The sequence below is a fragment of the Erythranthe guttata genome, chromosome 13, assembly GCF_056151865.1.
Source record: "Erythranthe guttata isolate IM_541 chromosome 13, IM_541, whole genome shotgun sequence".
Taxonomy (NCBI): domain Eukaryota; kingdom Viridiplantae; phylum Streptophyta; class Magnoliopsida; order Lamiales; family Phrymaceae; genus Erythranthe; species Erythranthe guttata.
This window is the reverse complement of record NC_142545.1, coordinates 11,806,177-11,878,265: the sequence shown is the minus strand read 5'-3', so window position 1 is coordinate 11,878,265 and position 72,089 is coordinate 11,806,177. Positions and strand designations below refer to the sequence as shown.

Genomic DNA, 72,089 nt, shown 5'->3' with positions numbered 1-72,089 from the left:
GAGGTTGGCGGACGAACGATGCGCCTAACAGGCACCCTCGGGGAGTCGCATGTGGAGGTATTGATTGTTAATGGCTCAAGCCTTAATGTCATTAACTCTAGTTTGGCTCGACAAATGCAACTCTCAGCAACAAAGATTAAACCAATTGGTGTTCGGGTGGCTAATGGTGCAAGATTGGAGTGTGCGGAAAAGTATGAGTCGGTCAAAATGAAATTGCAAGGCTATAGTTTCACGACAACGTTATTCGCATTGGAATTAAGTGATCTGGATGTGGTGCTAGGTATACCTTGGCTTGAAAGTATTGGAGTAGTGATAAACGACTACAAGGCCAGGACAATGAGTTTTACAGAGGGAGGTCGAGAATTCCATATTCAATGACGTGCAAAGAAAGAAATTGACATGGTTGACTTAGATTCTATTCGAGCCGATTGGATTTCTGGCGGTGAATTATTTGTAGTGGCGGGAGACGGGGGCGAGTTACGAGATTGCGAATGAGAGTTGGAGGAGAGCAGTGAAATAAGCAAATTACTTGAAGAATTCCGCGATATTCAGGAATTGCCCAAAGAACTACCACCAGCCCGGATCTTCGACCACCGAATTCGACTTTATGACGAAACCAAAGTGGTGAACGTTGCTCCGTATCGCTATGCGCACTTTCAGAAAAGTGAGATCGGAAGGCAAGTGGAAGAACTACTGCAATCGGGGTTGATTCGGCGTAGCACGAGCCCCTTTTCCTCACCAGTTTTATTAGTTAAGAAAGATGGGTCGTGGCGATTTTGTACAGATTACAGGGCCTTGAACAGTGCTACGGTTAAAGATCGTTTTCGCATTCCGACGGTGGATGATATGTTGGATGAATTGCACGGCGCTGAGTACTTTAGCAAGCTCGATCTACGAGCTGGATATCACCAAATTCGTGTTCACCCAGACGACATACACAAGACAGCTTTTCGAGCACACAACGGGCATTACGAATATTTGGTTATGCCACTCGGGTTGTGCAATGCGCCATCTACGTTCCAAGCGGCAATGAATGAAATATTTCGACCATACTTGCACCATTTTATTCTGGTTTTTTTTGACGATATTTTGGTCTACAGCCGATCGTGGGCAGATCATCTACAACATTTACGTGTGACTTTAAAATTTTTATGAGATGGGCACTTCTACGTCAAACCAAGTAAATGTTGTTTTGGCCGTAAACAAGTTGAGTACCTTGGCAACTGGATTTCTATTGAAGGAGTGCGAGTCGAAGTTGAGAAAATTAGAGCAATGGTGGAGTGGCCTAAACCTGCCACTGTGCGAGCTCTTAGAGGATTCCTTGGATTGACCGGGTATTATCGTAAATTTGTGCATAATTATGGTACTATTGCGAGGCCATTAACGGATTTATTAAAGAAATGAGCGTTTGGGTGGAATGAGAAGGCTGATTGATCAGGCCTTTGAAAATTTGAAACAGGCTATGGCTAGCACACCGGTATTGGCACTACCAAATTTTAACGAGGACTTTATGATCGAGACAGATGCTTCTAGGGGAGGAATTTGTGCTATACTAAGTCAAAATGGCCGACCGCTGGCATATTTGAGTAAGGGTCTGAGCGCGACAAAACGAGCATGGTCGACGTATGAGAGAGAAATGCTTGCCATTTTGGAAGCCGTTCGAAGTTGGCGGCCCTATCTTCTTGGCCGCAAATTTAAAATTTGTACGGATCATCGTAGTTTGCGTTGTTTGCTAGAGCAATGGGTCACTACACCGAAGCAACAAAAATGGATAGCACTACACCGAAGCAACAAAAATGGATAGCAAAACTCTTGGGGTTCGATTGTGAGATTGTCTATAAACCGGGAAAGGAGAATGCAGCAGCTGATTCATTATCACGTCGTGACCAAGGGAATCTCACTAATGTTGTAACCACTAGTGAACATAATCCAGGCGCATGCGAATTACAGACAATTTCAATTCCAGCATGGGCAATCTGGGAAGAGATCGCTGAAGCAACAGATTCAGATCCTAGACTAGTAGGAATAAAAGAAAATGTGGGCAGAGGCTTGGCTGAAAGTGAAGGGTATTCAGTTCGTCGAGGATGAGTGTGGCGGAAGGGAAAGGTGTTAGTGCCCGAAGTCTTGCCATTGCGAGAGAAAATTTTGAAAGGGTTCCATTGCTCACCATCAGCAGGCCATTCTGGTGAACTTAGAACTTTCCGACGAATAGCTCAACTGTTTGTGTGGGCTGGAATGAGAAGGGATGTGGGTCAGTGGGTTCGCGAATGCGACATTTGTCAAAGAAATAAGTCCGACTTGCGCAAGCCCGCGGGTTTGTTGGAACCTCTGTCAATTCCCGATGTCATTTGGGCAGACATTAGTATGGATTTTATTGACGGGCTACCGTGCTCTAGCGGCAAGGACACAGTTCTAGTAGTGGTTGACCGGCTTTCAAAATATGCGCATTTTATGGCTCTTTCGCATCCTTATTCTGCTAAAGATGTTGCGAACACTTTTGTGCGTGGAGTCGTGAAATTACACGGCATTCCAACCTCCATTGTTTCTGACCGCGATCGAATTTTCCTGAGCAACTTTTGGCGGGAATTATTTTGTCTTCAGGGAACGCAGCTAAAGACCGGTACGGCTTATCACCCCGAGACCGATGGATGGACGGAAGTGGTAAATCGGTGCCTTGAACAATATTTGCGATGCTTCGTTGGGGGACAGCCGAAGAAATGGGAGGAATTTTTTGCATGGGCTGAATTTTGGTACAACACAACATTCCACCAGTCTATAGGCATGTCTCCATTTGAAGTCATGTATGGACGACCACCACCATACTTGGTTCCATATATATTAGGATCAGCCGACGTATAAGAGGTTGACCAGACCCTCCGAACTAGAGACGAGATCATGCGGGAACTCAAGTGCAACCTCGCCGCAGCTCGAAATCGAATGAAACAAGTAGCAGATCGTCATAGGCGAGAGGAGGAGTTCGAGGTAGGTGAATGGGTCTACCTTAAATTGCAACCATATCGGCAACACTCAGTTTTTAAACGCATCCACCAAAAACTCCCTAGCAAGTTTTATGGGCCATTTCAAGTCTCTGCTCGTGTGGGCCGTGTCGCATATCGTTTGGAATTGCCAGCAAACACGCGCATTCATCTAGTATTCCATGTATCATTGCTTCGCCGCAAATATGGGAATCAAATTACACCGGTACAGACTTTACCCCCATACCATGTCGAAGGAGGACCATTGGTGGAGCCTAATCAAATTTTAGGGTCGCGTACAATAGATAGAAACGGAAGCAAGGTTCAGGAAGTTCTTGTCCAATGGAAGGCGTTGTCGGCGGAAGAGGCGACCTGGGAATCTGCAAGTACCTTGAAGCAACGGTTTCCAGACTTTCACCTTGAGGACAAGGTGCGTTTCGAAGAAGGGGAGAATGTTAAGGCTAGACGCAGTACGAGGCAGCCAAAACCCAACCCACGATATATTGATGGGCCTGATGCTTAGTATAAGTTATTTGTTTTATTTATTGTTTAGTAATTTGCTTAATTATGGTATCCCATCCATAGCTATCTATCCAAACTACCCAATCAAAAATGCCCTAAATATATATGTGTGAACATTCAATTTGTTAGATGAATATATGTGTACATAGGGCTGACTCCATCCTTGCGCAACGATGGACTCAAGTCCCACTCTCAATTGATAATTTATCCCATAATTTTTTTTCCTATTTAGCCCACCCAATTTTTTATTAGTTAGTCCATCTAAATATCAAATTAGTGCAAAAAACGCTTCATTTTATTAACCAGTTCATCTTAAATTCAAGTTAAAATTAATGCAAATAAATGAATTTCAAACTCAATATTTTCCAACATAATTAAACATAAGTGATCTATTAATTTCTTATTGACCAACAAATAAATGTATTCAAACTCAATATTTTCCAACATAATCAACAAAAAAGCAAATTCTTCATGCATTATGAAGATATACCTACCATTCATTGTTTGATTAGATACTAAAGGAAGCCGGAGAATATAATTACAGAGTTTGCCTTGAAAACAGATTAAAATCGGTTCTTGTTTGAATTTGTTGTCATGAAAATAATGAATGAATATAATTAGAGCATAAAATTTAATTTCTTTAAAAATATATATTATGGGCTGTCATAATGATTAACCTTTGACAGTATTGATCGATCAATTTGATATTTTCACCATAGAGTGATAAATAAATACAATGATAATTTTGTAATTAGCTATTGCCACAAATCAATGTAATCAACTTCTTCCTCCACGGGCATCGTCCCATAATAACAAACATTTGAATAATCATTAATTACCATATTCGCCGTTTCAATCTCGTCTGTGAAATGATTATTATCGATAAAATAATTCATCTCCGTATCCATCCATTCAAATCCGTGATCATCCGGTGACGTGGAGCTGCTTTCCATTTGCGAAAAGAGAGAATCTTCTGAATATTCGTCGTCTGATGAAATACTGCAAGTGTCGAACCTTTGATCATCAGATCCATTAATAATGTCTTCGACTTTTGAATCGTCGTCGTCTTGTTGGAGTAAAGACATAACAAGTAGTGAACAGCTGTCGATATATTCTAAGAGCTCTACCTCATTCAAATCATCGTAACTCGAAAAGTTGGTTTCATTTGCTGTCGAAAAATTGGCCATTTATTATTAGAAAAGGGTACTTGTGTATATATATAGATATATATCAAGAACGAGAGATAAAATATGAAGATTAGAAATTTAGAAGAAGTAGTTTTCGAAATCTCCGATAATGTCTTTCTCAAATGAGTGTACGCATATATATATATATATAGGCATAGGCTGGTCATATATATAATATATATCGATATTATCACGTGCAACTACCATGGTTGCATGTGCATTTGTTTCTTTAATTTATTTACCTAAGAGTTGTTGTTAGTTGGTTAATGAAGTTATATCACATTATATATATTAATGTTTTAAATTTTGAGATGAGTCATTTCATTGCCCATGTGAACAGCTAACTTTGGTGATCCTACCATTCATGCAGTACTACTACTACAATAATATTTATATATTATTAATATTTAATAATGATTCGAATTATTTGGTCCAAATTAAATTTGTCATGAAATAACCGAACATGATGCTGATTATTCTACTCCAGAGGCTCTGTCGGCAGCAGAATACAAAAGAAAGATAAGATAATAATCTAATAAATTGCATATGATATAAATATATATATATATATGGCCCGGTCGACATGAAAAAAAAAAAGAAGTTGATCAATAATTAAGATCAATAAAATCAAACTAATAATCTCTCATCACATGATAAACAAATTATGACAGCATACACAGATTCATAATAGTTAATATAAACTGTATTTTAACACAAAACGAGTACAAACTAGAGCACATTCTATGGAATCTAGATGATCATGTTGAATTTGACACCATAAGGGTGGAGGTGTAAGAAGATTCATATAAAATTGAGGGGTAGATGTAATTATCCAAACAAGATGGGGTTTTCGTAATTTAACCATACCTCAGGGGTGGTTGTAATTTAGCCTTTATGGTAACACTAGAACCTATGCTGCACGGACACGGACACGTGGACACGGCGATACGCGGATACGGACACGGTGATACGGCATTTCCAAAAAATTAGGATACGGACACGCGGGGATACGCGTAAATATAAAAAATATAGGGGTATATTTATAAATAATAAAAATATAGGGGTATATTTATAAATTGTAAAAAATATGTATAAGTCGTCATCGCATAAGAGAACCGCTCGCCCTTGTTGCTCGTGTTCCTGGTCGACGTCGCATGGTAGACTTTTGGAGTTTTGGGTGGACTCACAAAGAAAAAGAGGAAATATGTATTACAGAGAATAAAAAATGCGCATTTTTTTTATTAGGGTTTTCTATTAAAATGTAAGATAAAACGTAAGAGAAGTGTCCCAACTTTTTAAAATTGTGGATACTGCCCGACACGGGTGTCCTACTTTTAGCAAAATTACGACACGACCCGACACGGATGTCCGAGAAGTATCAGGGTCTATCCGAGTGTCCAGGTGTCGGATACGAGGACTCTTCACCTTCTAGAAGTGTCCGTGCAGCATAGACTAGAACAATTGATATACAAAAAGAAAAAGAAACAAAAGGCAAGCTAGGACAGTTGAGTCATGAATAAATACAGACAAAATTATTACAGATTGAATTTCAATACTAAATAAAATTAGATTCTATTCCAAACAAATTATCAATGTCCGAATATAATTACATAATTATTATTTATACTATTATTTGTTTTTTGGAACAGCAACAAACAAACATTACAAGTGATCCTGAAATGCAAAATCAATAATACATAGAAAAATTAATGAGATACGTACAACTCACATGCACCATGCACCAGTCTAGTAAAAATTAAATTTAAAAATTAGCTAAACAACTATAATCGTAACACAATTAGGAATTTGACGAATATTCAATCTTTCAAACGTATGGGATCTAATCAAACATTTTAAATTCATCTGTCTACAGTTCTATACAATCAAAGATAATGTTGATGAATTTTGGAATCAACATGACAAGGCTGCACGTGTACGTTGATCCAATAACTCCAGGTAATAAATTAAATAATTAATTAGTCAAACGTTTTAGACCTAAAACTCATGCATGTAAAATTGATGGGAGCATCAAACAATTGCTGTCAGATCCCTTTGAGTAGAGTGTTTATGCCGATAATCGGCATCATGTTTGTTTATTTCATGACAATGTGAACTATATATTATATTCTTTTTCCTCATAATTCGAATCTTCAATAATTAATCATCGCTCGAGGAGAGGGAAATTTATTTTTATAAGTTAATTAATCTTCAATAAGAGCATGAATGGTAGGATCACCAAAATTATCTGTCCACATGGGCAATGCCTCTAACTGAAAAATAAAAAATTAAATACATGCATAATAACCCAACAACTATTAGGTAAAGAAACAAATGCACATGCAACCATGGTAGTTGCACGCAAGGGCGAGTCCACCCAAAGGCTAGGGTGGACTCAAGCCCCCCTAATTTTCTTAAGTTTTTCTAGTATATAATATCCCTATTATTATATTTGATTTTTTAGCCCATTAATATATTATTAAGTCCACTTGTTTAAAGCCCAAATTGGTTAATTTTACAATTACCTCTTCTTTTCTTTCCTGAACATTCTCTCATGTTCCTTTACAGAAAAAGGACAAAAAAAAAACGTTATATCGTTCTTCTACAGCCTTTGCTTGACGGAAAACACCACCTACCGGCAATCAGGCGCCCACAAAGAAAACAATATTTTAGGTTCCAAATATTCTAATTGATTAAGGTTTGTTGACTTTTTTCTCATCTTAATTTTCAAATTGTATATTAATTAGAAATCGATTGTGTAATTTTATCAATCAACTTGATATTTATGTTTCTTGTTTATGTATTATCTTATGAAAGTGAAGGTAAACAAATGGAAATTTGGAAAATGGAAACTCTTATAAAGTGATTAATTGATGATAATGGTAAAAAATAAATTTAAGGAATTAGGGTTTATTGAATGTGGATATAATTGACAAAAAGAAAGAAATTGAATTGATAAATTGTAGTACTGGTTAATTGAACTGGTGAATGAGAAGAAAAGGAAAAAAAAAAGAAGAAGAAGACAGACAGTGGGAGTTTTGGTTTCCTCTGCTTCTGTTTCCTCAATTCATATATAATACAGGAGACTTTTTCCCCCTCAATTCTCATGAAATATAACAATATTATTATTCTATTAATCCACTACTTATTATTATAATATTATTACATGAAGTGGCATTATTAAAATAATAATTATTATTAGTACATAACTACACCAAAATATGATAGTTTATGAATTTGAAGTTCTTTTTCTTTAATTATTACTATCTTGAGCCTATTATATCTTTTTACTGATATATTTTATTTTGTCTTGTTAAGTAGCTATGTTGAGAAATTTCAAGAGAAAAACACCTCCTCCCAAGGTGGTGATGAATCTTCTTCCAATAAACCACTTCGAGATATCAATTTAGAAGATCTTTCTGCAGATCCTGGACAAAGGCATGGTATCGAGACCAAGTTCGTACAACATATTTGCAAACATGTCCTTACCAACCGAATAACCATGTATTTCCTTTCACAATGTATGGAAAGCAAAATAGAAAATTTAATAAACTTGGTTCGCCGAATATAGTACTTGGTTGGAGTATAGTGTATCCAAAGATGCTGCATATTGTTTATGTTGTTATTTTTTTAAGCCAGACATCGGAGGTCAATCGGGTGGTGACCATTTTGTTACTCAAGGATTTAGTAATTGGAAGAGAAATGAAAAGTTACGTTCTCATGTATGAGGTCCTAATAGCGCACATAATGATGCTTGGGGAAAATGTGCAGATTTGATGAATCAAAAGCAACATATTGAGACAGTTGTTCACAAGCAATCGGATCAAGAAAAAACGAATTATAAAATACGCTTGAATACTTCAATTGAGGTGGCTCGATATCTCTCAACACAAGAATTGGTATTTCGGGGTCATGATGAAAGTGAAAGTTCGGCTAATCCAGAAAATTTTATTCAACTTGTGAAAACCTTTGGCCAAATTAATCCAGATATCAAAGATGTTACTCTGAACAATGCTCCATAAAACCATAAGATGATATGTTCAGATTTTCAAAAGGAAATTATAAATGCATTTGCAATTGAAATTCTAAAAGAAATTATAAGTGATATTAGGGATTCGACATTTTGTCTAATGGTTGATGAAGCACGTGACATATCAATGAAGAAGCAAATGGCCTTGGTGGTAAGGTATGTCAACAAATCTGGTAGTGTGATTGAGCAATTTTTAGGGGTTGAACATGTTACTGATACTAGTGCTTTGACTCTTAAAGCAACTATTGATGATTTTTTTTCTCGATATGGATTGAGTGTCTCTAAATTACGAGGTCAAGGTTATGATGGAGCTAGTAATATGAGAGGTCAATTCAAAGGCCTAAAAATACTCATCTTGAAAGAGAACTCTTGTGCATATTATATTAATTGCTTTGCTCATCAGCTACAATTAGCTTTAGTAGCAGTTGCTAAGAAGTACGGCCATATTTCTTCACTTTTTGATTTTACTACAAGAGTGTTGAACATTGTTGGTTCTTCTTGTAAACGTCGCGATTTTCTTGGAGAGAAGCAATCTGAAAAGATAATTGAGGCACTCAATTTGGGAGAAATTTCAAGTGGGCGAGGTCTAAATCAAGAAACAAATCTCAAGCGAGCAAGTTATATTACATTTATGCTTTAATAATATGTTTTTACCTTTTTTATTAATGTCTCATCACTTCTCTTTAATATTTTTTTTAAATACGTAGGTGATACACGTTGGAGTTCTCATTACAACACTTTGTTGAGTTTGATCCATATGTTTGATGCAGTAATTGATGTAGTTGAAGTTATTGGTCGCGATGCTTCAAGTACAAATCATCGGATTGAAGCACAAGATATTGTTGATAGGTTTTTGTCATTTGACTTCGTATTGAGACTATTTTTGATGAAAAAGGTATTGGCAATCACAAATGAGCTATCTCAAACACTTCAAAGGAAAGATCAAGATATTGTAAATGCAATGAGATTAAATGTAACCATATTTTATAAGAAACACAAAGTTGATGTTCCTCAAATGAATGTTAAATATGTTGCTCGAGGACGAAGAAGACGAAATGAAGAAGAAATGTCAAACCTACATCATTATAAGTTTGAAACGTTTTACACTATTTTGGATATGCAACTTGGAGAATTAAATGCTCGATTCTCTAATTCAACAATGGAATTGCTTGTGTGCATTGCTTGCCTTGATCCATCTAACTCATTCTCTCACTTTGACAAGGACAAATTACTTCGTCTTGTTGAATTTTATCTACAAGACTTCACCGAACTTGACAAATGCAAGCTCAATGATCAATTGGATACTTACATAGTTGATATGAGCTTAAGCAGTGAATTTCAGGGGTTGGATGGAATTAGTGATCTTGCTCGCAAAATGGTAGAAACCAGGAGAAACAAGGTGTATCCTTTGGTTTACCTGATTTTGACTTTGGCATTAATGTTGTCGGTTGCTACTACTACAATCGAGAGGGCATTTTCGGCTATGAGTATCATAAAGAGTAGATTGCGCAGTCGGATGAGAGATGAGTGGTTGAGTGATGCTTTTAAGAGTTTGATTTATGCTATCTAGTTAAATTCTATTTTTAGTCACTTGTGTGTGTGTGTGTGTGTGTGTGTGTGTGTGTGTGTGTGTGTCTCTATATATATATATATATATATATATATATATATATATATATATATATATATATATATATATATATATATATTAATCTATATAAGAATGTATGGCTTCTCCAGCTTCTGGGCCTTTTTTTTTCCCTTTTTTCATGGCCCATTTAATACTAAAACGACGTCGTTTTGCGTATTTTCACTCCAAAAGTAACTGCCGGCATTTTCCTTTTCCAATTTCTTTAAATGTGGACGGTACTCTGCTGTAGGGGCCCATGGTCGGTTTCTTACGCAACATGACGTCCGCACAGTTTTTTATTATTGCTTCTCTCCTGCCTGTCCTTTTCTTTTCCTTTTTTTATTATTCTTTCTCTCTCCTGCCCTATTCTTCTCTTTTCCTTTATTTTCTTTTTTATTTATTTTTTCTGGGGCCCACCTGCCCTATCATCTTTTCTCTGCCTTGTCATCTTCTATTCAACATTGGAGAATCTGTACCATGCTCCAATAGGGATGGCAGCGGAGCGGATACCCTCGAAAATGTGCAATACCAGAACCATTACCATTTAATATAGCTCAAACCATGACCATACCAAACCCTTTTAAAAAGTTAATGGAAATACCAGAACCATTACCACGATTATCCGGGTACCCACGGGTACCCATTTACCATTTAAATTATGGTAATAAAAAATAGTTTTAGATCCGATAACGTTTAAGTAACTCTAAAAATAAAAGGAAGAAAAAAGAAAAGAAACCAAAAAGTAAATTGTACAAATATATCCTCCCTAAATTATTTAATACTTTATTTAAAATTTTGCCAAATTATTTTTTTATTCATATTGTTGAATTAATATATATATATATATATATATATATATATATATATATATATATAATATATATATATATATATATATATATATATATATATATATATATATATATATATATATATATATATATATATATATATATATATATATATATATATATATATATATATATATATATATATGTATATTAAATGGTCGGGTACCCGTGACCGTAAAGGTAAAACCAGAACCATACCAAAACCATGACGGTTTTCTTTTCTTTTACCAAAACCATTACCAAACCCTAATGGTTTCGGTAACGGGTTTTAAACGGAGCGGATACCCACGGATAGCTAGCGGTTCGGGTTTTTTTGCCATCCCTATGCTCCAACAATTAAATTTATTAAATTGAAGATTGGGCCTCTTCCGACCCTTTTTTAGCGAATTTTGCAAACTAAATACTCTTGAATCCTACTGGTGTTCTCTACTATGGAGAGAAATACTCTTGAATATAAACTAAATTCGGATATACTCTTGATCCCAAAAATATTGCAAAAGTATTTACATATATATAATATATATTTAGTTTCTAAAAATATTTAAAAATACTCTTGAATTTATATATATATTATTTATATATATATATATATATATATATATATATATATATATAAATAATATTACAGGAAAAAAAATTCTAATTAAAATATATTTTAGGTCCAAATTATTTACAACTTAAAATGAATTTATTTTAGCTCCGTAAATGCTATTGTGTGGACCATTTTTATATTACATTCATGGCCCAAATAGGACCCATGCAAATAATGTTTGAAATTTGATATAAATTTTTTTTTCTTTAAAAAACATAAAACAAAAAAAACAAGAAAAAAAAACCCTAAATAATGGGCAATCAGCACCGCGCATTGCGCGGTGCACACCCCCTAGTATATATATATATATATATATATATATATATATATATATATATATATATATATATATATATATATATATATATATATATATATATATATATATATATATATATATATATATATATATATATATTGGGGATTTGGTAGTTGTAAATTCGACCATTGAACTGGTTGTGATTGAATCAAGATTTGAACATTGTAAGTCAAAACCAGAGTTACAATATTTTTTCTTCTGGATCGGATGTGGTTTGGTTGTGAATTGTGATAAGGTATGTGGTAATCGACATAGGTGATGGAGCAAATCAAACTCATTTGTTTGTTGAAGAGTACATCCGGTGGTGCCAGTATTTGGCCAGCGAAGATGAACTAATCGACTGGAAAAAAAGATAAAAACAAGGGAAATTAATGATGTTAAATTCGTGTCGGTTTTCTACATTTATTTACATAGGAAAATCTCCAATGGACATTTACTATTTTATTAATTTTATGTCCGTGCAATATTTATGTTGATTTCACGATTATCGCCCTAATTTGTGTACTCCTCTTGTTTACTTGCAGAAAATATCTTGAAATATGTCTCCTTGGTCAGCTAGTGTTTTGCCTTTATTTTGTAAGTTGGAGCGAATATTTCTTCTGTGCATGGGTTTGCTGCTTGATGTTCGGATTGTAACCCCACATTCACCATGGATACGTGGTAGGGTACCCTGATTTACTCGAGCTTGGAGATTCGTGAATGTACTCGTCATGTACTCAAGCAACATCATTTTGGCGGTTTCTGCGAGAACCGAACCCATGTGAAATTCAATTTATATATATGTGTGTGAAATTCATCATAGACTGTTACATATATTATGTAGCCCAATGAATTATATATTATTGTTTTTACATTATTATATCAAAATACATATACCGTAATGATTGATTAGTTTTGCATGGGCCGTGTCATTCGGACCGGATAAAAACTTCACGTATTGGTGCTTATCGGCCCAAACCTAAAACACAACCCAATTAAATATTACTGACAAAACTCCAATAAATTATTTAACCTAAACTGTGGTCCTATTTTCTCTGCAAAAACTCAAATTACCAGTAGCCGAAAGAACTCGTAAAAATGGCGGCTCAGGTGAGAGAGCCGATACGATCAACATCTGAAGAAATGACGACAAAATTTCAAATCCTAGTAGATTCTCAGGATATGTATTATATCAAGCAATCACAGAACCTCAATCGTATGTAAAAAAATAAATAAATTGTGTAATTGCTTCTATTAGCGCCTGTAGTTATAATTAGGGGTGGTTTCGGTACGGTTACCGAACATTTTGTTCAATACCGTGTACCTACCGTATCTTTCGGTATTGAAAAATTCTATACCATTACCGTACCAATAATTGCGGTATACCGTTATTCGGTATACCGTAAGTTTCGGTACGTGGTAATCTACCGTACATCATTTTTTTGATGAACTCGGATGATACCATAATTAAGATGACTACTAAAATAAATGCATAAATACAACAAATTAAGCAAATGAATATGGTGATCGATCAAGCAATCTACATGAATATACATTATACAACCGTAGCAGCATATGTTGCTTTAATTAACTAATGCTTACTAAGATATCTATAGAAAAATTGTAGAATCTTGTAATGAGCAAAAAAGTTTGATGATTTAAGTAAGAGAAATAAAAAAATAAAAAAAAATTGCAATAATGCAAATGAAACAGAAGACTGGGACCTTAGGGGTAAAGAAAGGGAGAAGAAAATATGGCAAAACGTATTCCACCAATAAGTGATTAATTGGACTTTGAAACTAAAGAAGCACGTGACATAAACAACTTTAACAAGAGCTAATATTGAGTTTGCATAAATATATGAAGATAATAAAAAAAATATAATTATGTATATATAATATATATATGATGTATCATATCGTTATTCTTGTTTTTTATTTTCTTTATAATATTTGTTGACTATATTTTTTTTATCTAAAGTTGAATATAAAGTATAAAATTGAATATTTGTTGAATATATTAACTAATTTTAAAAATACAAAGTTGCGGTACGGTACGGTATTACCATGGTATTGAAGATACAATACCGCTACCGTACCGTAAGGCAATGGTACGGTATCGATACCGTACCAAATGTAGTGGTAACCGATAGTTCGGTATTTATTCGGTAATTTATGGTAGGTATACCGTGGTAATCGGTATTTGGTAATTTTTGCCCAGCCCTAGTTATAATCATTAATCTGCATATTAGGAAGATTGCAGGATAGTAATTCGAATAATACACGCCTCTTGCGAACCATGAAATCTAACCTTGATTACATCTTTCAAAACCTCAGGTATGCAAATTTCTCCCTTTTGCCCTTTTCATTATTATTATTAAGATATGAAAATTATTGTTTTTTTTTTTTTTTTATGTTTAATTGTTGTAAATTGTTACGTTCTTATAAATGTATTAATTATTCTATTGATTTCTCTCAAGTCTAGTTATTCTAGGTTGTGTTTGACTCTGAACATTCATAATTCCCAGAATTTGCATATCATACAATCAATTTGGTTCAATTTGAGTACTATAGAATTTTTTTTCTAAAATTTTTTTGTTGGATCTCATGGAATATCTAAAAAATACTCACAATTTTTTTTCTAAATTTCTTTACGGATTTCCTTAATGTTCGTCTTGTATAAATTTATAATTTGATACTCAATTAGTTCAATATTATGTCGAACTTGAATTTCTAGTATCATCGACTTACTTGTGCAAAATACGGTAATGAGTTTAAAATCTTCACTAATATGATACAAATTGTTATATATATTTCTTCTTCAACAACATTCATATTGTTGTGGCTGGCTGATGGATATGGAGCTAGTCTGAATATTAATTAACTTTTTGTCGACCTATATACTTTTCCTCCTCTTCTGAAGAAGGAATAAAAATTGTTTAATCTAGTTAACCTTACTTTTGTTGTGGAATAAACTTTTGCTTTCGGTTCAAGTGTTAATACACTTATATATTATTACACTTGAGGTTTAAACATACATGTTTACGAATTTCGGATAGTTAGTATGTCATTAAGATTTTGTTTTTAATATGTAGGAGCATGAAAGGAAATATTGTGGCGACCTATCCGAATGTTTTTCCTCATAATTTCACAATTGAGGAACTTGATCAAAGACCAGACCTCGAGTTGGCCAAGTGACTGTATATGTTTAAACTTTTGTGTATTATAACATGGCTCTATGTTTCATGTTTTTTAAACTATTTTTATTACTTTAAGATGCAAGCAACTATCTTGTTTTGAATGTGTAAAATATAAATGTGGGGATTCTGTGGTTGTAAATTCGACCATTGAACTAGTTGTGATTGATTCAAGATATGAACATTGTAAATTGAAACCAGAGTTACAGTATTTTTTTCTTCTGGAATGGATGTGGTTTGATTGTGAACTGTGATAAGGTATGTGGGAATTGATATAGGTGATGGAGCTAATTAAACTCCTTCGTTCGTCGAAGAGTATGTCCGGTGCCGGTATTTGTCAAGCGAAGATGATCTAATCGACCGGAAAAAAGTTAAAAACAAGGGGAATTATTCATGTTAAATTTGTGTCGGATCCTTACATTTATTTATATAGGAAAATCTCCAATGGACATTTCCTATTTTATTAGTTTTATGTCCGTACAATATTTATGTTGATTTAACGATTATCGCCTTAATTTATGTACTCTCCTTGTTTACTTGTAGAAAATATCTTGATAAGTGTCTCCTAATTTAGTTAGTGTTTTGCCTTTATTTTGTAAGTTGGAACGAATATTTCTGATGTGAATGGGGTCTGCTGCTTGATGTTTGGATTGTAACCTCACGTTCACCTTGGATACGTGATAGGGTACCCTGATTTACTTGAGCTTGGAGATTATGTCCTCGTTATGTACTCGAGCAACATCATTTTGGTGCTTTCTACGAGAACCGAACCCATGTGAAATTCAATTTGTATATATGTGTTTGAATTTCATCATAGACTGTTACATATATTATGTTGCCTAATGAATTATATATTATTGTTTTTACATTATTATATCAAAATACATATACCGTAATGATTGATTAGTTTTGCATTGGCCGTGTCATTCGAACCGGATAAAAACTTCACGTGTTGGTGCTTATCAGCCCAAACCTAAAAAACAACCAATTAAATATTACTGACAAAACTCCAATAAATTAATTAACCTAAACGGTGGTCCTATTTTCCCTGCAAAAACTCAAATTACCAGTAGCCGAAAGAACTCGTAAAATTAAAGTGGCGGCTCAGGTGAGAGAGCCGATACAATCAACATCTGAAGAAATGACGACAAAATTTCAAATCCTAGTAGATTCTCAGGATATGTATTATATCAAGCAATCACATAACCTCATGTACGTATCTATACATCAATTGTATGTAAAAAATAAATAAATTGTGTAATTGCTTCTATTAGCGCCTGTAGTTATAATCATTAATCTGCACATTAGGAAGATTGCAAGTAGTCATTCGAATAATACACGCCTCTTGCGAACCATGAAATCTAACATTGATCACATCTTTCAAAACCTCAGGTATGTAAATTTCTCCCTTTTGCCATTTTCATTATTTTTATTAAGATATGAATTTTTTTTTTTTTTTAATGTTTAATTGTTGTAAATCGTTACGTTCTTCTGAATGTATTAATTATTCTATTGATCTCTCTCAAGTCTAGTTATTCTAAGTTGTGTTTGACTCTGAACATTCATAATTCCCAGAATTTGCATATCATACAATCAATTTGGTTCAATTTGAGTACTATAGAATTTTTTTTAAGATAATTTTGTTGGATCTCATGGAATATCTAAAAACATACTCACAATTTTTTTTTCTAAATTTCTTTAAGGATTTCCTTAATGTTCGTCTTGTATAAATTTATAGTTTGATACTCAATTAGTTCAATATTATGTCGAACTTGAATTTCTAGTATCATCGAACATAACTTACTTGTGCAAAATACGGTAATGAGTTTAAAATCTTCACTAATATGATACAAATTGTTATATATATTTATTCTTCAACAACATTCATATTGTTGTGGCTGGCTGATGGAGATGGAGCTAGTCTGAATATTAATTTTCTTTTTGTCAACCTATATATTTTTCCTCCTCTTCTTAAGAAGGAATAAAAATTGTTTAATCCACTTAACCTTACTTTTGTTGTGGAATAAACTTTTGATTTCGGTTCAAGTGTTAATACACTTATATATGATTACACTTGAGGTTTAAACATACAAGTTTACGAATTTCGGATAGTTAGTATGTCATTAAGATTTTGTTTTCAATATGTAGGAGCATGAAAGGAAATATTGTGGCGACCTATCCGAATGCTTTTCCTCATAATTCCACAATTGAGGAACTTGATCAAAGACCAGACCTCAAGTTGGCGAAGTGATTGTATATGTTTAAACTTTTGTGTATTATAACATGGCTCTATGTTTCATGTTTTTTAAACTATTTTTATTACTTTAAGATGCAAGCTACTATCTTGTTTTGAATGTGTAAAATATAAATGTGGGGATTCGGTGGTTGTAAATTCGACCATTGAACTAGTTGTGATTGATTCAAGATATGAACATTGTAAATCGAAACCTAGAGTTACAGTATTTTTTTCTTCTGGAATGGATGTGGTTTGGTTGTGAACTGTGATAAGCTATGTGGGAATTGATATAGGTGATGGAGCTAATTAAACTCCTTCGTTCGTCGAAGAGTATGTCCGGTGCCGGTATTTGTCAAGCGAAGATGATCTAATCGACCGGAAAAAAGTTAAAAACAAGGGGAATTATTCATGTTAAATTTGTGTCGGATCCTTACATTTATTTATATAGGAAAATCTCCAATGGACATTTCCTATTTTATTAGTTTTATGTCCGTACAATATTTATGTTGATTTAACGATTATCGCCCTAATTTATGTACTTTCCTTGTTTACTTGTAGAAAATATCTTGATAAATGTCTCCGTATTTAGTTAGTGTTTTGCATTTATTTTGTAAGTTGGAACGAATATTTCTGATGTGCATGGGGTCTGCTTCTTGATGTTTGGATTGTAACCCCACGTGTTCACCTTGGATACGTGGTAGGGTACCCTGATTTACTTGAGCTTGGAGATTCGTGAATGTGCTCGTTATGTACTCGAGCAACATCATTTTGGCGTTTTCTGCGAGAACTGAACCCATGTGAAATTCAATTTATATATATGTGTGTGAAATTCATCAAAGACTGTTATGACATATATTATGTTGCCCAATGAATTAAATATTATTGTATTTACATTGTTATATCAAAATATACATACAATACTGATTGATTAGTTTTGCATGAGCCGTGTCATTCGGACAAGATTAAAACCTAAAACACAATCCAATTAAATATTACTGACAAAACTCCAATAGAATATTTAGCCCAAACTGTGGTCCTTTTTTCTCTGCAAAACTCAAATTACCAGAAGCTGAAAGAACTCGTAAAAATGCCGGATCAGGTGAGAGAGTCGATACGATCAGCATCTGAAGAAATTACGACAAAATTTCAAACCCTAGTATATTCTCATGATTTGGATTCTATCAAGCAATCACAAAACCTCATGTATATATCTATACATCAATCGTATGTAAAAAATAAATAAATTGTGTAATTGCTTTTATTAACGCCTGTAGTTATAATCATAAAATTGCAGATTGGTAAAATTGCAGGATAGTAATATAGTATTACCCCACTTTAATGATTATTCAGAGAATTGCTCTGCGATTATGTTTGCGGATTTTTCGAAAAATACACACGCCTCTTGCGAACCATGAAATCTGATCTTGATTATATCTTTCAAAAGTCCATGTAGTCAAATTTCTCCCTTTTGCCCTTTTCATTATTATTATTAGGATATCAATTCTTTTTTTATGTTTCATTGTTGTAAATTGTTAAGTTGTTATAAATGTATTAATTATTCTATTAATCTCTCTGAAGTCTAGTTATTCTAGATTGTTTTGACTCTTAACATTCATAATACCCATAATTTGCATATTTGCATATGATACAATCATTTTGGTTCAATTTGATTACTATAGAATGTTTTTTTAAGATAATTTTGATGGTCCTCATGGAAAATCTGAAAACATACTCACAATTTTTTTTTCTTCTAAATTTCTTTAAGGAATTCCTTAATGTTCGTCTTGTATAAATTTATAATTTTATACTCAGTTGGTTCAAGATTATGTCGAACTTGAATTTCTAGTATCATCAAATATAAGTTACTTGTGCAAAATACGTTAATGAGTTTAAAATCGTCACTAATAGAATAAAAATTGTCATATATATTTACTCTTCAACAACATTAATATTGTTGTGGTTGGCTGATGGAGATGAGCTAGTCTGAAAATTAATAAACTTTATGTGAACCTATATGTTTTTCCTCCTCATTAAGAAGAAATAAAAATTGTTTAATCCACTTAACCTTACTTTTGTTGTGGAATAAACTTTTGCTTTCGGTTCAAGTGTTATTACACTTATATATTATTACAGTTGAGGTTTAAACATACAAATTTACGGATTTCGGATCGTTAGTATGTCATTAAGATTTTGTTTTTAATATGTAGGAGCATGAAAGGAAAGATTGTGGCGACCTATCCGGATGCTTTTCCTGATAATTCGACAATTGAGGCACTTGATCAAAGACCATACGTCGAGTTGGCCACGTAATTGTAAATGTTTAAACCTTTGTGTATTATAACATGGCTTTATGTTTCAAGTTTTTCAAACTATTTTTAACTTTAAGATGCAAGCAACTTCTTGTTTTGAATGTGTAAAATATAAATGTGGGGATTTGGTAGTTGTAAATTCGACATTGAATTGTTTGTGATTGATTCAAGGTATGAACATTGTAAATCGAAACCAGAGTTACAGTATTTGCTTTTCTGGAACAGATGTGGTTTGATTGTGAATTATGATAAGGTATGTAGGAATTGATATAGGTGATGAAGATAATTAAACTCCTTCATTCGTCGAAGAGCACATCAGGTGCTGATATTTGTCCAGCGAGGATGATCTAATCGACCGGAAAAAAGTTAAAAATAAGGGGAATTATTGATGTTAAATTCATGTCGGATCCTTACATTTATTTATATAGGAAAATCTCCAATGGACATTTCCTATTTTATTAGTTTTATGTCCGTACAATATTTATGTTGATTTCATGATTATCGCCCTAATTTATATAGTTTCCTCGTTTATTTCTAAAAAAGATCTTGATATATGTCTCATTGGTCTGATATCAAGGAAAGTACATAAATTAGGGCGATAATCGTGAAATCAACATAAATCTTGAACGATCATAGAATTGATAAAATATAGGAAATGTCTATTTGAGATTTTCCAATATAAATAAATGTATGGAACCGACACGAATTTAACATCAATAATTCTCCCTTGTTTTTATTTTTTTTTTCCTTTTTTTTCCGGTCGCTTAGCTCGTCTTCGCCGGCCAAGTACCGGCACCAGACGTACTCTTCGACGAACGAAGGAGTTTGATTTGCTCCATCACCTATGTCGATTACCACATACCTTATCACAATTCACAACCAAACCACATCCGATCCAGAAGCAAAATTACTGTAACTCTAGTTTCAATTTACAATATTTACAATATTCAAATATTGATTCAATCACAACCAGTTCAATGGTCGAATTTACAACTACTAAATCCCCATCTTTATATTGTACTCATTCAAAACCATATAGTTGCTTGCATCTTAAAGTAATAAAAAATAGTTTGTCAATCTTGAAACATAGAGCCATATTATAATACACAAAAGTTTAAACACGTACAATCACTTGGTCAGCTCGAGGTCTGGTCCTTGATCGAGTGCCTCAATTGTCAAATTATTAGGAAAAGCATCAGGATAGGTCGCCACAATCTTTCCCTTCACACTCCTACTTATTAAAAACATAATCGAACGATTCAAAATCCATAAATATATATATGCTTAAACCTCAGTTGTAATTATATATAAGTGCAATACAATCATTAGAAAGTGGCACATAACAATTGAAACGAACGCAAAAGTATTTTCAGACTAGCTCCACAAGCCAGCCACAGCAATATGAATGTTGCTGAAGAGTAAATATATATAACCATTTATATCCTATTAGTGAAGATTTTAAACTCATTAATGTGTTTTGCAGAAGTAAGTTATGTGAGATGATATCAAGTTCGACATAAGTTTGGATTAACTGATTATAAGCCTATCAATTTATACAACAGAAACATTACAGAAATCGTTAAAGAGATTTAAAAAAGTTGTGAATATGTTCAGACATTCACAATTAGAACTAATCAAATTAAACAAAACAAATGTGTCTCTTCTTGTATGGATATTCTCTCATATGCAAATTCTATGAATGTTCAGAGTCAAACACAACCTAGAATACCTACACTTGAGAGAAATCAAAAGGATAATTAATACATTCATAAGAACTTAACAATTTACAACAATTAAACATATTTTTTATAATAATTTTCATATCTTAATTACAGCGATGAAAACGGCAAAAGGGTGAAATTTACATACCTGAGCTTTTGAAAGATGTAATCAAGGTCAGATTTCACTATTCGCAAAAGGCGTGTATTTTTTGAAAAATCCGCAGACACATCCGCAAAGAAATTCTCCGAATAATCATTAAAGTGGGATAATAATGCATTACTATCTTGCAATCTTCCCCATCTGTAATTTTACGATTATAACTACAGGCACTAATTATACACAATTGCACAAAAAAATATTTTTTTACATACAATTGATGTATAGATACGCACATGAGGTTCTGTGATTGCTTGATTGAATCCAAATCCTGAGAATCTACTAGGATTTGAAACTATGTCGTAATTTCTTCGGATGCTGATCATATCAGCTCTCCTTCCTGATCCGCCATTTTTAGGAGTTTTTTCGGCTACTGGTTATTTGAGTTTTATAGAGAAAATTGGACCTTGGTTTAGGCTAAATAACCTATTGGAGTTTTGTGAGTATATTTTCTAAGTTTGGGCTGATAAGCACTATGAGAAAATTGGACCTCGGTTTGAGCTAAATAATCTATTGTTTCTTCTGGTCCGAATATATCATTCATTCAAAATAATAATGACACGGCCCATGCAAAACTATAAATCATTATTGTATATATATTTTGATATAATAAAGTAAAAATAATAATTTTTAATTCATTGGGCATCAGAATATATGTCTATGATGAATTTCACACATATATATAAATTGAATTTCACATAAGTTTGGATCCCGCAGACAGCGCCAAAATGATGTTGCTTGAGTACATAACGAGTACATTCACGAGTCTTCCCGCTCAAGTAAATCAGGGTACCCTACCACGTGTCTAAGGTGAATGTTCGAGTTACAATCCGAACATCAAGCGGTAGGCCCCATGCACAACAAAAATATACGTTGCCACTGACGAAATGGAGGCAATACACTAGGTGACTCACCAGTGTTGCCCCAACGATCAACCTCCAACGATTAAGTCAGCCGGGATATATAAAAATCTAATCCACTATAGAATTTTTCCTTTTAAAATTGCTGGCTCCAAAGATTCTGAAAACAAAAGCAATTGTCAAAATAAATTAATGAAGGCGATTCAGTTCTTCGGTGAATTACCTCATTGGTTGGCACATTTTTTCGCTTTTGCTCTCTATACATTATGTCCTGCTTTTTCGCCATGGATTCGGTTTATGTGTTTTTTTTTTTTGTTTCTTTAGTGTCGGGAAGTCCTTGTCCCTTTGGATTTTTTTTTATTATGTCTCTGAAATTTTCCTTTTCAATATTGTGCAGCTATTTTAACTCCTTGTTTTTGTCAAATTTATGTTTTATGAAAATGGCAATTCTTCCAGCATGCGTCCAACAGGAATTTGTTTGTTTGTTTCGTCTCCTCCTTTTGTAATTACCTTTCAATTGTTAGCTCTTTAGGTGTTCGCATGTGTAGCAACAGATTCTTGTCTGCAATTTAAACAAACAAGAAATACGTGCACAAAGATAATTTTATTGAATTAAAAAAAATATATTGCGGGTTACAAACTCTAATTTAATCTTCTGTTCTTCTCTCAAGAACAATATGTGTTTGACTTTGAATTTCGGAGTCGGGTCGTTGACTTGATCTTCTCCGAATTTGATTTGAATTAGAATAACGTCTTCCGAGGGTCTTGCAACTTGAATCTCGGATCGAACGCTGAACTTTGACGGGTTTAGACTTGAAGATCTTGGAGTTCTTGATGGATTTGGCCCTTCAATCTTCCTTCGATCTTGATTTGTTGAAGAATGCCCTCGATTTGATGAATAACTCCTTGAATTTGATGAAGAACGACATGAATATCGTAGAGATAATTTTCTCTACGTTTTTTCTTCTTCTTCAGTTGTGTTCTGAATTGTGTAGGGAGGGTCCATATTTATAGTGGTAGAAAAATAAGAGTCTTACATAAAGTCTTCTTGATGACGTGGTGTGATTTGATTGCCATTTATTAAATTGATATTTATCTCTTCTAACTTGAAGAGAAGAAATAATTATATTGGCTAATAATTAATTGATGTTTATCTACATGACTTGTCTTTCAAGATAAACCATAAATTAAATTAGGCTCAATTTAATTGACTAATTTAATTTACCAATTTATTAATTTTAGCCGTCTACATATGGCCCCTCGAGACTTGTTCACGGACAATGCGTCTTGGAGTGAATGGGTCTCGATAATTGCTCAACTTCAACTGCAGCTTGATCTAGCAAAGCACATACATATTTTGAAATCATGACTAATCTTAGACAGATTCTAAGTTGCCTACGTACCATATAAAAGGATCAAGTCATAACGTAGTTCAAAATATATCATTTTGAGGGATGTCGTGCACAGTTTATACTCGTGTGGACAAGGAGAAAAAATTGCAGTTTAAGCTCGTGCTGAAGGAGCATTTGACTTGAACTCGTAGATAGTTTACGCTCGAATCAAGGAGCATTGACTTGATTTGGATATATAGATAGTTTATGCTCGTATCGACGAGCCTTGACTTGATTTGGATATGTAGGTAGTTTATGCTCGTGTCAAGGAGCCTTGACTTGATATGGATATATAGATAGTTTATGCTCGTATCGAGGAGCCTTGACTTGGCTTGGATATATAGATAGTTTATGCTCGTATCAAGGAGCCTTGATTTAATTTGGATGTATAGATAGTTTATGCTCGTATCGAGGAGCGTTGACTTGATTTGAACTTGTAGACCTTTTAAACTCGTGTCAAGGAGTACTTCATTTAATTTGGACATGTAGACCTTTTAAACTCGTGTCAAGGAGTACTTCATTTGATTTGGACATGTAGACCTTTTAAAGTGGTGTCAAGGAGTGCTTCATTTGAACTTGAGTTTGTATACCTTTTATACTCATGTCAAGGAGTACTAATTTGATTTGACTTGTCATATTGCGTAGGGTGTTGCTTCTTCCAAAGACTTGCCCCCGTTCTCATGATCTTCTTGTTCTTCTTTGATGTGTTCTTATTTGAGCTGGTACGACTTTTGGAATGATGGTTCTTCAATTTGATTTTCAAGTATGCTCAACTCCATATCATGCGCTCGAGTGGCTAACTCTTCAAAACTCTTAGGTTGAATTCCTTGAAGGACGTATCGTAGTCCTCATTGCATTCCTTCGATGCACAGTTCAATAGTTGATGTCTCAGGCAACCGATCCTTGCAATTAAGACTCAAATTTCTCCAACGGTTGATGTAGTCGATGACAGGTTCCTTCTTCTCTTGACGGGAATTGATCAGCTCAATAATGTTGATTGTTCTTCGAGTGTTGTAAACGCAGTTGAGAAATTCTTCCTCTAGGTGCTTCCAACTATCAATGGAGTTTGCCCCCAAATCAATGTACCAAGTAAACGCATTGTCTTTGAGTGATCGGACAAATTGCTTGACGAGGTGATCTCCGTACGTCCCGACATCATTGCAAGTCTCAACGAAGTATGTCACATGTTGTTTGGGGTTGCATTTGCCCTCAAATTGTTGAAATTTTGGAGGTACATAGCTCATTGGCATCTTTAGATCATCAATCCCGTGCGTGTATGGCTTGACATAGGTTGATGGAGACTTCGAGCTTCCTTCCAACTTGTTGGTGATAGTTCCACTGATCAACGTCATCACTTGATCTACATGAATCAGCCCTTCGGGAGAAAATTGATGTTCTTGAGCTGGAGTCTTCTCGTTTTCAACTGGATGTTGCTTTGTGGATGTCTCGACTTCGTCTTGAGCCTCTATCTGATTCTCCACAGCTTTACTAGCATCGGCTTTGTCCATCTTGTTGATCAACTTGGCAATTTAAAAATCTCGTTGTTGAACATGGTTTGCGAGTCCCTCAATGGCCTTTGTTAAACATGCAATTTGCTCTTCCATGGTTGTAGCGTTTGTTGTCATCACGGAGGCCACCTCTGAGTATCTTGATGTTGAACGAGGCATGGGCTGTGAAGTCTCTCGTTTTGAACCGTCCACGTCTGCACTTGTGTTGCAAGAGGTGGTAAGCCATTCTCAATGGTTTGGGGCGTCGAACTAGTATTGGATGATGCTTGCAGCTTCTTAGCCATAATCCTTGTAACTATGCCCACACTTGATGAATCTGAAGTAGCAGTCTTCGTTGCGAACGTAGAGCAGTCACTGCTACACTTCGAAGATCTTTGAGAGAGAGAAGAGATGAGAGGTAGAGATGTCCCACCGGGGATGCCAAAATTTGTAGCAACAAATTCTTATTTGCAATTTAAACAAACAAGAAATACTTGCACAAAGATAATTTTATTAAATTAAAAAAAATTATTGTGGGTTACAAACTCTAATTTAATCCTCTAATTCTTCTCTCAAGAACAATATGTGTTTAACTTTGAATTTTGGAGTCGGGTCGTTGACTTGATCTTCTCCGGATTTGATTTGTTTGATTTGGATTTGAATAACGTCTTCCGAGGGTCTTGCGACTTGAATCTCGGATCGAACGCTCAACTTTGACGGGTTTGGAGTTGAAGATTTTAGAGTTCTTAATGGATTTGACCCTTCAATATTCCTTTGATCTTGATTTGTTGAAGAATGCCCTCGATTTGATGAAAAACGCCTTAAATATCGTAGAGAGAATTTTCGCTACATTTTTTCTTCTTCTTGAGTTGTGTTCTAAATTGTGTAGGGAGGGTCTCTATTTATAGTGATAGAATAAGAGTTCTACATAAAGTCTTCTTGATGACGTGGCACAATTTGATTGGCATTCATAAATTGATATTTATCTCTTATAACTTAAAAGAGAAGAAATAATCATATTGGCTAATAATTAATTGATGTTTATCTAAATGACTTGTCTTTCAAGGTAAACCATAATTCAATTTAATTGACTAATTTAATTTACCAATTTATTAATTTTAGCTATCTACAACATGTATTTCGTTGAATCGTTTGCCCGCCTACTTGAGCGTACATGTCACATTTATTTGTCTGTTTGCTCGTGTCCTGCGTTTATTTGCTTTAGTTGTGGAACAGGGTTGGCATGCGTGCATGCTCAATTGGCAACGTCAAGAGTGCATCATTAGTGCTGCCAGGCGTATGTGTACGTCGGGAGGTTCTTAAATTTTTATGGTATTATTCTATAGATTTTGATGCCCTTGTACATTTGTTATCGCCGCATATGGAAATTTTCATTTCCGCCTTGTGAAGCTATTTTACCTCGTTCTTTTTCCCAATTCAACCTGCGTTCTTCTTGATTCTTGACATGACAGTTGTCCTTCCTCTCTAAAATAAATGGAACAAATTTAGCCTTACTTTGCCGGTTTTAATGTTGCAATCAGCGAGAAATAAGGGTTAGAAGCAAAAAGAGGGGTTTCGAACAAGGAGGATGAAAACGGCAGCTATAAACATCACCTGTACGGAAACCCCGACCAGCTTCTTTTTTCTCCTTCAAGACCCTTTTGAGAAGGGTGGATGGAGCTGAGCATGTCTGGAAGCACAGGAGAACGTTCTTTTGCTGATATTATTACGAGTATTCGATATTGGGTCATTCATAGAATTACCATACCTTCCCTATTCATTGCAGGTTGGTTATTCGTCAGTACCGGTTTAGCTTACGATGTATTTAGAAGCCCTCGGTCAAACAAGTATTTCACAGAGAGCCGACAAGGAATTCCATTAATAATTGGCCGTTTTGATCCTTTGGAACAACTCGATGCGAAAAACGGATAACAAATCATCGGTACCCCACACCATATACTCTCCAATAGCCGGATTCGAAATCACAAACTCGAACTAAAAACACTATCAGCTCTAAACGAAAAACAGCCCACGAATCTCTAACCTCATTCTTGAAACCCTCGGGCAAAAAAACATCATCGTTTTCCTCACGAATCACCAATACAAAGTTTGCTCCACTCGTGACAAGTCTGTAAGCTATTTCCTCAGTTATCTGCTTATTGCTCTGAGCAAGACTGCCAAACGAGACATATAGAACCCAGCCAATAGGCTTGGATTCGAACCACTCTGTGCAGTCTGTTTGGGCCCACAGGCTTTTGGGGACAACGGTTTTGGTGAAATTATTGGTTGAAAATTTTTATTGGACCGATTGCGTTAGAGATTTGTGGGCTGTTTTTCGTTTAGAGCTGATAGTGTTTTTCGTTCGAGTTCGTTTACTGTGTTGATTAAGATGAAATCTGCGTGTTTCACCTGCTCGAATCCCTTGATCACAATTTGGTGGGGTATTGTCGTAATATCTGAATCTTGAAGATGCGACATCAAGTATAAAATCTATGATCATTTCCCCCTGATTACCTGATTAAAAAACAAGAATCATATGATTAAAACTCAAAATAACGGCTAATTAAATCAGATACCTTTGGATGGAAAAATCCCGTTTCGGCGAGGAGATCCAAGTGGTAAATCGCGGAGCATGATTTCCCAGTACTCATTGAAGTTGAGAATTCTGTCGTAATCCGACGGAAACCCATCGTAGATCATTGTGTAGCGTATATCAAGATTGCTCGATTTACGTGCTTCGGAGAAGAATTCGAGCTCGTTGAGACAGGTGTCACCTTCTTGTTGGTGGGCTTCGGACAACATTTGGTGAATGAATTCGGTGTGGACAAAAGTGACGGTGCAGCCATTTGAAGCGAGTTTTAGAGCAAGGTATATAGATAGAGAGAGACGATAATGAAGCATGGTTATTTTAGTACACGAGACAAACTCCGAGACGACAAATCTTACGCGAAAATGGTAATAGAAACACAAAGAAAAGACAAGTATTAAAAACGGCAAAAACATCAATATTTGGGCAAATGATTCTTCTTACACCTATTGATGATTTCATCGCATGCAACGTGAACGAAACAATCGAAGTTTTTCTCTGATGATCTGTAATTTTCGGTTAACGCATTCTGCAGAGTGTTTCTCACTTTCTTGATTTCATGTCTTCAACTCATCCGATTTTTCGCCACTCATCAAAATCCCGATTTTTTCTGCAACTTCCTCCTTTGTAATAGAATCTCCATCGCACAGATTCAATCCAACTCTCCAATCATCCACCACCAATTTTCTGTTGGTAATTTGATCAGTAAATAAGGGATAGCAACTCATTGGGACATTACACCAAACACTTTCGAGTATCGAATTCCACCCACAATGTGTCAAGAATCCTCCAATGGCAGGATTCGACAGCACCTGAGTTTGAGTGCATCAAGGGACAATCAGCCCTCTATCTTGAATACTTTCCTCAAATCCCGGCGGCAAAATGCCGCCGCCGCCGGAATCCGCCACTATCCCGGGCGGGAGAACCCAAATGAAACTCACTCCACATAGTAAAAGCCCGCCCGCAATTTCAAGAATCACGTTTTTATCAGTCGTCGCAAGGCTGCCGAATGAAACATAGAGAACTGATCGAAAAGGCCTCGAGTTCAGCCATTCCGTACAGTCGGATTCCGGCAAGAGACTCCCGGCGACGGAGAATTTCGCCGGAAAAAGTGGGCCGACGGCGTAAAACCGCTGCTTTTGCTGCAGGGTCCCGAATCGTTTCCTCTTCCAATTCTTGCGCGGTGTTGCAGAGCACGAAATCCGCTCTCTTCACAGCATCGAACGCCCCGAAAATCACCGTGTGTCTCATCTCCATCTCCGAATAATGGAAGTACGACATAAAGTCTTTGGTGTTGATCGATTCAACTCCGGGAACATAACCCACGATCTCTCTCCGGCCGTTGACCGGAACATGGCCGTTGACTCTCAGAAGCGGCAGATGGTAGTACAGCGAGAAAACCAACGCCGGCTCCGTCCAGAAAGAGACGTTCACCAATCCGTACTTCTCCGATATCTTTTACGGCCAGACGCTGAAAGTATCGGCGATCAAGAACTGGTCACTGCCCGGGGGCGAACTTCCTATTATTTTTCCGACAAGTTCGTCTACTTTGTCGGGAAACCTGTCCAAAAAGAACTTCAAATAAGCGTCAAAGTGGCTGAAGGTAGTGTAACTGATGTCGAGGCCGGAAGCTATAGCTCCGGCGAAGATGTCGGTTTCTGCGGGCTGAGATTGGGAGATTTAGTGGTGGATGAAATCGAGGTGGGCGAAGGTGAAGGAGAAGCCCTTTGAAGCGAGCTAGCTTTAGGGTTAGGTTAACGAAAGAGATTATGTGGCCTTGTTAGGGGTGGAAATCGGAACGAAATTTCCGATTTCCGCCGGTTCCGATCCGATTATTTCCGAATTTGGAAAGAGTTTTTGAAGTCCGATTTCCGAAATTCCGATTTCCGAATTTTCCGAAAAAAATTGGATCGGAATCGGAATTGTATACAAAATATTCGGAATTTCCGAATTCCGATCCGAATATAATTCCGAATTTTCCGACAATATTTCCGAAATTTTCCGATTTTTTCCGAAATTATTGCTATTTATGAATTATATTGTAGTTTTGTTTTCCATTAACTACTTCAATTTCGAAAAAGCCCATCTCATATTTAAAAAGAATAGGCCTGCAGCCCATTTAGCAAACTACTAAGTCACCAAACTCTATATTTACAATTTTGAAGGACTAAACATTAAATATCAAAACCCTAATTTTCTTCCTCTTCTTCTTCCGCCGCTCACAGCCTCACCCTCTTCTCTTCCCCTGTTTTTCTCTATCCGCCGCCCACGTCTTCTTCTCTAGGCCATTTCTCTATTTTTCTTTTCGTTAAAAATTCTTCTTGCAGGCGACGTCTTCTTTCGCCATTCTTCTTGCAGCGACGTCTTCTTTTGCCACCTCCTTTTTTCTGTACATTTTTCTTGTCGAGATCTGCTCCTTCTGCCCTTTCACCACCATTTTCAAGATTTGAAAATTCTTTGCGGAAAAGGGTGTCTTTGGAATAGGAAATGAGTTTGCTCTCAAAATCGCTCCATCGTCGCCGTTGATCCGTCGTGGAAAAAACAACAGTCGCCGGAAACCACCAAGTCAGCGCAAGTTCCGAAAATTCCGAAATTCCGACCGAAATTTTCGGAATCGGAATCGGAATGAATTTTTCTATTCCGAAATTTTCGGAATCGGATTCGGAACTGCCTTTTGACTTCCGAAAAAAATCGGAATTTTTCCGAACTGGTGGTTTCCGATCCGATCCATCCGATCTCCACCCCTAGGCCTTGTACATGAATTATATCATTATGACACGTAGCTTCTCGTTTTTGTTCTTGTTCGCCATTTTTCCTCTCTTTTGTGTAACTAGGAAGATGGACGTGCGCAGGGGTGGAACCAGGATTAAAAAGTAGAGGGCTAACTAAAATTTTGGGGTTCGGAGCGCGCCCGAAAAAGAATTTAGTTTCACAAAACATTGCAAAAATAGGTTTATAACTTTATATTGCAAAGTTTTAATTAAAATAATACGCGCACACACACACACACACACACACACACATATATATATATATATATATATATATATATATATATATATATATATATATATATATATATATATATAATATTTCAAGCATGACAAAAAAATTTAAATTATTCTAATAATATATTGCACTTAATGGGATTCAAGGCACCGTTTCATATTATATTTTAAGAGACATTGATATAAAAAAAATCAAAGATTAATAAGTAAATATTCATAAATTTTATTTAAAATAGTACAAGTTTTTACCATTTTATTTTATATTTTTATATTAAATATGATATATATCTATAATTTATATAAAATTATGAAGACTAAAAAAAAATTAAGGGTTAAGACACATATTTACAAAACCTTTGGGGGACCAAAAGTAATATTAAAAAATATAATGTCAAAATAGCTAAAAAGTAAAATAAAAAAATCTTGAAAGTAAAATAGTACAAGCAAACTCCAAAAATACATCACAATAATTTGCATTACCCATTTTGCAACAATACCTATAAACCCCTTTAAAATTGTGGAATGGTGAAACGATGAAGAAAATCTCAATTGAGGGGTTAAAGTGTAAGTTATGAACATATCTCCTTATTTAATATCAACCTTACAATTTGGGGACTGAGTTGATTTTTTTTAAAGATATGAAACAAAGTTGGTTGTTCAACTGCTCCACCGAAATATTGTGGAGTTGGAATAGAAACATTATCAAATCCACGGATTTTCCTGATTTATAGGTCAAGAAAACTTCTCCTTTACATAGTAAGAAAGAAAAATTCTCAAAAGTTTGCACGAACATGGATTTCATTCTTTTCATCCTTTTTTATCCTTTTCATTCTTTTTTCTTGCTAAATTTCGAGTGAGTGAAATAACATTTTTTTGTGGGCCATTAATATCATTGTAGTAATGCTTTTTCACTGACGTGATTAATTTTTATACAAACTTTCTTCAATTTTTTTTGTAACATCATGTGACACAAGGAAGCATCTATTATCACCACATGTGACCATATTCATAACCCAGAAAGACAAAATTGAAATTGTAACTCAAGAAAATGGGGAAATTAACAATATTTGCAGTGAGGCATATGTTAACCGTAAACCTTAAACATGTCAGCCAAAATAATTGAAATGCTGTGAAGATTTTACAATTTCATTTCATTTTTTCTCTTTCCGAAATGACTTAATTATTCCACTTGGCACTCAAAATATAGCATTCGACACTTTGCACCCAAAAAAAAATAATAGCACTTTGCACTCTCAAAAGGTAACTAACCATTCACATTGCACCCCAATTGTTTTAGCAAAATCATCTAGGTAAATTATCTTTTTGGTTGATCTTTAGTAAAAAATAATATGTAATTTGCGGAAACTTTCAAGTAATTTAGTTAGTAAATGGTTGAATGGTGGGGAGAACTAAACAATTTAACTTGACACTTTCCACCACAAAAATATATACTATTGCACAGATCAAAATACCATCGGTGACTACACCCATACAAAAATATTTATTTTATGTGTACAAAGTATTAAAGTTATTATTTTTCCATCCTTCAACTATTTTTTTCACTAAATTACATAAAGAGTATCGGTTCATACAAAAAAAATCATCAACTTTTTTTACCAATTCCGAAAAAGTGGTAGATATCCAATAAACTTGTAATTTATTTATCAAAATTCTATTTTCGAATTATATTTATCACATAAAAGAAAATTTTCATTTATAAATGCTATTAAAACATGAAATTATCTTCATTAACCTCAAAACTTATGTTGGGTGAATGTGATATTATTTTTTCTATGGCGATGCAAAGTTGTAAAATGCTACATCTCGAAGGTGCAAACTGGAACTAAACCTCCCAAAATTAATCAAAAAAACCTCAATTATTGAAGAAACAATATAACAAAAACTTATTGATTAAAATTGTAAGTATTGAAATCTCGAGAACATGCCTCCAAATTTACAATTGAAGTCCAGCCTCAAGCTCTCAGGTGTTAGTACTTTTGTTGTGGTCAACAAATACTTACGTGATCTAGAAATTTTGAAGTCAAATTAGTCACCCAAGAAATGAATATATAACAAATAGAAGCCAACATAAAAAGGTAAATTAACAAAATTATTAATAAATATGTTTTACATGTATTCTTTATAATAATTAGGGCAAATTATGAAAAACCCCTGAGGTAAAACCTAATTAAACAAATTTCCTTCATGTTGTGTAGTTACAAAAATCCCCTTCTGACCAGCGTTTGACCGTTTAAATTCACATAAAACGTATCTTGTTCGTTTGACCCTTCTATTATTTGAAAAACAATAAATGATAAATTACGAGAAACCATCTGAAGGTAATGTCTAATTAATAACTTTCCCCCATATTTGCTTGATTACGACACCCCCGGCCCCTCCAAATGTATGTTGTCGTCTTACACAGTCCCCTATGGTGTCACCTTGACGAATAAAATAATATATTTTTTTTATAATTTGTTTTATATTTAATATATTGTTTTTGCATTTTATTTGTTTAAAATTGAAATATTATTAGGAATTTATTAAAAAATAATGAAAATATTTTTAACCTAAAATAAGAAATACGAGAATATCTTTCCAAAAAATGTGAAATCGATTTTATTGAACAAATAATTATAAAATTATAAACAAAACAAATAAAAACTTTTAATGATACAAGATATGTTTAATTCTTTTATATATATTTTCTATTTTGAATAATTATAAACTCAAGAAATACATTACAGTTTTAAAATTAAAAGTAACTACGGTTTTTTAAATATATTACATTTTGCCCCCTAAGTGAAATATGCTTCAATTACCCACCAACGGCCAAAATGACCTTTTCAGATGAATATTCCATGGAATAAAAAAGATTCCGTTAAAAGTAACACCGTAGGAAGACTGTGTAAGACGACAACATACCTCATGGGGGTTTTTGTAATCACGCAAATATGAGGGGGATTTTTGTAATTAGACCTTATCTCAGGGGTTTTTTCGTGATTTGTCTAATAATTATGAAATTCATTCCCGTCACCATGCATATCGGTATTGCTGGCCATTATTGAAACTGCAAAATGCGAAGAGCTATCTCTTGAAAAATCAATGTAAGATGCTATATAGCCACCGGTGGTTCCTGTCTGATTCTCCACATTTTTTATGGTCGTACGTAGATGGTGTCGTCATGGTGGATCATGGTGTAACCTTATATTTTGTATGTCTAGAGCATGAAATAGATTACAAAAACATATATTATATTATTCTGTCTTTTATGCCGTTTTATTTAATCAAAAATTGTTTAGGGTATTATGAATATACATTAAAGACATGAGACTATTTAAATTCCCACCTCAATAAAGTTGCTATTAATTAAATATTAATAAATATATTAGAAATTAGTTGAACAATCATTAGGAATCAGATAGTTTTTTTTCTTATCAATAATTGAGTATTACATAATCATGGAAAATTTATTCAATAAAAGATTACAATTTATTTTTATAAATAAGTTACAATAATTATTTATTTATTTATATTACTCGTACATCTAATCTTACATATTATAGTGATTACTGATTGGCATATATAAAATTATGAATTGTATAAACTATTTTTTATTAGTAAACATATATATTAGTAAACATAGATAATCAAAACCCGAAGAGTGATAAAAATTCTTCAACTGAAAAAATTTGATACTAACTAATTAAATGAAGAGTTTTTTAATTATATTTTATATAAAGATGTATGTTAAGATAATTAAAACTAATTTTAAAATGTCATGTTGGTAGGTTTTTTTTCGTTAAATCTATTGTACGTGCATCTAGAATTTTTGTTACATATTGACCTTATTAGTTTAAACTTGTCCATACTATATTTGGCAATAATTAATAATATAATTATTTAATGTCCTAATATAAGTTAATTTTAATTTATAATAATTAACAATTAATTTATAATACTCATTTGTCCTTCAAAGTTTGAACTTGCCATAGGGTATTTTTGTCTCTTTAAAAAATGGAAGAAACCATTATAGGATTCCTCCCCATATATATATATATATATATATATATATATATATATATATATATATATATATATATATATATATATATATATATATATATATAAGGGGCAAATTACGGCCACTCATTGAGATATGGCCAAATTACGAAAAAATCCCTCCTGTTTTGGTAATTACAGTCACCACTCATTTTAAATACTTTTACATAAAATTGATGTAATTCGGTTATTTACCAAACCAAATTGTATATTCAGTTCGGTAAACGAAATGTTGGCGTAACGAAATTTTGTATACCAATTTAACATCCCTAAAATTTACCCCTCCCTCTCGCAGGGCTCGCTGCTTCCAGCGTCGGCGAGCATCAACGCCGCCGCCTCTGCCGCCTACACAGACGACAACCTCTATGTGGTATGGCACTCCTCCATTTTCCCCCCATTTTTCTGCCCCCAATTTAGTTTCTTTTTTTCTTCAGCATATGAAATTGAATAAATTGCAGGCAATTATATTTCTTTTTGGCGGAGGGCGTTCAGCTTCGCATCTCTTATAGGTGTAATCTGGTTTTTCATGTGTGCTCCAAAATGTGACCTCTTTTTGGTCGCCTTGGCGTTGTCGGTCGGCTTTATCTGTTTCTTTATCTCTGTCACTAAGGTCCTATTTTTCTCAGCTTTGTTCATGTTAATTACTTACTCCACCTATTTTACAGAAGCTTCAAATCCTTCAAATTGTGAGCTTTAATTCACGGTTCGTTGCATGCAATTTTATTTCATTATTTCTTTTTCCTATAGTTTATAGTGTTGATTAATTTAATAATTACATATCTATGTGTAGAGGAGGCCTATACTATTATCACACTGTTTTCACAAAAGAAATTCTTGTCTGAAGAGCATGAAAGAAATTCTTGTCTGAAGAGCATGTCCCTCCTTCGGGTAAATATTTTGTTCCTTCTGTTCTATATTTAATTTGTCTTATTATAATTGTAGATTTTTTCCCTTTTACTTTTCATTTTTTCAAGTGGAAACGAGGATGAGAATTGAGAAAATTAGTATCCTAAGAGCTAATTTTGGAAAAATCGAAAATACAATAATATTTAATTCGTTGGGCAATATAATATATGTAATAACAGTCTATGATGAATTTCACACACACATATATAAATTGAATTTCACATGGGTTCAGTTCGCGCAGAAAGCGCCGAAATGATGTTGCTCGAGTACATAACGAGTACATTCACGAATCTCCATCCTTAAGTAAATCAGGGTACCCGGCAACTTATCCAAGGTGAATGTGTGGTTACAATCCGAACATCAAGCAGCAGACCCCATGCACAGCAGAAATATTCGCTCCAACTTACAAAAGAAAAAGCAAAACACTAGCTGACCAAGAAGACATATATCAAGATCTTTTCTGCAAGTAAACAAGGAAAGTACATAAATATTGTAAATACATAAAACTAATAAAATAGAAAATGTCCATTGGAGATTTTCCTATATAAATAAATGTAAGGATCCGACACGAATTTAACTTCAATAATTCCCCTTGGTTTTTACTTGTTTCCGGTCGATTAGATCATCTTCGCTGGACAAATATCGGCACCGGACGTACTCTTCGACGAACGAAGTAGTTTGATTTGCCCTATCACCTATGTCGAACCCCACATACCTTATCATAATGCACAACCAAACCACATCCGATCCAGAAAAAAGATACTACAACTCTGGTTTCGATTTACAATGTTCAAATCTTGATTTAATCACAACCAGTTCAATAATCGAATTTATAACTACTAAACCCCACATTTATATTTTACACATTCAAAACAAGATAGTTGTTTCCATCTTAAAGTAATAAAAATAGTTTGACAAACTTCAAACATAGAGCCATGTTATAATACGCAAAAGTTTAAACATATACAATCAATTGGCCAACTCGAGATCTGGTCTTTGATCAAGTGCCTTAATTGTCGAATTATTAGGAAAAGCATCCGGATAGGTCGCTACAATCTTTCCCTTCATGCTCCTACATATTAAAAACAAAATCTTAATGACATACTGTTTGCTATTCGCCCGGAGAAACAACATTCAACAGAGCCATAGAAATAATCAATTTATATGTAGCCATAATATTTTAATGGAAGTAATTAAAAATAATATATTAATAGTAATAAAAAACACAACAGAAGACAATAAGCGTAGACATTAGCAACTTAATGGAAACAAGTTATGAAAACAGAATGTGAAACAATCACGTATCACAATATTTTAATCTAAATATTAATTCCCAGTTAACATTGAATAAAAATGATTTATTTAATGCAGAAAATAAATAAGGTAAGAAACAAACCGATCAATTGACACAGAATTGCGAACGATAAATTCTCTGACGGTTGCTCTGACGGCGGTGCGGTTCGATTTTCCCATGTCAGCCCTTAATTTCCGAGTCCTCGGCCAAGATCCAAGTGGGGCCTCCAAACACTCACGGCAGCTACACACATGCATACACACACAGTGTATTCCAACGAAAAACAAAGAAAAAACGAAACCCAAATTCAAACTCTAATCTCACCGGTTTATCCCTAAAGAAGTAAGCTCGAATTCACCGAAAAGAATCGAGCTTTTCTTCTCAAAAAAGTTTATCTCTTTTACTCTGATTTATCCTCTCAAATACACAAAGTATTCTCTTTTTCTTCTTCGCTTTTTTCCGTCCCACACACATAAAGGGAATAGGGTACACTTATACGCCCAAATCTGTTAGAGTATGTGACCGAAGAGCCAACTAATTATTGTGTTTTCTCACGCTACTCGTAAATAATCTATTTCGTATTAATGATAAAAAACCCCTTTGGCATTCTATTTCTTTGTCCCTTGCATAAGCATAGATATAGTTCTTACAGTTACTTAATTACTATAAGTAGATCTAGTAGAATCGTGAGATTATTTAGTTAAGTATAGTAACTGTTAAACATCGTTCCTAGTCAACGGGTTACGCCACTAATGAGGATATCGACCTTTCCTATTCGAGACTAGCACTTAGTGTATGTGTACTGCGTCTCATCAGTCAACGGTGTTGTGACATCGGCATACATAAGTGGGTGGTCATAAGTTGATGAGTTCACTGAACTCCCTCAACTTAGAGATCTCTAAGTGGTTCCCAATAATCGAGTAGAGGTTTCTATGATATAGGTGTACACCATTAATCCTTAAGACCCAGGCATCATCGTGACTTCACTAGAGGACCAGCTGCATCGTGATCTGTCCCTGAGTTCCACCGAGGACCACCCCAAGGGCCAATGTTCATGTAGTCCGAAATCTAGTGGGAGGTCTGTGCATTGTAGTAAGAGATTCGATCGCTTGAGTAGTCATGGATATCCTTTGTGTTCTTGCGATTTATAATCCATGAAGTCTGTGGCTACAGCTGAAAGTGTCGTGATTAGAGAAATGTGTTTCTCTAAGTCAAACACGAACGGATTATATAATCAAGAACGTCGACACAGTTATTGAACTCATAAAGAGGTCTCGACGAACCAATGTCGCTAGTTCAATCGAGATATATGTATCGAAGGGATCGTATTGTACGTTAACTATATCACAAGGTTCTTGCAGACACTTCATTTGTATCTAGGGAATCATGACGCGTAGTTGCTAGACGCCAATCTTGATTCTTTGGGTAGTTAAGTCGAAACTAGATTCAACTTAATTATAACTCTAGGGACGAGTTTAAACCACAATGGGTTGTGGGCCCACGGCTAGCTTACACCTGAACCATCGAGGGTCACACTGCTCGTGTACTTGAGATCCTTAATGCAACGAGCTAAGATTAATTAGTTAATCTTAGTGTAATTGGAAGTCAATGTGATTGAGTCCAACATTCGTAATTGTTAATTACGGATGAGAATAAGTAGAGGAAAACAATCCAACGGAAATTTAGTGAACTTTCTATTTTGGGAAGTTTCCCAATTTGGCAAGTCCTAAATTAGGGTTTCCAATTTCGGAAATTGGTAAATTGCAAAGTGGTACTCGTATCGACGAGAATTTGTGCTCATCGTCAAAATATAATTGTTATAATTTTGCGACCATTCGTTTGTTAGAAACGAGCCGAGAAAGAGAGTGGATTTAAGCTGTTGGGTCTAGCTCAACTTAAGGCCTGTTAGGGTTTTCACAAGGAGCATATAAATAGGATTTATATGTCTTGTGAAAGAAACACAAAAAAAAAAAAAAAAAAAAAAAAACGACGCAACACAAGCTTGAAAGCCTAGCCTCTCTCCTTCCATCGGCCGTCCACCTCGCAACCGAAGCCCTGCCTCCGCCACCAGCCGCTGTGCTGCCGCATCGGCATCTTTCTTTTCCCTTCGTTCTTCTTTGTTGTACTTAGTCTATCACGGATCTGGTGCTGCGTGGATAGTGGATTGAATATACGAGGTGAAACCTAAGAGGAGGAGGATTATTATGCCACCAACTCCGCCACCAGGGTCGTCTCCACGCGCCACCACGTGCCGCCACAAGCCGGTGACGCGAGAAGGCAATTCTAAAAAACTGCTCTCGGATTTTCTGTGCAGTCCGGCGAGAAAATTCGCCGTAAATCAACCGGTGATCGGATGGACGTGAAATTTTGACAGAAGCATCACGACTCAAAAATATATGATCTTCCAGAAGGAATTGTCCATCCAGTAAATAACCACAGAGATATTGAAGTCGGAGCAGGGCTGTAATTTCAGATCAGCAAACATGTTGGATCGGTAGGAGTGGGAAGAGCAGCTAGCCATCTTCTCGAGTCTTCGTTCGATTCACCCTTCAAGGGTAATATCTCGTTTTCCCTAATTAATATACATGTATTAATTAATTTATATTAATTGAGATTAATGTATGTTAATTGATTATTGCATCACATGAATCTATATGTTCGATTATGTGTTTATGTGAATCGTTTGTTGAGCATGTTTTTTATTTGTTTTAATTTCGCGAGCATGCTATGATGATTTAATTTATGTTATTTAAATTAATTATATATGCAAGCATGTTTGTCGGTGATTGGTAGCGAAAATGATATGAACTACGCCAGCATGTGACGAAACCCAATAACAATATATGGTTTTCGAACCCCAAGACCCCCCAAAGAAACAAGTTTGTCGAACCTTGACCAAATGATTAGTAAATCACGAACCAAGATTACAATGGATACGAAGACGCCACACCAAGAGTTCAAGATGGATTCAAGAATCTTGATGATAAGTCTGATTGTTTGAACGCCACAAGATAACTTGATAAGTTCAAAAGCTCTTTCAAGATAGAAAGAAGAATACTAATATCTCACAAAAAATGATTTCTGAATTGATTCCTGAAACATACAACTTAGCCCCTTTATATAGGGTTCAATATTCTCTAATCTATGGAAATAAACTAAGATTAAGGAATTATTATCTATCTAATCAAATCAGCCACAAATCAGCCAATCTAATTAACGATTATTGATTCTAAATTAAGGAAACGTCTAATTAACATCTAATTCTAAAGCTGAAATTGCACAAGTGAAGGACTCTCCAAATCCTTGAAAAATGTGATTGCTTCAATTAGACCCTTCCATAACTGATATCTTTGTGATTGACTTCCCTCCAATCTGATTTGGGTCCATTTGAATTGCAAATGGGCTTGTACATAGATTTGAACTGATGTTGGGCCTCCAATTGTTTGCCATCTGAACTTCTTCTTGAATCAGCCCATATAATGCTTCCTTGAAACGCTTGGCAAGCTTAGTGGCTCTTGGTGGACTTCGTCTCTTATGGTTCCATTTGCATCATTCTCCCCTTCTTGAGAAGGATTTGTTCTCAAATCTGCATCACCTACATCAAATGGAGATAAGTCAGAAACATTAAAGTTAGTACTAACACCATACTCACCAGGTAGTTCAAGTTTGTAGGCATTGTCATTGATGCGTTCCACCACTTGAAATGGTCCATCACCCCTTGGAAGAAGTTTAGATCTTCTTTGTTGAGGGAATCGATCCTTTCTCATATGTAGCCATACCCAATCTCCTGGTTCGAAGACAACTTTCTTGGCCCCTTATTAGCTTGCTTGACATATTGCTCAGTCCGACGCTCTATATGTTGCCTTGCCTTCTCATGAAGTTGTTTTACAAAATCTGCTTTTTTTTCGCCATCTAAGTTAACACGCTCATCCAAAGGTAAAGGGGTTAAATCCAAAGGAGTCAAAGGATTAAAACCATAAACAATCTCAAATGGTGAAAACTTAGTTGCAGAATGAACACAACGATTATAAGCAAATTCAACATGCGGTAAACAATCTTCCCAAGTTTTCAAGTTTTTTTGTATAATTGCACGCAATAAAGTAGACAAAGTCCTATTGACTACTTCCGTTTGACCATCAGTTTGTGGGTGACATGTAGTAGAGAACAACAATTTAGTTCCCAACTTACCCCACAAAGTCTTCCAAAAGTAACTTAAAAACCTTGCATCTCTATCAGAAACAATAGTCCTTGGCATGCCATGCAACCTAACAATCTCACAAAAAAATAAATTCGCTACATGTGATGCATCATCAGTTTTATGGCATGCAATAAAGTGAGCCATTTTAGAGAACCTATAAACAACCACAAAAATTGAATCTCTCCCTCTCTTTGTCCTAGGTAAACCCAAAACAAAATCCATAGAGATATCAACCCAAGGAGCATTTGGAATAAGTAGGGGAGTGTACAAGCCATGTGGTTGAAGCCTAGATTTAGCTTGTTTGCAACTAATGCATCTTGCACAAATTTTCTCTGCATCATGTTTCATGCGTGGCCAAAAGAAATGCTCATGCAACACACCTAAAGTCTTAGCCACCCCAAAGTGCCCCATCAAACCACCACTATGTGATTCCCGAACAAGTAATTCACGCAAAGATGAATGTGGCACACATAACTTGTTCTCCCGAAATAAAAAACCATCATGCAAATAGAACTTTCCGCATGCCCCATTAGTGCAATTTTTAAAATAATCACCAAAATCAGAATCAGTTGCATACAAGTCCTTAATATACTCAAATCCAAGCAACTTAGCACTAAGTGTTGAAAGCAAAACATACCTTCGTGATAATGCATCAGCAACTATGTTCTCCTTACCTTGCTTGTATTTGATAACATAAGGAAAAGTTTCGATGAATTCCACCCACTTGGCATGACGCTTGCTCAATTTGTATTGTCCCTTTAGATGCTTCAAGGATTCATGATCGCTATGAATCACAAACTCTTTTGCCCACAGATAGTGCTGCCATGTCTCTAGAGTTCGATCCAATGCATACAATTCCTTGTCATATGTAGGATAGTTTAAAGCTGCCCCACTTAATTTTTCACTAAAGTATGCAATTGGTCTTCCTTCTTGCATTAGTACACCGCCAATACCTATACCTGATGCATCACACTCAATTTCAAACATTTTAGTGAAGTTAGGCAAAACAAGTAATGGTGCATTAGTCAATTTATCCTTGATGAGTTGAAATGCCCTTTCTTGCCCCACTTGAATGGAACGTTCTTCTTGATAACTGCTGTAAGAGGTGCTGCTATGCTGCTGAAATCTCGAACAAAGCGCCTATAAAATCCAGCCAAGCCATGAAAGCTCCTTACTTGAGTCACCGATGTAGGCGTTGGCCAATCTCGAATCGCCATCACCTTTTCCTCATCAACCTCTATACCTTTAGCACTAACAACATAACCAAGAAATACAAGTTTGTCCGTACAGAAAGTACATTTCTTAAGATTAGCAAACAACCTTTCTTTCCTTAAAACCTTTAAAACAAGTGCTAGGTGTTCAACGTGATCATCAAGGTTTTTGCTGTAAATTAGAATATCATCAAAATACACAACTACAAATTTACTAAGGAATGCACGTAAAACATGGTTCATGAGCCTCATAAAAGTACTAGGTGCATTAGTAAGCCCAAAAGGCATAACCAACCATTCGTACAAGCCATATTTTGTTTTAAATGCAGTTTTCCACTCATCACCTTCTTTCATTCTAATTTGATGATAACCACTCTTAAGATCAATTTTAGAAAACACACAAGACCCATGCAATTCATCTAACATATCATCTAGTCTAGGAATAGGATGACGATACTTTACCGTGATATTGTTGATGGCTCGACAATCAACACACATCCTCCATGCCCCATCCTTCTTAGGTACAAGCAACACCGGAACTGCACAAGGGCTCATACTCTCTCTAATATGTCCTTTCTCCAGTAGCTCATCAACCTTCCGTTGAAGTTCTTTTGTCTCCTCGGGACTACATCGATAGGCTGGTCGGTTTGGAATTGTTGCACCTGGTACGAAGTCAATTTGGTGCTCAATTCCTTAAATTGGTGGTAAGCCTGGTGGTACCTCCTCGGGAAAGACATCTTCAAATTCCTGCAAAAGTGAAACAACATTGCTCGGCAATGATCCGACAAGTTCGTTAGTACTCAAAAGGGCCTCCTTGTACATAAGTACTATAAGGGGCTGTTGCGATAATAAAGCTCTCTTGATCTCACTTTTTTTTGCAATGAAGTTGTATTTTTCCCCTCGTGCACTCTCATTTTTTTTATCACTCTCTTTTGTTTTCACACTTCTCTCATTTTCTCTTCTCTCCTTTTCTTTCCTCTCAATCTCACCATCTCTCTGTTTTTCTTTACACTTCTCACTCTTTTTTTGTATCTTGAGTTGATCTTCAAGAACTTGTTTTGGACTTAACGGTACAAGTGTCATGGGCTGTTTTTTAATGATAAAAGAGTACATATTGGTGTACCCATCATGTGTTGCCCGGCGGTCGTACTGCCATGGTCTCCCCAATAGGACATGGCATGCTTGCATAGGCACCACATCACACAACACTTCATCCTCATACTTGCCAATGGAGAATGCCACTAACACTTGCTTTGTCACCTTGATTTCTCCACTATTGTTTAGCCACTGAAGTCGGTATGGTCGAGCATGCTTCAAGGTAGGCAACCCCAATTTCTCAACTAATTCAGTACTTGCAACATTAGTGCAGCTCCCACCATCAATAATAACGCTGCAAACCTTACCATTTACAAAACAACGAGTATGAAGTAAGTTTTCTCGTTGATTGTTCTCTTCTTCCTTACCTTGTGCACTAAGAGCTCGCCTTGCCACTAATAACTCGCCCTCTGCAGCATATTGTCCTTCGTATGTATCTCCAAAAGATGGCAACTCATCTACCTCGTCTTCATTTTCATCCTCCGATTCGATCTCCCCTTGGGCATTTATCACCATAACCTTTTTGTTAGGACACTCACTAGCTATGTGTCCCCTGCCATGGCACTTGAAACATTTCATATCTCGATTCTTATAAGTGGAAGGTTCAGTGTTACCTTGTTTGAATGTTGTCGCTGGTTTGGCATCCTTAGAAGGTTCGAATTTAGGTTTGGTTGATGGCCATTCATCCCGTTTAGGTGCTGCCTTCCACGAATTTGAAGTGATTGCACATGTTCCCTTCCTAGCGAAATTCTTCCGCTTCAGTTGTTGTTCGACTTTGATAGCTTGGTGCACCATATCTGTCAATTCCACATAGTGTTGCATCTCCACAACATCTGCTATTTCACGATTTAAGCCATGTAGGAATCTAGCCATGGTAGCTTCCCTATCTTCTTGTACACTTGCTCGGATCATAGCAACATCCATCTCTCTGTGGTACTCATCGACGCTCCTCGATCCTTGAGTTAGGCGTTGTAACTTGTTGAACAACTCTCTGTGGTAGTAGTTTGGAATGAAACGTTTCCTCATGATGTCCTTCATCTCATCCCATGTTTCAACAGGTTGCTCATAATTTCTCCTCCTTTCCTTCAACAATTGATCCCACCAAATAATAGCATAATCAGTGAATTCAATCGCAACAAGCTTTACCTTTTTATTTTCGGAGTAGTTATGACATTCGAAGACCATTTCTATCTTCTTCTCCCATTCTAGATAAGCCTCCGGATGGTTTCGGCCTTGAAATGGCGGAATCGTCACCTTGATGCTTCCCAAATCGTCATCTTGCCTAGGCCTTCTTCCATTGTTAGCACCTCTATACCCACGTTCAACCCTTCCTCCATTCAATGGACGTTCATCGAGTTCCTCTAATTCTTCTTCATCTTCAGCATCACCCCATTGTGCCCTTGGTTGCACTCGCCTAGGTGGGTGCTGCCTCTTTGTTGTCTCCTCCTCCAATTTGTCTATCCTTTCATGAATTTGCTCCAACTCCATTCTCATCACCCGCCTCATCCCGCTCACCAATGCTTGCATTTGGAACTTTGAAATGTCTGGTTGTTGTCCCTCTTCAGTTGAATTATCTCCTCCGTTTTGTGCCATGTTACGAGATCTGCAAGATATTATTAAAAACCTCACAAACACTCCCTCACGTGTTTCCCTCAATATGATGTCACTTACACTCGTGTTTAACACTCAATTGGCTTTTACCCTCTTATATTCTCACCACTCTGCCTTTTTCCGCTCGTTGTATCTTCTTTTCACTCTTAATTGAACTCAAGAACAATCGAGAATCAAATAGCAATTCAAAGTGAGAATCAATCAAACAAATCACAAGAATCAAGAATTAAGGTCCTAAGAAATGCAAGTAATCTCTATAGAGATAAATGCTAAAGAATATGGAAATCTAGGAGAACAAGAATAAAGATACCATATTGAAGATTACGCAGATATTTTCTTTCATTTTTTTTTTTTTTTGTTTTTCTTTTCTTTTTTTTTCTTTTTTTTTTCTTTTTGTTTTCTTTTTTTTTTCTTTTTTTTTTCTTTTTTTTTCCGTTTTTTTTTTTCTCTTTTTTTTGTTGCTTTCTTTGAGCAAAAAATACGTAATTACAAGATAAATTGAAACTTGCCTTTGAAACCAAGGCTCTGAATACCAACTGATATGAACTACGCCAGCATGTGACGAAACCCAATAACAATATATGGTTTTCGAACCCCAAGACCCCCCAAAGAAACAAGTTTGTCGAACCTTGACCCAATGATTAGTAAATCACGAACCAAGATTACAATGGATACGAAGACGCTACACCAAGAGTTCAAGATGGATTCAAGAATCTTGATGATAAGTCTGATTGTTTGAACGCCACAAGATAACTTTATAAGTTCAAAAGCTCTTTCAAGATAGAAAGAAGAATACTAATATCTCACAAAAAATGATTTCTGAATTGATTCCTGAAACATACAACTTAGCCCCTTTATATAGGGTTCAATATTCTCTAATCTATGGAAATAAACTAAGATTAAGGAATTATTATCTATCTAATCAAATCAGCCACAAATCAGCCAATCTAATTAACAATTATTGATTCTAAATTAAGGAAGCGTCTAAATCAGAATATTGATATTCTAAAGCTGAAATTGCAAAAGTGAAGGACTCTCCAAATCCTTGAAAAACGTGATTGCTTCAGTTAGACCCTTCCATAACTGATATCTTTGTGATTGACTTCCCTTCAATCTGATTTGGGTCCATTTGAATTGCGAATGGGCTTGTACATAGATTTGAACTGATGTTGGGCCTCCAATTGTTTGCCATCTCAACTTCTTCTTGAATCAGCCCATATAATGCTTCCTTGAAACGCTTGGCTCTAAGCCTTGTGATTGGTCCGCTTGGCAAGCTTAGTGGCTCTTGGTGGACTTCGTCTCTTATGGTTCCATTTGCATCAGAAAAGGTACGCAATTAATTGTAATTTATTGTGGACGTGCTTGTTTATATAAATTACTTTATATAAATAAAATATTTTTTTTGTTTTCCGCTGCGTACACGTGCCTGATCCCAACAAAATCGTCCACCAAACTCACGAAGAACTAGGCAACAAATCACCAAGATTTGTTGAGGATAAGAAAAAAATATTTGTTGAGAGAAAAAAAGGAGCAAAATGAAATCATCTGCGGAAAACAACGAGAGATAGAAAACAGTAAAGCGAGAGAGAAAAGGGAAAAACCAAAGTGAGATTGGCCTAACTTTAACTTTGGGCTCAAATTGTATGGGCTGCTCTTAAGTGGGTTGTAAGATAGATTGATGAATGGGCCATTCACAAAGAATATATTTGGGCCACACTCTACAAATCTCCACCTGGTCCAAATGGATGATCGGACATTTTTAAGAGAAACGAAGTCATCATTGTCGTATGACACTACCTACACTCAAAACACAAAGTTAGTACAAGTTTAAAAAACAAAACACGAAGTAATGCAAATAACATGCAAAACACAAAGTAATGCAAATAACAAACAAAACAGAAAGTAATATAATAACAAGCAAAACACAAAGTAATGCAAATATTCTAACACATTAGAATACATCACCATCGGATATCATATTGGCTTGATCTCTATGTCGGGTTTTCTTAGGCTTGGGACACTCATTAATAAAATGATTATGGTCACCACAACTAAAACACCTTCTATTATTAGGATTAGCCTTCCACTTACTCCAATCTTCACCCTTTTTCTTATTTTGATCAATTTGACAAGAAGAAGCCTTGTTGTTTTGAAAGCGATCAGGCTGATTTCCTCTAGCAAAATTAATCTCACCAAACGACTTATTCCTATTGATTCCCAATTCAAGCTCTTTGTTTTTTCAAGCATTAATCACAGTATCTAATGTAACCTTATATCTACCATACTTAGTAGCAGACTTAACATCATTATAAACATCAAGAATAGCATTCAAGAGCACAACAGGGGTATAATCATCAACGTTCTTTATCACCAGATAATTTAATATCTTGAACTAGCTTGGTAAAAACATCCATATTAGCATCAATATTTTTGCTTGAGTCCAATTTGAATCCAAAAAGTTTTTCGAGCAAAAACATTTTATTGGGCAAAGAAGTTTCAACATAAAGCTCTTCCAATTTATCCCAAAGACTTCTAGCAGAATCGTGTTTTCCTACTTTTCTAATCACATAATTACTACGGTTCAAGATAATAGCAGAATAAGCAAGTTCATCAAGTTCTTCACGTTTAGCAACAGTTATAAAAACCTCCTCACTTAGAGAAATGCTTTAAAACATTTTTTATGGATAAAAATGCCTTTCATTTTTTGTTGCCAAATAGAAAAATTGCCCTTTCCATCGAAATGAGCTAAAGATAACATAGATCCCATATTCCAAATATCACAAAGATAGCAAATCACAAAGATTATCAAATATTAGCAGGATCAACACACAGAGGATCAACACACACAAGAATCACAAGATTCAATATTCTTTAGCAAAATTGAATCACAAAGATTTCACAAATTTAAAAAAAAAAAAATCACAAAGATAGTACAATCATAAAGATTCACCACTTCAGAGAAAAATCGAATTACAAAGATTCCAAGTTTTAAATATCACAAAGATAAAGAATCACACAGATTCACATAAAATATTAGCGGAAACAATAAATGAAAGATTCACCAATAACAGGTATAATTATCACAAAGAATAAATCAACTCACCAAAAGTAGAATTGTATACCTGGGCGAAACCCCTGGACCAGGGTTTCGTACGCCGCTTCGAACGGACCCTTAACAAAGCTCTGATACCACTTATATGCCCAAATCATCCACCAAACTCACGAAAAATCAGGCAACAAATCACCAAGATTTGTTGAGGATAAGAAGACAAATTTGTTGAGAGAAAAAGGAGCCGAATGAAATCATCTGCCAAAAACAACGAGAGATAGAAAACAGTGAAGAGAGATAGAGAAAAGGGAAAAACCAAAGTGAGATTGGGCTGACTTTAACTTTGGGCTCAAATTGTGTGGGTTGCCCTTAAGTGGGTTGCAATATGGATTGACGAATGGGTCATTCACAAAGAATATATTTAGGCCACACTATACACATACTAACGATCTGAAATTTGTAAATCTGTATGCTTAAACCTCAACTGTAATAATATATAAGTGTAACAAAACTTGAATCGGAAGCAAAAGTTTCTTGCACAACAAAAGTAAAGGTGAGTGGATTAAACAATCTTTATTCCTTCTTAATGAAGAGGAGGAAAAGTATATAGGTTGACAAAAAGTTAATTAATTTTCAGACTAGCTCCATCTCCAACAGCCAGCCACAACAATATGAATGTTGCTGAAGAGTAAATATATATATAACTATATGTATCCTATTAGTGAATATTTTAAACTCATTAACATATTTTGCACAAGTAAGTTATGTTCGATGATACTTGAAATTTAAGTTCGACATAATCTTGAACTAATTGAGTATTAAATTATAAATTATACAAGACGAACATTAAGGAATTCTTTAAAGAACTTTAGAAAAAATAATTGTGAGTATGTTTTCAGATACTCCACGAGATCCAGCATAATTATCTTGAAAAACATTCTATAGTAATCAAATTGAACCAAATTGATTGCATCATATGCAAATTCTGGAATTATGAATGTTCAGAGTCATACATCACCTAAAATAACTAGCCTTGACAGAGATCAATACAATAATTAATATATTTATATGAACATAACAATTTACAACAATTAAACATAAAAAGAAAAACAATAATTTTCATATCTTAATAATTAATAATAATAATAATGAAAAGGGCAAAAGAAAGAAATTTGCATACCTGAGCTTTTGAAAAAAGTAATCAAGGTTAGATTTCATGGTTCGCAAGAGGCGTGTATTTTTCGAAAAATCCGCAAGCACATCGGCGGAGCAATTCTTTGAGTAATCATTGAAGTGGGGTAATACTGTATTACTCTCCTGCAATCTTCTCAATCTGCAATTTTATGATAATAACTACAGGCGCTAATAGAAGCAACTACACAATTTATTTATTTTTTACATACGATTGATGTATAGATACGTACATGAGGTTCTGTGATTGCTTGATAGAATCCGAATCCTGAGAATATATTAGAGTTTGAAGTTCTGTCATAATTTCTTCAGATGCTGATCATATCGGCTCTCTCACCTGATCCGCCATTTTTACGAGTTCTTTCGACTACTGGTAATCTGAGTTTTTGTAGAGAAAACTGGACCACAGTTTGGGCTACTAATCTATTGAAGTTTTATCAGTAATATTTTATTGGACTGTTTTTTAGGTTTGGGCTGATAAGCACCAATACGTGAAGTTTTAATCTAGTCCGAATGACATGGCCTGTGCAAAACAAATCAATCGTTATTTTAAATGTATTTTAATATAATAATGTAAAAACAATAATATTTAATTCATTTGGCAACATAATATATGTAATAACAGTGTATGATGAATTTCACACACATATATATTAATTCTGTTTCACATGGATTCGGTTACGTGGGGTTACAATCCGAACATCAAGCAGTAGATCCTATGCACAACAAAAATATTCGCTCCAACTTACAAAATAAAGGCAAAACACTAGCTGACCAATGAGACATATCCCAAGATCTTTTCTGCAAGTAAACAAGGAAAGTACATAAATTAGGGCAGTAATCGTGAAATCAATATAAATATTGTACGGACATAAAACTAATAAAATAAGAAATGTTATTGGAGATTTTCCTATATAAATAAATGTAAGGTTCCGACACAAATTTAACATCATAATAATTTCCCATATTTTTATCTTTTTTTCCTGTCTATTAGATCGTTTTCGCTGGCCAAATACTGGCACCGAATGTACTCTTCAACAAACGAAGGAGTTTGATTTGCTCCATCACCTATGTCGATTACCACATACCTCACATACCTTATCACAATTCACAACCAAATCACATCCTATACAGTTGAAAAAATACTGTAACTCTGGTTTCGATATACAATGTTCAAATCTTGATTCAATCACAACCATTTCAATGGTCAAACTTACAACTACCAAATCCCCACATTTATATTCTACACATTCAAAACAAGATAATTGCTTGCATCATAAAGTAATAAAAATAGTTTGACAAACTCGAAACATAGAGCCATATTATAATACATGTAAGTTAAACATACACAATCACTTGGCCAACTCGAGGTCTGGTCTTTGATCAAGTGCCTCAATTGTCGAATTGTCAGGAAAAGCATCGGGATAGGTCGCCAGAATCTTTCCCTTCATGCTCCTACATATTAAAAACAAAATCTTAATGACACACGAACGATCCAAAATACGTAAATAAGTATGCTTAAACGTCAACTGTAATAATATATAAGTGTAATAAAACTTGAACCGAAAGCAAAAGTTTCTTGCACAACAAAAGTAAGGTTAAGTGGATTAAACAATCTTTTTTCCTTAACAAAGTGGAGGAAAAGTATATAGATTGACAAAAAGTTAATTAATTTTTAGACTAGCTCTATCTCCATCAGCCATCCACAACAATATGAATGTTGATGAAGAGTAAATATATATAATCATTTGTATCCTATCGGTGAAGAAAATTATAAATTCAAGTTCGACATAATCTTGCATTAACCGAGTATAAAATTATAAATTTATACAACACTAACATTAAGGAATTACTTAAAGATATTTAGAAGAAAAAAAATTGTGAGTATGTTTTCAGATATCCCTTGTTTAGAAAAAACATTGGGGGTAAATTTTACATTACCCCTTATACTTTGGCTCGAAATCACTTTATCACCTTCTACTTTCAATTGCATTGGTTTGCCCCTTGTACTTTGTCTCGATATCACTTTACACTCTTCTACTCTCAAATACATTGATTTGCACCCTTGTACTTTGACTCGATGTCACTTTACCCATTTCAACTCTCAATTGCATCGATTCGCCCCCTGTACTTGAAAATTTGTCTCCAATGGGGCATTGCCGTTATTTTTCACACATCTGACCTTAACACTATTTCATATAAGTTTGAAAATTAAAAAAAGCCACCCCTCCAAGTTGAAATAGTTATTACAAAATTAAAATAATAAAAAAACAATATGTGGTTGATTTCGTGGACTATTTTTCTCTTTATCTTCAATTTTTTATTATTTATTTTTTGTTTTTTTATTTTTATTATTTTCTTAATAATTATATTAACAGTGAGAGGTGATTTTTTAGTGATTTTTGGACTTAGATCAAACGGTATTAAGGTCAAAGGTTCGAAAGCTTACGGAGAGGACCACATTAAGACAATTTTTTTAGTACATGCGGCAATTCAATGTAATTGAGAATAAAATAAGGTAAAGTGATATCGTGCCAAAGTATAAGGGCAAATCGATGCAATTGAGAGTAGAAGGGCATAAAGTGATATCGAGCCAAAGTACAAGCTGGGAGTAGAAGAGGGTAAAGTGATATCAAGTCAAAGTACAAAGGGGAAACGAAATTTACCCAAAAACATTCTATAGTAATCAAATTGAACCAAATTGTTTGCATTATATGCAAATTCTGGGAATTATGAATGTTCATAGTCAAACACAACCTAAAACAACTAGAGTTGGGATAAATCAATAGAATAATTAATACATTTATAAGAACTTAAAATAACTAGAGTTAGGATAAATCAATAGAATAATTAATACATTTCTAAGAATTTAAAATAACTAGAGTTGGGATAAATCAAATAATTAATACATTTATAAGAACGTAACAATTTACAACAATTAATCATAAAAAAAAAAAACAATTTTCATATCTTAATAATAATAATGAAAAAAACAAAATGGAGAAATTTGCATACCTGAGCTTTTGAAAGATGTAATCAAGGTCAGATTTCATGGTTCGCAAGAGGCGTGTATTTTTCGAAAAATCCGCAGACACATCCGCAAAGCAATTCTCTGAATAATCATTAAAGTGGGATAGTACTGCACTACTATCCTGCAATCTTCCCAATCTGCAATTTTAGGATTATAACTACAGGCACTAATTACACAATTGCACAAAAAAAATTTACATACAAGTGATGTATAGATAAGTACATGAGGTTCTGTGATTGCTTGATAGAATCCAAATCCTGAGAATCTACTAGGGTTTGAAATTCTGTTGTAATTTTTTCGGATGCTGATCGTATCGGCTCTCTGACATGATCCGCCATTTTTACTGAAATATTAACATCGTAAATAAAAGCCAGACATTCTTATATCGTAATACAATTCAACAATAATCACTTTAGTTTTGGATCAATCACTATTAACAAAGAGGCCTCAGATAATTGATCACATCAATGATTTGTTCAGACGGTAATTCCATATTTATAATAAAATAATCGTCATTGGCCAAAAGATCTTACAAAGAAAAATAAATTTTTTTTTTTTTAAATTTAATCGCAAAAAACGGCTCCGTGTATGAATGTATATAAATCATCACAGGTTCCTATCAATATGCGAAACATGAAATTAATTTAGGTTCAATCTGAACACCACCGGCCACTGCAAGTAAGTTGCTGCCGGCGACGTGGCATCAAACCACAAACGTAGAAAACAATTTCGGCGGAGATCGTGTAGAAATAAATAAATAAAAAGGAAAAAATAATAAAACCTCAGAAACCCGTTGCAAATCACACAGACACACAGCCGCAGCCGGCAACCACAGAATCCCGACCGATGCACAAAATTAGTCACATACATGCGGCGGCGGAAGGCTGTAGGAGTGAGGCGGAGGAGGGAGAATGTGAGTGATTGGAGCCACGATAATGTGAATTCTTATAAATTAGAGAAGTGGATCTCGGAGCAGATTTAAGAGGCAGCCGTTGAGACTTTGAGGGAGAATGTGCGGCGGACGTGGTATTTAGGTTCACCTTAGGGTTTGGATATTTAAATTAAAAATATATATATTTTATATCTTATAAACGTGCAAGAAAATATGAATAGTGCTTCTCAATTTATTTTTCATTTTCTTTACACAGTTTTGCCCTCAAAACGGTGTCGTTTTCTCTTTACATCTACCTTTCCAAGCACAAAGTGAATTTCTTTTTCATTTTCATTTAATCAACTTTTTTTCGATCGAACCAAATATGTGGGCCCGCCCCCACTATTTTCCTTTTCTTTTTCGTTTTGCTGAAAAACTAAATTTTGGTTAAAAAAAAATCTGGGGGGCCTGCATGCATTTAATGCCCTCGTGGTCTCAATGCTGTCTGCCTGCCCTATCATTGTTTTTTATTCTTTAAAAATTTAAGCTTACAAGAATTCATATATAATAGTTATTTTCCAAAAAAAAAATAATAATAATAATATACAGTAGTTGTTAATTGCAATCTACTGCATTTTAGTAAAAACGTGATTCATTTAATTAACTTAAAATTATTAAGTAATGACCTTAATTTAATTTCATCTTAAAGTTTAAATTTAAAAGAAAAAAAAATGTTGTCTCTAATATTTGAATGAGCGTAGTTATTTTTCCTTTTTTTTTATTTGCTTACTTATTAATATGATTTATATAAGAAAACAAAAATCATAACTTATAATAATGAATACATTATGGTGCTATATTACTTCAATTAAATAAGTAATTTCAAAGTACTCTCTCCTAAAAAGAAAAACTACTTCTTTCTAAAAAAAATAGTAATTTCAAAGTTTATGTGCTGAAATAATCTTCTTAATTTGTTTTATATTTTAATTAACTTTGTTATTTTAATATTTATTATTTTACACATATTTTAAAAACTTTACAAATAGGAAAAGTAAAACATTTATGCAATGTTTTTCGAAATTTCCTTACTTTTTAATTTATAGTTTTAATTATATAAGTTATTGCCATGCACTTTCATTAGTTGCCCTAATTATTTGTATCTGAATGATATGTAGGCTAATGTGTACAGTGCATGATCAATATATTTTCCATTTTCTTTTATTCAGTTTTGCATTAAAACGGCACCGTTTGGAGTTGGCTTCTGCTTTTTCAATTGCAAACTCAATTTCATTTACATTCATGTCATTTAGGGCATTGTAGTGAAACCCCAATAAAACACTCCCCAAACAGTGGGGTCCACATGCCACCTACTCAATTTACCATCTCCCTAAAATGTAGGACCCACATTTAACACTCCCTAGAAAAAAGTTTCTCTAGTGGTACATTTAAAACTCCCTAAAAATTTGTCCAAATATCTTAAATAATAATATTAAGGAAGTAAATATAATAATGTAATTAAAATTTGATTCTTTGTATTTAATTGAATTAATTTCATATTAGAATACATTAAATAAATATTAGTCACCATTTTTATTACGTTGTAATATGTATTAAATTATCTTGTTTGTATCCATATTTATATCCATAAAATAATACAAAGCATTCAAAAAACATAAATAAAATAAAATTAACAAAAATACATAAATGAAATTGAATTATTAAAATTAACAAAATACATAATTGTAAAATAAATATTTCTTGTATTATTATAGTGAAATTAAATTATTAAAATTAAAATATAAGTTTTTTTTATCATATTAATGAATTTAAATATAAAATTTATTTTACTATTAATATTAAAATCAATCAAATTAAAATTTGTAATTTCTAAAAATTATAAAATAATTATTAGAATTATTACTTCTCATCAAGGAAAAAAAGAAAAAGAAAAAATAAATAATCAAAGTCAGATTAGTGTGACACGCATTTCAAAAATACATTAAAATAATTAAAAGGGCTCCACATACACTCCCCAACCATGGATTAACTGTGGGCACTTCAATTGGGAGTCCCATGCCACATGGCACTTTTAGGGAGGCTAGAGGAAAGCACTAGAGATCAATGTTTTCAAAACCGGACCGGACCGGCCGGTCCGACCGGTTTAACCGGGAACCGGGGACAACTCCGGTCCGGTCCAACACCCAAACCCGAAAATGGCAAAAACCCGGGTCACTTGCTTACAAACCGGAAAATCCGTGGTTCAACCGCTAAGAACCGGCCAAAACCGGTCAAAAAACCGGTTTTGCAGAAAAATAAAAAATATATAAAAAGTCGTGCTACTACGCTGAATTTTCTTGGAGGAGTTTGCGAGGGAGACTAACAGCGTGGCTACGTACATCATGGTGGAGGTTTAAAGAATGAGAATAGTAAAAAATAAATCAGAGGAATATTTTTTAATTGATGATGATGAACAAACAAGAAAGCAGAGTGGAGAGAGGTGAGTGAGGCGGCTGTAACATATATATTAGGGTTTGGGTGTGTCTACTGTTCACTAGTTTATATACAAGTTTTTTTTTTTAGTAAAAAAAAAAAAGATGTGTATTACTATTGCATAGTAAATGAAATTTAGTTATTTATTTTTGGCTGGGAATTTGTGAATGTCTTTTATTTGTCTAAAATTTATGTCTACTAAAGTTATTTTGATATTGTTAATTTCTAAATGTAAAATTTTAATTTTATTCTAAGTTATTATTATTGATTAATGAATCGAATTAAAGTATTTAAATTTATATTTAATATATGAGTACATTCTTTGAATATATATTTATTTAACTTGAATTATTTTTAATTATATAATAATAAAAAAATAAAAAAAAAATACAAAAACCCGGTTGAACCGAGGTTGAACCGGTCCAACCGTGACCCAGTTGGTTGTCCGGTTCGATGTCCGGTCCGGTTTTCAAAACATTGCTAGAGATGATAAAATTATCAAACACTCCCAATATTTCAAAATTCTGACAAAAATAGTAAATTGGGAGTGGCACTACAGATGCCCTTAATGCCTTAATTTTTCGTCTGACCGAACCAAAATGTGTGGGCCTATTTCTTTTTTCCTTTACCATTTCTATTTTTCCACAAATTATTTTGACGGATGTATGTCAATCAATTTTAGCTTTCAATCAATTTGACATATGTAGCTTCCTACTCAGTCCTACTCTACTAATGGAGTTAGTAGATTCATCATTTCCATTTTTTTATCCACACATTTCAATCTACAGATTTCCCATTCTCTTTCTTCATTCTTTCATTCTTTTTTTTTTTTGATAAATTCATTCTTTCTTTCATTCTTTGTTTGATAGTTTTCTGCTTATTTTTTTGCAGGTATCTTCCCACTCCATTTCGCCAACGCTCATGTCATCTCAAGGTAAACGACTTATAAATCCCATGCTTTTGGGTTTTCTTGGATATTTTTGAGTTTTCTTGCTATTTTGTTCCAATGGTTTTCAAACTCATGTCCAGTATATTTTTCCGTTGCAGGGTTTTTTCCGGTGGGTTCATTTCTCAAGGTTAGTCATATTTCTGTTATTTTTATGCTTAGTATAGAAGCTCCTGTAGATTTGGGATTTGTTATTTATATTGTTTCTTGAACCCATTACGCATTGTTTTTCAAAAAATAACATATTGTTTTTCAAAAAATGTTACTTCGTTTCTTCCAAGTAAGCATTGGGCTTATGGGAAAGATTGAAGTTAGATTTGATTCTTTAAGTTTAGATCAACTTTTACTTGTCCGTGTGTTTTTTAGAAAATGAAGATGAAGTTTTTTAACCTGACAAGAAAGCCCAAGTCATTTACTTCGTACTTGTTACTTCTTGATTTTGCCATTTTGGGTATTCTTAACCTACTATGTTTAAAGATTTTAATGGTTTTATGATTGGCCTTTTTTTTTTTTTGTAGTTAGTATTATTTTAATTTCTTATTCCCAATTTTTTTCTTAATAAATTGTTCTGTTTCTGTAGGTAATTACACTGATGATGTAAATTCCATGCTTCCTGACTTTATTTAAATTAGACCTACAAAGCACATTCTTCTTCAGGTTCTTGCTTTATACCATAAGTCTCTATTAGTAAATGTTTTATTGATGTGCATGGTGGTGTTTCGTTTTTTGTTCATAATAGTATTTCTAATGATAGAAACCTTAATCATGAATAGGCAACGAATAAGCTCATTTCAACATGTTTTTGCTCAACTTGGACAGAGATCTTGTATCTCTTTGATTTTGTTTGTGTGTTTAATTCAGGTTTTGAAGGGAGACATATCTGGTGAGGTTTGTAAGACTATTCAGAAAGCAAAAATATCTCTTTTTTGGAATGTATATTTGTGCATAATGTAATAATTATAGAGCTCTTGCCTAGCTAGATCTATGCTGCAAACATGATTTGTGCATAACATGTAAAGTTTACACTTAAGGGGGATGTGTTCTTAATTTATTAATGTTTTTTTTTTATAGATTATTTGAAGCAGCATCGTCGATCTCTTCGCCAAAACTTTGGAAGGTTTGTGCATATTATTTTTTCTTATTTGTATGATTGTATCATCGCAATCGTGGAAAAAGACTGGCCTAGATATGTTTCTTTTATTTCGAGAATTCAATATCTACTGTATGTGTTCTATTTTTTTTTTAATGTACCTTATCCTATAATAGTTAAATGTGTTTATATTCCATGAAACGATATTATGTCTAAATCATTCACGAATGTTGTCATTTTTGTTTTATCCTTTGTGCAACTCGGAAATAGGTAACTCAAATATTTTTTTTGAGATATATGTAGAGTTATGAGTTCTTCAAAGCAAAGAGAAATCAGCAATCAAGTAGCTCGCAGTAGATATCTTGCAGCAATTGATTCGCACGTTACGTTGGAGGGATCTCGTTTGGATGGTGAACAACTTCAAAAAGAACTTAGAACTAAATCACTTCAAGGAATAATAGTTGATTCCTTGGGCATCTATGGAGAAAATGACTTTGCAAACCTTGGAAAAAAAAAATTGTTGTCTTCCTCATTTATAGGTGGACCGAGAGACATGAGAAAACAATTGAACAAAGAGCCTCTTCAGGTAAATTCTTCTACAACCAAGGATTTTCGCAATGATTATGGGACTCCCGAGAAAACCGTAGGTTCTAGGAAGGTTATTGGTGAAGGTAAACTAATGGTCTTACATTGCAATTCTTTTTTTGTTCTCTCAATTTCGATTAAACTTTTATGGCTAAATTTTGTTACATCTTTTTTCATAGATAAAGCTCATGAGCCGATGATGCCAGTTGAAGATGATTGCGGTACATCTATTAGCCAAATTATCTAACTTGGATTTATAATTACAACAGTTGGAGAAGCCACTTTTGAGACATGCATTTCTCTTCGCTTTGCCACATAATTTGTATCGTACAGTTTGAACCATTTTGAATTATGTATCTCTGTATGAAATATAACTCCAATTATGCACTCGCTTGGAATATGATAATGTATGAAGGATTTCTTGTAACATACAATGTTATAAAATAGTTTATTCTATTGTAATATCTTTTAGGAATTAATTAAAATAAACATATGAATATGATAATTTATTATCCATGTCTATGGGGCATTACGTACTGCGCATAGCGCAGTGCGGCTCCCCTAGTATATATATATATATATATATATATATATATATATATATATATATATATATATATATATATATATATATATATATATATATATATATATATATAACCAATAGAGGCATTAAAGTGGGAATTATTAAAGTGGGAATTATTATTTTGATACTCAACCACCGAGGTGCAAAAATATTCCCGGGAAAATGAGTCATCAAAAATATAACCACGCCACCAACCTATCACTATTTGACATATGACATTTAAAAATGGGTTCATTAGATATAATCCCCTTAGTCTTACAAATAATAGGGGTAGATCCAAACTCAAATTTGTCATTTTGATAAAAACTCATATTTTTCTAAATTCCATCAGTACCCTCAATCAAAATCCCACAAATCCCGTTACTTTACCTTTTGAAAGATATCAAATCCCTCCATATTTTCCCGTTAAAACATTATCCCCACTAAACCCACTTCCAAATTCTACAAAATTCCAAAAAACCAGAAAAATTATACGCCGGGAAGAGAGCACGCTATACGGGGGATCGACGCCTTTCTGCACTCCGACCACTCTGGCACTGGTAAATCTTCGCCGCTTGTTGAAACGCCGTCACCCATCGATATGTTGATGTGTTTTTGCTTAATCGACTGTGACTTTGGTTTATTTGCAGATATTTTCTAAATCGCCTGCAGATATCGAGCCCCAAATCTGTGGTTTTGCAACGATCGATGGGCAAGACATCCACCAGACGTGGTAACCCATGTCAATTTTTTTGTTTAACTGCAACGTGGTAGTCATCTTGTATTGGTATTAATGTAGATCGTTTTTAAAAAAAATTACGTCGTGATATATACATCGTTATTGACTGATGATGTTTGTCTTGGAGGAGGATTCACGTAGTCGCAAGATGAGGGTTCACGTATTCTGACCAGAGTTGTTTTATATGAGTATCGTAGTTGGTTTACGCAGTAATCGAAATAAATATTTAGTTTGATGAAGTTGATGAAGTTGAAACTGATTGATAGTTGTTTTGTTTGTTTACAGCAGTCGATTTTAATGTCTTATGTGGTACATTGAAATGTATTTTGTTTAACTGCAACGTGGTAGTCATCTTGTATTGGTATTAATGTAGATCGTTTTTAAAAAAAATTACGTCGTGATATATACATCGTTATTGACTGATGATGTTTGTCTTGGAGGAGGATTCACGTAGTCGCAAGAGGAGGGTTCACGTATTCTGACCAGAGTTGTTTTATATGAGTATCGTAGTTGGTTTGCACAGTAATCGAAATAAATATTTGGTTTGATGAAGTTGATGAAGTTGAAACTGATTGATAGTTGTTTTGTTTGTTTACAGCAGTCGATTTTAATGTATTATGTAGTACACTGAAATGTATTTGGTAGTCTATTTAATCAATTATCGTAGTTCGAGGCACATGATGATTTATTATGAACGAATAGGCTTCAACATGTGTTGGTTTTGTTTGTATGTCGAGAATAACGGATCGCCCCAAGTTCGTAATAATAATGAAGTTGTTGTTTCTGATGATGCTGGAACAGGGGGTGGGGGTGAACTAGTTGGAGTTGTTGATGCCACTAGAAGTGAGGCATTGAATGCAGGCGTTGTGCAGTTGTCCGACGAAGAAGTCGATTGCATTCCTGATGATAGCGACGAGGACATAAACTCAATGAATTCAATTGATTCTGATGGTTGTTATTTTCCAAAACCCCCTAAGATTTGATATGTTTAATTAATGTCGTGTACGATGTAATGGCTCGGTAACTTCAGTTAAGTGTTAAACCGTTGTAATACATTAGTATATTATTATGAATACCGTATGATACTACCATTGTCTTTTTATTATACTATTATGAGATTATTAATGTACTAGAGTTTTTTAACTCGACATATTGGTTTGATTGTGGTATGATGTGTTTTAAGTATTTTATTGGTTATGTTGGAATAACTTTACGTTGGTTTTGTTCTCAATGTTCTTGTCATAGCACAATTTCATACTACTACTATAACCGTAATATACTATAATAGCAGATTAATGTACTATATTGAAATCATTAATATACTATGTGTAACACCCCGCATTTTCATAAGCATATTATATGAAATTATATTGAGTAAATCGATAATTTCCATTTCATGAATTATCTAGTAAATGTTTATTGCATCCTAACTGTTTTTGTGATGTTTAATATTTGGTTAAATGTGATCAACTCGATTTGATTGAATGATTAAGTAATTCTATTTATGTGATTAAATGAATTATTATGTGCTTTAAATGAATAATGAATCTATGCTAATATTGATATTAAATTTAGATTATATTGATTTGTCTCTCATGTACATGGTTAATTAGAATTTAAATGATCTTATAGGAATTCTGATATGATAATAAATCTATGCAAAGTATCTTTAAATTGTTTTACGATTTATGGTTTAATAAAAAGAGATACATGTATGAATGTTGTGTGTATATGTATGCTGCGTGAGTTGATGCAGTATGTTGTGTATGTGGATGTATGACTTACTCCCCCAAGTGTTCTTTAAATTGCTATGAGGACCCTATATTGTTTTAAATATTGCATAATGGTCCTTAAGGAAGTTTCTCAAGACTTTCCAAGCATAAGCCTGTAAATTGCCATTTACCTCTTTCTTCCTTTCCGAGTCTTTCACGGCAGCAGAACCCACACACACATAAATCTCTTTTCTCCTATTTGAGTCAACCAAGGGAAGACTCCTCTTCTTCTCCTCCCAACTTCCCTACGGCTTCCCTTCACGACAGCTAAGACATGGAAGCAGAATCCCCTTCCCTTGATAATATCGGCTACCTTTCCCGAAGACACTATCGAGGGGATGGAAGAGGGATAGCTCGAAGTTCAGCCCCAAAAGCCTTCAGCCACAGCTCCGAGAATCCTTCGGTTCCCTCCTCTCCCTTGTATTCGATTTTCTTCAAAGAGGATTTCTGAGTCATCTATGATTTATGTGTTAAATTAGATTTTATCTTGTTCCGATTCATGCGATTCCAACTGGATATGATTACAGACTTATAAATCTGATTCTTCGTGAAATTTCATGGTGTTTCGTTGAAAGAATGATTTAATTGATATTTTTAAAGTTGAATGCTCTGTTCTGAAACTCTACTGGTGTTACTGTACTAAATGAACTATTTCTCTCCCATGGATAAGTATTTTACTGAACTGTTTTAATATGGTATAAATCACATATATGTGAACGTTGTGTTAAAATTTCATAATGTTTGTATGTACGGTTTAAGATATATGAATTTCCAAAGTTGAAGTACCGAATCTGCCAGATTTCCTTGTAGTTCTTTGGAATAGAATATGTGGAATCGGATTTCATATATTATGTGCGTATGTGCTATTATGATTATCGTATGCTTATATGTTCACATAAATGTATAGCTTAGGAAACACATGAATGATGCATCTAAGATAATCACTTTGGTATGTTATAACTATGAAAGTAGTTATATGAAATAATATGATAATCCCCTTCTCTTGTATGTGATACCTCTTGTATGTGGTACGTGTACGTTGCATAATATATATGAATTACAAGAATGTTTATTTATGTATTTTGAATTAATTATATGAGTCATTTGAATAAGAAGTTCTAAGGAAGAAAATGGTTTGAATATGTTTGTTAGCTATGTTGTTAGGCGTTTATGTGTTTATTATGCTAAGCGCAAGTTCGATCTAACATGGTTATATTATTGGAGTTGAATAATTTGTCATTTATGGTATTGCATGGTCAAGTATATAGGGACGTCAGAATCTTAATATGGTTATCGGTCGAGTAGACACGGGAATACGAGGGGCCAGTATTCCAACTACGGTACTATAGACTAGAGTGGGTAGCTCCCCTCAAAACAGGCTCAGAATATCGACGTCTATTACCGATAACCATGTTATGAATCTGCTAGGGATACCGTCACATTATAGTAATTGTATTGACATAAGTATGAGTATGTTTATTTATACGTTTTGAATTGTTTATATGATTTGTCATTTATGATATTGCATGGTCAGTATAGGAAGTCAGAATCTTAAATGGCTATCGGTCGAGTAGACACGGAAATACGGAGGGGCCGGTATTCCAACTACGGTACTATAGACTATAGAGTGGATAGCTTCCATTAATAAACGGGCTCAGAATATCGACGTCTATTACCGATAACCATGTTATGAATCTGATAGGTATCCCGTCATATTACATTTATGTGTTATATTTGTTAATACAGACTATAGGGACTTGATGTCTATATGTACTACAGCTAAGTGGTCGTTGCATCCCCATGTTAATACACCATTTTGTTTACGTGCGTACACCTTGTGAGTATACGTTAAGCAGGGGAAACTCGTCGCCCATGTCAAGGTTGAGGTTCTCGAAGCTGTTATGGAAACTGGTGGAGCGGAGTTCGAGGAATCACGAGCTTTTATACCGACCGACTATTTTCAAAGATTATATCAGTCACTTTCTCGTTAAGTGTTTTAACTTGAGAAGTTTATAGTTGTATTTATAATGTACTCTCCTTAGGAATCTAGTCTATTAAACCGGGGTGTATGTAAAATAAAGTTATTTTGTGTTCCGCTGTATTACAAGTATTGCTTTAAAACCCCGTCTATGTTGAAGTAGCACTCTTTATGAAAATTATATCTTTCAAATGTGGGTTATGTTTTGAAGAAAGAAAAATGCTTTGACGATTTCCAAACTTATTTTCTAAAGGATCAAATAGGATCCGAAGGTTTTAATAAAGTCCATTTTTCTAAAAACTATTCTTAATTATATAAACGACATGGAGGGTGTTACACTATGTGGTTGAAAAATACAGTTGTCTGTTATATGAAATTTGTATGTATACTAATGTAAAATCATAATTGTCATGAGATAATCTCATCGATTGCAGAAATATGTTATTCATCACATGTTTGTTTTTTGGTGTGTCGAAAGTGTTGCAGACCATTCAGTGACAAGAACTTAACATCATCAAATGAACTTAAAAAATGCATAATCCAGATAATCAATTAAAATAGACTACGAAATATATTTCAATGTACTACCGAATACATTAAAATCGGCTGCTGTAAACAAACAAAACAACTATCAATCGGGGTCAACTTCATGAACTCGACCACACCAAACATTTATTTTGATTACTGCGTAAACCAACTACGACACTCATATAAAACAACTCTGGTCAGACTACGTGAACCCTCATGTGGCAGCTATGTGAATCCTCTTCCAAAACAAACATCATCAGACAAAAATAACGATGTATATGTGACGACGTAATTTTTTTTTAAAACGATCTACTTTAATACCAATTGAATCATCATATCAACACAAACCTTATAATGGCTAACCACCATAACACAACAACCCTTGCACATGACAGCGAAAAAATAAACGAACAAAAATTGTTCATACTCACGTAATGATGAAAACGATGAAAACGCTCAGATCCGAAAATACTACCACGCCGGTGAAAATTCTTCGTAGCCGGATTGTACACGATTTGATAATGATGACAACGATGAAACCACCAATATACTCACGTAATTTTAATCCGTGATTATAGGCAACGTATCAGTAATCACATATCACGTCGTTAAGGAAAAAACTGCCGTCCAAAAATAAAATAGGGGTATTATAGGGAAATTAAATAATATATTGTGCCAAGTTGGCATAATTTGGTGTATCTCAAAAAGGAGAAAATCAAATGGATCTACCTCATTAGAAAATCTCAACAAGGGGGTTATCCATAATAAATCCTTAAAAATATAATTATCCATATATTTAAATATTGATAATCTATTTGATACTTGTGGTTGGAGTGAATTTTTTTTCTAGAAGTATCATAGTAGTATATCAATTTATTTTCATATTTTAATTACAACAATGAACAGGGCAAAAGGGTGAAATTTACATACTTGAGCTTTTGAAAGATGTAATCAACGTAAGATTTCATTGTTAGCAGGAGACATCTATTTTTTGAAAAATCCGCAGATACATCCTCAAAGCAATTCTCTGAATAATTATTAAAGTAGGATAATACTTCATTACTATCATGCAATCTTCTCAATCTGCAATTTTACGATTACAACTACAGGCACTAATTACAGAACTGTACATTTTTTTCTATATACAATTGATGTATAGATAAGTAAACGAGGTTCTGTGATTGCTTGATTGAATCCAAATCCTGAGAATCTACTAGGATTTGAAACTATGTCGTAATTTCTACGAATGCTGATCTTATCGGCTCTCTTTCCTGATACCATTTTGAGGAGTTTTTTCGGCTACTGGTTATTTGAGTTTTGTAGAAAAAATTGGATCTTGGTTTGGGCTAAATAACCTATTGGAGTCTTGTGAGTAATTTTTTAATTGGGCTGTTTTTTAAGTTTGGGCTGATAAGCACTATGATAAAATTAGACCTCAGTTTGGGCTAAATAATCTATTGTTTCTTCCGGTCCGAATGTATCAATCATTCAAAACAATAATGACACGGCCCATGCAAAACTATAAATCATTATTGTATATATATTTTGATATAATAAAGTAAAAACAATAATTTTTAATATATTGAGCATCATAATATATGTTTATGATGAATTTCACACATATATATAAATTGAATTTCACGTAAATTTGGATCCCGCGGACAATGCCAAAATGATGTTGCTTGAGTACATAACGAGTACATTCACGAGTCTTCACGTTCAAGTAAATCAAGGTACCCTACCACGTGTCTAAGGTGAACGTTCGGGTTACAATTCGAACATCAAGCGGTAATCCTCATGCACAACAAAAATATACGTTGCAACTTACAAAATTGAGGCAAAACACTGAGTGTTGCCCCAACGATTAACTTCCAATGAGCAAGAAGACAAATAAATGTGACATGTACGCTCAAATAAGCGGGCAAACGATTTAACGAAATACATGCGAACACCTAAAAAGCTAACAATTGAAAGGTAATTACAAAAGGAGGAGACGAAACAAACAACCAAATTCATGATGGACGCATGCTGGAAGAATTGCCACTTTCATAAAACATAAATTTGACAAAAGCAAGGAGGTAAAATAGCTGCACAATATTGAAATAGAAAATTCCACAGGCATAATAAAAAACATTCCAAAGAACAAGGACTTCCCGACACTAAAGAAACATAAAAACACATAAACCGAATCCATGGCGAAAAAGCAGGACGTAATGTACAGAGCCATAAGCGAAAAAATGTGCCAACCTATGAGGTAATTCACCGAAAGATGCGCGGAAGGCCAAGAGCACAATCCACCAAATCCATATGAGCATCTACATAGCTCAGAACTGAAAGTGAGAACCAAAGACATATGTTCCCAACGCACCTATCAAGATTATTTATTGTAATTTGAGTAGCAATTGAAAATGTAGAAAACATAAAAGAAATTCATTGAAGCAATTTAATAAAGGATATTTCATTTCATTTACCCAGAATTGAGGGAAGGGAAACCTTTATTTTCCTCCTTTCTTGCTAACTCCCATAATGGATGCATCAAGCTTCATTCTGCATTTACAACACTTACTTCGTTTAAATTAACAAAATAACAGAAAAAATGCCGAACAATGTCAATAGCCTAAAAGCAATGCACAGTTTTTTCCAAAATTACCTCTTAGGATAGTAATTTTCTCAATTCTCATCCTCGCTTCCACTTGAAAAAATGAAAAGTTAAAAGGCGAAATCCACAATTATAATAAGACACATTAAATATAGAACATAAGGAACAAAATATTTACCCAAAGGAGGGACATGCTCTTCAGACGAGAATTTCTTTTGTGGAGACAGTGTGAATGTGTGATGATAGTATAGGCCTCCTCTACACATAGATATGTAATTATTAAATTAATCAACACTAAAAACTATAGGAAAAAGAAATAATGAAATAAAATTGCATGCAACGAACCGTGAATTAAAGCTCACAATTTGAAGGATTTGAAGCTTCTGTAGAATAGGTGGAGTAAGTAATTAACATGAACAAAGCTGAGAAAAATAGGACCTTAGTGACAGAGATAAAGAAACAGATAGAGCCGACCAACAACGCCAATGCGACCAAAAAGAGGTCACATTTTGGAGCACACATGAAAAACCAGATTACACCTATAAGAGATGCGAAGCTGAACGCCCTCCGTCAAAAAGAAATATAATTGCCTGCAATTTATTCAATTTCATATGCTGAAGAAAAAAAGAAACTAAATTGGGGGCAGAAAAATGGGGGGAAAATGGAGGAGTGCCATACCACATAGAGGTTGTCGTCTGTGTAGGCGGCAGAGGCGGCGGCGTTGATGCTCGCCGACGCTGGAAGCAGCGAGCCCTGCGAGAGGGAGGGGTAAATTTTAGGGATGTTAAATTGGTATACAAAATTTCGTTACGCCAACATTTCGTTTACCGAACTGAATATACAATTTGGTTTGGTAAGAAACCGACATCTTCGCCGGAGCTAGAGCTTCCAGTCTCGACATCAGTTACACTACCTTCAGCCACTTTGACGCTTATTTGAAGTTCCATATTGTGGATCAAGAATATTCCTGCAGTACTTCATCAGACGAATATTCAGAAGATTCTCTCTTTTCCGATGTAGAGCAAATGGAAAGGTGCTCCACGTCACCAGATGATCATGGATTTGAATGGATGGATACGGACATGAATTATTTTATCGATAATAATCATTTCATAGACGAGATTGAAATGGCGAATATGGTAATTAATAATTATTCGAATATTTGTTACTATGGGACGATGCCTGTAGAGGAAGAAGTTAAGTACATTGATTTGTGGCAATAGCAATTAATAATTTTGTGTCTTAATTTAATAAATATGTTCTTGCTGAAAAACTATATCATAATTGCTGTATCGATCAGTTCTGTTGATCAAACATCAATTAATTAATAAGTAAAAAGAAAATTATTGTATAATTCATTTTTCCCGGGCATGCCAATTCAAACTGTAAAACCTCTCATCTTTGTTATTCCTTTGTGACTTAAAATATTATAAATTTATATTTTAATTAGTTTATATATAATATATATATATTTCCTTCGACCCTACACCCGGTGATAAACACCGGGCGGGTCTTCTGCTGCCACGTGTCCCTTTTTTTTCTTTTTCTTTTTTCTAAAACCCCTAAAGGTAAACCCTAGCGGGGAATGTATAATAAAATACAAAAAAGAGACACGTGACAGTAGAAGACGCACCCAGTGTTTATCACCGGGTGTAGGGTCGAAGGATATATATATATATATATATAAGGCATTGACTGAAAATTGGTTGTTTTGAACTCTTCAATTTCTGTTATAATTGGTTCTATTAATAATTTAATATTTTTTCAAGATTATTAATATTTCAAAATGAACATACTACATAATACGAATTTATGAATATAATATATAATAGGCCAAATGGCAAAAGGACATGACAAATACTTAAATGCATATTGATCCAAAAAAAAACAAAATAGTCTTTTAAATAAACTCATCCCCATGACTTTAGTCGAAAATACTCTCCCTAATATATTTTTTATTAAAATTCATCCATTATACTCTAACTTACTTAATATTACACATTGATCACGGACTTACACAAATATATCACAATAACCCTCATTTTAATAATTTTTTGAATTTTTTTTTTCAAAAAATCATTTTTCTTTTGAAATTTTTTTTCCGGCCAGATTCCGGCGTTGACTTTTTTTTTGATTTAAAAAAAAAAACATTTTTCTTAGAAAAAAATTATTTTAATTAATATTATTGTCTTGACTGCTAAATTACTGTCTGAGACAGTAATATTACTGTTTGGGACAGTATTATTATGAATATTATTTTCCCAAACAGTATTATTACTAATATTACTGCTCCATTGCATGAGACAATAATATTACGGTTGGAGATAGTAATATTACAGTCGAAGACAGCAAAATTGAAGGCCAAGACGACAAAATTAATTAATACAATAGCATTACTTCTCAGACAGTTAAATTATTGTTGGAGACGGTAATTTACCAGCCAAGACAGTAGTATTAATTAAAATAATTTTTTTTAAGAAAAAACAAAATTTCAAAAAAAAAGAAGTAATTTAACAGTTAAATTACTGTCTCATACAGTTAAATAACTGTTGGAGACAGTAATTCAGCAGTCAAGACAATAATATTAATTAAAATATTTTTTTGAGAAAAAAAAAGTCAATTAACAGTTAAATTACTGTCTCCGACAGTTAAATTACTGTTGGAGGCAGTAATTTAGCAGTTGGCTGTAATATTAATTAAAATATTTTTTTTAGGAAAAAAATGTCAATTAACAGTTAAATTACAGTCTCCGACAGTTAAATAGTTGTTGGAGGCAGTAATTTAGCAGTCAATACAGTAATATTAATTAAAATATTTTTGTAAGAACAAACAAAAAAAAAAGTCAATGTCGGAGACCCGGCGGTCAACGGCGGTTAACCTACCGGAAAAAAATTCAGAAAAAAAAATGTTTTCAAAATAAAAATAATAATAAACTTATTGTCGGATACCGGCGGTCAACAGCGGTTGACCGGCGATCTCTGGTGGTGGCGGGTCAAAATTGGGGTCAAAATTGGTTAATTGGTAAATTTGGCTAAATTGGGGTGTAAATCATGAAATTTGTGTTGAATTGGGTTCAATGAATTGGGGGTAATTTTGGTATATATAAAATGGTTTTCCTTATTTGCAAATAAGTTTGAATTAACTGGAAATATTTGAAAGACAAAAAAGTTGGATGTCCTTTTTTTTTTAATTAAATGCCCTTGTCATAAGCCTATTTGCCATTTGCCCTATATAAAAAAATGAATTCTACCCTTAACTGCTTGACATTTGACAATTTCAATTGGTAACATGTACTCGATTGATCGCATGTGGCAAATTAATTGGTGGAAATAAATCATTAAAAAACATATCATCATTATGCTTAATTTTGAAAATTTACAAATCTTGTTTATGGAAATTCATTAATTGTATAATCATAAGTAAACACACAAAATTGACAACTATATTGTGTTACAATTTTATAAAAATATATCTATATAATATATAAAAGTTGAATTTCACCGTTAATTGCTTGACATTTGGCAATTTTAACTGGTAACATATCCTCAATTTTATCTCATGTGGTAAATTGATTGGTGGAAATAAATCTCAAAAAACATGTTATCACTATGCTTAATTTTGGAAATTTACAATCCGATTTATAGAAATTCATTAATTGTATAAATCATAAGAAAGCATACAAATTGGTAACTATATTTTTAAAATTGTATAAAAAATAGACTATTTATAAAAGTTTTTTGATTTTATTTCTCTTATTTTTCCATCTATTTTTGTTTTTCAATAATGTGATCTTTTGCAAATTACACTTGATTTCGAATTATGAAACATTTAATAAAAAAATACCAACCTGAATATATAATCTATATAGTTAGTATATTTTGATATATATATATATATATATATATATATATATATATATATATATATATATATATATATATATATATATATATATATATATATATATATATATATATATATATATCATAATTGTTATTTTACTTTTAACAATAAATCCATGTCGGACCAATTTGTGTTGGTTGGTAATCTAATTGAGTCGTGGTCATATATTAATACGAGCGATGATTTGATATGTTTTGCAACGTATTTAGCTGAACTTTATTTTGACATTCATGATTTTTAGTATTAATAATAATTATGTATTTTGAATTGCATATATCTAGGTGTGAAAATCAAATGTTTTGTTTGGTAAATTTGCTGATCAAATAAAAAAGAAAATGATAATACACATATGAATCTTCAAAAGAATAAATGGCACATGATTCCATATCTAATCCTAATTAAATCAATTATATTTTAGGCCTTTCTTAAATGAAAAATCTAATAAAATGTATATTTTCCTCATGAAATTCTGTGATAGTAAAATAACTATTGTAACCTGTTTGTGAAGAACATAATTCAGTAAAAACATATTTTTATTTTAAATTTTAGTTATAAATAATAATACAATTCTAAAAAAATTAAGAGTAAATTAATAATTCTATTTTTTTAGGATTTAAATTAGCATTATAATTGTGATTAGAATTACATCAGGATTACGATTAGGAAAATGATTAGGTTTATGATAACATTAAAATTAGAATTATGATTAGAATTAGCAAAATAATCAGTATTATCATTAAAAGTAGTATATTATGATTAGCATTAGCATTATAATATTAGTATACTATTGGTATTAATATTAACATTAGCATTAGCATTTATATATTATCATTAGCATATCAAAATATTAGTATTAGTAATAATATTAGTATTAGTGTTACTTTGTATCACTATTAGTATTAGTATTGATTATTGATATTGATATTGATATTGATATTGGTATTGATATTACTAATTCTGATTTTGAATCCCGTAATCCGAAATTCCCAAAAAATTTAGTCCCAAATAACAAAATCTCGATAGGGACAGGATGTGATCCTAAATCCTTATCCCAAATGCACAGACCTACTCGTAGCACTCAAAGTGTATTGGTATAGTAGTGGTAAAACTAAAATCTACCTTTCAAAGATTCCAAATGGCAAATATATTTCTTGTACATGTTGCTTTTATCAGCCCCATGTGACTACTCTTCTTTTTGATATTCTAACAACTTTCACAAATCTTTGATGTGATGAGGTAGGTGGTAATGCAATTAGTCTAAAACAAATTAATTGGTTATTTTAGACTAATTGTACAAATATATCTCCATGTAATCTGCAAATAACTGTTAAATTGCATTAC

The 72,089-nt window shown here is 33.9% G+C and overlaps 7 protein-coding genes, 1 long non-coding RNA gene, 2 other non-coding genes and 3 pseudogenes across 20 annotated transcripts; 6 read left to right on the top strand and 7 right to left on the bottom strand.

Moving 5' to 3' along the window:
- Positions 1-2,895: 2,895 nt before the first annotated feature.
- On the top strand, positions 2,896-3,498 carry LOC148765918 (uncharacterized). Its single transcript, XM_088812419.1, has one exon. It carries the CDS (start codon positions 2,896-2,898, stop codon positions 3,496-3,498), a length of 603 nt encoding a protein of 200 aa, XP_088668545.1.
- Positions 3,499-8,811: 5,313 nt separating this feature from the next.
- LOC105967009 (uncharacterized) lies at positions 8,812-10,281 on the top strand. The gene is made up of 2 exons (XM_088812418.1): positions 8,812-9,328; positions 9,419-10,281. Exons 1-2 carry the CDS (start codon positions 8,812-8,814, stop codon positions 10,279-10,281), a joined length of 1,380 nt encoding a protein of 459 aa, XP_088668544.1.
- A 2,892-nt stretch (positions 10,282-13,173) lies between these two features.
- LOC148765917 (kxDL motif-containing protein LO9-177-like) lies at positions 13,174-15,450 on the top strand. Its single transcript, XM_088812158.1, has 3 exons — positions 13,174-13,293; positions 14,326-14,418; positions 15,177-15,450. The coding sequence occupies exons 1-3, from the start codon at positions 13,181-13,183 to the stop codon at positions 15,277-15,279; spliced, it is 309 nt and encodes a 102-aa protein (XP_088668284.1). The 5' UTR covers positions 13,174-13,180; the 3' UTR covers positions 15,280-15,450.
- A 3,151-nt stretch (positions 15,451-18,601) lies between these two features.
- LOC105948741 (kxDL motif-containing protein LO9-177) lies at positions 18,602-20,091 on the top strand. Its single transcript, XM_088812417.1, is given in 5 exon segments — positions 18,602-18,717; positions 18,809-18,905; positions 18,908-18,963; positions 19,722-19,820; positions 19,956-20,091. Coding segments are annotated over 5 exon segments (504 nt in total).
- A 256-nt stretch (positions 20,092-20,347) lies between these two features.
- Positions 20,348-22,053, bottom strand: LOC105966999 (kxDL motif-containing protein LO9-177-like). The gene is given in 3 exon segments (XM_088811939.1): positions 20,348-21,054; positions 21,693-21,845; positions 21,938-22,053. Coding segments are annotated over 3 exon segments (372 nt in total). The 3' UTR covers positions 20,348-20,951.
- A 4,550-nt stretch (positions 22,054-26,603) lies between these two features.
- Positions 26,604-28,252, bottom strand: LOC148765916 (UDP-glycosyltransferase 86A1-like; annotated as a pseudogene). The gene is made up of 2 exons (XR_016029156.1): positions 28,016-28,252; positions 26,604-27,953 (listed from the first exon to the last, which is right to left on the bottom strand). The product of XR_016029156.1 is annotated as a UDP-glycosyltransferase 86A1-like (transcript).
- A 171-nt stretch (positions 28,253-28,423) lies between these two features.
- Positions 28,424-30,463, bottom strand: LOC105966990 (UDP-glycosyltransferase 86A1 pseudogene; annotated as a pseudogene).
- A 6,508-nt stretch (positions 30,464-36,971) lies between these two features.
- LOC148765915 (kxDL motif-containing protein LO9-177 pseudogene) lies at positions 36,972-50,000 on the bottom strand (annotated as a pseudogene).
- Positions 50,001-50,758: 758 nt separating this feature from the next.
- On the bottom strand, positions 50,759-53,745 carry LOC105966817 (kxDL motif-containing protein LO9-177). Of its 2 annotated transcripts, XM_012991399.2 has the most exons (4): positions 53,464-53,745; positions 52,905-53,025; positions 52,667-52,819; positions 50,759-51,106 (listed from the first exon to the last, which is right to left on the bottom strand). In XM_012991399.2, exons 2-4 carry the CDS (start codon positions 53,018-53,020, stop codon positions 51,004-51,006), a joined length of 372 nt encoding a protein of 123 aa, XP_012846853.1. In that variant the 5' UTR covers positions 53,021-53,025; positions 53,464-53,745; the 3' UTR covers positions 50,759-51,003. The 2 variants fall into 2 exon arrangements, with proteins under 2 accessions (XP_012846853.1, XP_012846856.1); XM_012991402.2 differs by lacking the exon at positions 52,905-53,025 and having other exon boundaries at positions 53,464-53,740.
- On the bottom strand, positions 53,128-53,201 carry LOC148765914 (small nucleolar RNA snoZ7/snoR77). The gene has a single exon (XR_016029465.1). It is a non-coding gene; the product is annotated as a small nucleolar RNA snoZ7/snoR77 (small nucleolar RNA).
- LOC148765913 (small nucleolar RNA snoR2/U65) lies at positions 53,242-53,392 on the bottom strand. Its single transcript, XR_016029424.1, has one exon. It is a non-coding gene; the product is annotated as a small nucleolar RNA snoR2/U65 (small nucleolar RNA).
- Positions 53,746-56,638: 2,893 nt separating the features above from the next.
- On the top strand, positions 56,639-59,126 carry LOC105967310 (uncharacterized). Of its 9 annotated transcripts, none has more exons than XR_016029234.1 (7): positions 56,652-56,780; positions 56,935-56,977; positions 57,091-57,101; positions 57,570-57,646; positions 58,061-58,106; positions 58,383-58,750; positions 58,844-59,126. XR_016029234.1 is itself a non-coding variant. In XM_088811985.1 (6 exons), the coding sequence occupies exons 1-6, from the start codon at positions 56,643-56,645 to the stop codon at positions 58,909-58,911; spliced, it is 696 nt and encodes a 231-aa protein (XP_088668111.1). In that variant the 5' UTR covers positions 56,639-56,642; the 3' UTR covers positions 58,912-59,126. The 9 variants fall into 9 exon arrangements, 3 of the variants coding, with proteins under 3 accessions (XP_088668111.1, XP_088668112.1, XP_088668113.1); XR_001173654.2 differs by having other exon boundaries at positions 57,091-57,119; XM_088811985.1 differs by lacking the exon at positions 57,570-57,646 and having other exon boundaries at positions 56,639-56,706; positions 56,935-56,960; positions 56,996-57,119.
- Positions 59,127-61,301: 2,175 nt separating this feature from the next.
- Positions 61,302-63,861, top strand: LOC148765912 (uncharacterized). The gene is made up of 2 exons (XR_016029144.1): positions 61,302-63,442; positions 63,520-63,861. It is a non-coding gene; the product is annotated as an uncharacterized LOC148765912 (long non-coding RNA).
- Positions 63,862-72,089: the final 8,228 nt, after the last annotated feature.

What these genes read in the sequence shown, in the direction of transcription:
- LOC148765918 (XM_088812419.1), top strand. Translation starts at nt 2,896, where the DNA reads ATGCGGGAACTCAAGTGCAACCTCGCCGCAGCTCGAAATCGAATGAAA.
- LOC105967009 (XM_088812418.1), top strand. Translation starts at nt 8,812, where the DNA reads ATGGTTGATGAAGCACGTGACATATCAATGAAGAAGCAAATGGCCTTG. An exon ending in AACAAATCTCAAGCGAGCAA is followed by an intron (nt 9,329 to 9,418) that starts GTTATATTACAT and finishes TTAAATACGTAG; the next exon opens with GTGATACACGTTGGAGTTCT.
- LOC148765917 (XM_088812158.1), top strand. Translation starts at nt 13,181, where the DNA reads ATGGCGGCTCAGGTGAGAGAGCCGATACGATCAACATCTGAAGAAATG. An exon ending in ATCAAGCAATCACAGAACCT is followed by an intron (nt 13,294 to 14,325) that starts CAATCGTATGTA and finishes ATCATTAATCTG; the next exon opens with CATATTAGGAAGATTGCAGG. An exon ending in TACATCTTTCAAAACCTCAG is followed by an intron (nt 14,419 to 15,176) that starts GTATGCAAATTT and finishes TTTAATATGTAG; the next exon opens with GAGCATGAAAGGAAATATTG.
- LOC105966817 (XM_012991399.2), bottom strand. Translation starts at nt 53,020, where the DNA reads ATGGCGGATCATGTCAGAGAGCCGATACGATCAGCATCCGAAAAAATT. An exon ending in AAGCAATCACAGAACCTCAT is followed by an intron (nt 52,820 to 52,904) that starts GTACTTATCTAT and finishes CTAAAATTGCAG; the next exon opens with ATTGGGAAGATTGCAGGATA. An exon ending in TACATCTTTCAAAAGCTCAG is followed by an intron (nt 51,107 to 52,666) that starts GTATGCAAATTT and finishes TTTAATATGTAG; the next exon opens with GAGCATGAAGGGAAAGATTC.
- LOC105967310 (XM_088811985.1), top strand. Translation starts at nt 56,643, where the DNA reads ATGTGTGGGCCTATTTCTTTTTTCCTTTACCATTTCTATTTTTCCACA. An exon ending in TCCCACTCCATTTCGCCAAC is followed by an intron (nt 56,961 to 56,995) that starts GCTCATGTCATC and finishes GACTTATAAATC; the next exon opens with CCATGCTTTTGGGTTTTCTT. An exon ending in CGGTGGGTTCATTTCTCAAG is followed by an intron (nt 57,120 to 58,060) that starts GTTAGTCATATT and finishes TTTTTTTTATAG; the next exon opens with ATTATTTGAAGCAGCATCGT.